The sequence below is a fragment of the Lutra lutra genome, chromosome 2 (assembly GCF_902655055.1).
Source record: "Lutra lutra chromosome 2, mLutLut1.2, whole genome shotgun sequence".
NCBI classification, from domain to species: domain Eukaryota; kingdom Metazoa; phylum Chordata; class Mammalia; order Carnivora; family Mustelidae; genus Lutra; species Lutra lutra.
In genome coordinates this window covers 165,963,927-166,036,015 of record NC_062279.1, presented here as the reverse complement: position 1 = coordinate 166,036,015, position 72,089 = coordinate 165,963,927, and positions in this window count along the sequence as shown.

The following is a 72,089-nucleotide window of genomic DNA, read 5'->3' as shown; positions in this document are numbered from 1 at the left end:
TACATTCATCACTTCATCCCCCCAGACAGGATTGTTACCTGGTGAAGACTGCAGTCATCCGTTTGTTCAGTGACCTTTCCCAAACTATTTTTGCAAAGATTATTTCCCCTATGTGTGATCCCTGCCTTTTCTGCTCCATTATCTCCCAGCCTCCATTTAAATTCTCTTAAATACCTAGGTCCAACAACAACAACAAAAAAAACAAAAACAAAAACAAAACAAAACAAAACAAAAAACCTTAAAAGTCTATCTCTATAAGTTCCCTTCCATCAGTGGCCTCTTCATCCTATATGGATTAAACCAATGGCCTACTTTTTGGCCATATCTTCAGAAATCAAAATATGAAAGCCAAATTTTTTGAGAAGATGCCTATTCCCCAGCCTGGCACCAGCAAGTCACACTAGGATTTTGGTCTGTTGTACCTATAAGAATAAGAAATGGAGCTGCAAAGAGAAACTAAAAATTTACTGAACTATGCATCTTTTTTCATCAAGAATTTCCTTGAAAACTGAGAGTATTCAACTAGATTCTAGAGTTTCAAAACAGTTGCTTCAAACAGTTCTTGCTAGGTCAATAGTTGTCTCAGGGGAAGGACCAAGCCTTAAAACTTCCTAATTTACCATATTCTGTGATGTCCCAGTGTCATGTAATGTTAATATTAAGTGACCCCATTTAAAGATAATTTATAAAATATTATATTTAAGTCACTTCAGTTTTAATTCATTTCTTAACACCAGACATCTTGAATATTGTAATGGAAACTTCAGGTAAGTGCCATCTCAGCTATATGGCATTAAATTAACAACAGGAGCAGAAGAAAATGCTTTTATCCTCTTTAAATATTTTTAGGCAACCAATTTATTGAAGCAAATATGATTTTACTAAAGATAAGATTATTGGACAGTGAAGAGGGAAACTTGGGTGGCAGGGAGCAGAATGATTCAGTATCAACTTAGCTTACTGTGCCAGATAAGGATATTAATCAAAATACACTTGAGATTTCAAAATATCTGAGTGGTATTTAAAGTAAGATTTAGCAATCTGGGCAGTAATGGATTTGAATTCTTTTTATGTTTAATAATGTAAAATTTAATAGAAAATTCTTGCTTGATAACATAAAAGAATGTGGTTAATACAGAACCTTCTTACATCACAGTTAGACATGCATTCATCTCTCCTGACAAGAAATCTATAATTAATGTCTTCACTTCTTTAATAGAATCCTCATATGTTTCTGCCAACTAAGTTACAAAAGGTTTATAAATTTTTTTTTAATTCTTGTTTGATTTGAGATACTGTGATTTTACTCTTTGCTAGTATAGAAAGAATTGACCCAAATATTTTGTAAATATTTGATATTGACATTCTCTCAGAAGAAGTAGATTATTAAGAGAAAGTCTGTAGTTTTATGTTGATATTACTCTTTTTTAGCATCGCACATGTATATGTTTACAAACACACCAGTATATACACTCTAGATACTGTATAGCTAATGTCAACACTTACTATTTCACATGCAGAAAAAAAAGGGAGACTGAATGAGGTTGGGTTCAGTGAGATAAATGAAGAACTTACTGCAGGGGAAAAATTTAAGGATATATTTCTAAAACTCAGAAATCAAGATAAATATTTAATGTGTATTTTAAAATAAAAATGAAAAATAAATCACGATGGATAAAATATCAAAAATTTAAATTCAGGGAGGATCAGCAACTATAACTTGATAAGCTCCATTTGAGCCTGAGGCAAGTGTAATATTCAGTGATAGAAATTGAGGTAAATATTTGATGCACTGAGTATTTTCCTTTTAAATTTTGTGCCCATGGCAAGCACCTCCCTCTGCTGTTAGTCTTACTGGATCTGAATTCCTATTCTTATGACAAAATTTGGATGTTTAGACCATTAAGTAGCAAAATTAATCTTTCATTTACTCAGAATTTTACATTCAAAATGTTTATTTTCTAACAACTGAAGTTGTGAATGATTCAATTTAGCTTCAGAAGAAGAATACATTACTAATGCCAGTAGGAAGTTTAATATAAATAACTCTATCAGGAACCTAGTAACATTCACCTGAGATCATGACTATACATAAAAGAACAAAAAAAGTGATATATACCATGTGAGGCAAACTTTTAATGCTATCAAGAAGCAGGCAGTAAAGAGAATCTGGTGGAACTAGGCCAGAGGATGTAATAAATGAAGAAGGCACACAAACCTGAAATATTTTTTGTCACACCTTGTCTTGTTTGCTTAATCTCTGTCTGTATGTCTCTCTCTCACACACACAGAGAATACCAAGAGGTGACAGGTTCAGTAATGTCAAAAAAATATGACAATACACAACACTAATCACCAAGATAGATATATGATTTGAGAGACCAAACAGGTAAACACTCCTAGAAATTTGTATGTCAATTAATCCATCCATCTATCCAACCATCCATCCATGTCTTCTGTAAACATAATTTGACATTTGCACAAGCCAAACTGTGTAGGTGTGAAAAAAAAAAAATCAAACAGCATGTGAAAAGAAGTTAAAATGTAACATATATGACCATTTGGACTACCTATGAATAATACAAGCATGCTTCATTTATTGTGCTTTGTTTCATTATGTTTACAGATACTTGTTTTTCTCTTCTTTATTTACTTATTTTTACAAATCAAAGGTTAACGGCAACCCTGGATAAAGCAAGCATATTGACACCATTTCTCTAAAAGCATTTGATCACTTTTGCGTCTATGTAATGCTTTGGTAATTCTGTCAATATTTTAAACTTTTACTATAATTCTAATTGTTAGGGGTGCCTGGGTAGCTCAGTTGGTTAAGCCTCTACCTTTGGCTCAGGTCATGATCTCAGGGTCCTGGAATCAAGCCCCGCATTGGGTTCTCTTCTCAGCGGAGAGCCTGCTTCTCCTTTTCTCTCTGCCTGCCTCTCTGCTTACTTGTGATCTCCTCTCTCTGTCAAATAAATAAAATCTTTAAAAAAAATTCTAATTATTATAATAATCTGTGATCAGTGACCTTTGCTTTTAGTATTCTAATTGTTTTGGGGAGCTGTGAATTAAGCCAATACAAGATTTTAATAAATGTATGCATTCTGACTGCCTTAATGATACCTGTTCTCCTGTCTCCCTCCCTCTCTTTAAACCCTCCTATTCCCTGAGACAGAACAATATTGAAATTAAGTCAGCTAATAACATTGTAATAGCCTCTAAATAGGCTCTCACACCTTTCATTTTATTTTTTTTATTTTTATTTTATTTTATTTTATTTTTAAGATTTTATTTATTTATTTGACAGACAGAGATCACAAGTAGGCAGAGAGGCAGGCAGAGAGAGAGGAGGAAGCAGGTTCCCTGCCGAGCAGAGAGCCCGATGCGGGGCTCGATCCCAGGACCCTGGGATCATGACCTGAACCGAAGGCAGAGGCTTTAACCCACTGAGCCACCCAGGCACCCCAATCTCACACCTTTCATTTTAAATCAAAAACTAGAAATGATTAAGCTTAGTGAAGAAGGCATGTTCAAAGCTGAGACTGGAACAAGAGGTTTTGGCCTACAGCCAAGTTATGAATACAAAGAAAAAGTTCTTGAAGGAAATTAAAAGTGTTACTCTGTGAACACATGAGTGATAAGAAAGAAAAAACAGTATTATTGCTGATATGGAGAAAGTTTGAGTAATCTGGATAGATGATTAAACCAGCCACAAAAATCCCTTTAAGCCAAAGCCCAATACAGAGCAAGGCCCTAATTCTATGAAAACTGAAAGGTGAGATTGCTACAGAATAAAAGTCTGAAGCTTGATGAAGTTTATTTATAAGGTTTAAGGAAAGAAGCCATCTCTTCCAATATAAAAGGTCCAGGAGAAGCAGCAAGTGCTGACATAGAAACTGCAGCAAGTTATTCAGAAGATCTAGCTAAGGCAAAAAGTTGTTTCCAACCTTAGGATGACTTTGTTTGGTTCAAGACTTCAGTGGAGAAAGAAACTGCAAAAGTAGCAGAAATAAGAAGAGAACTAGATTAGAAGTGGAGGTCAAAGATTTGACTGGATTACTACAATTTCATGGTAAACTTGAATAAATGGGAGTTGCTTCTTATGGTTAACCAAAGCAAAAAAATTTTGAGATGGAATCTATTCCTGTTGAAGCTGCTGTGCAGATTGTTAAAATGAGAGCAAAGAACATACAATATTCCATAAATTTATTTGACAAAGTAGTGGGAGGGTTTGAGTGAACTGAATCCAGTTTTGAAATAAATTCTATAGTGGATAAAATGCTCTCAAATAGCACCACAGACTATAGAGAAACCATTCATAAAAGTGAAAATCAATTGATATGGCAAACTTCATTTTCAGAAATTATTTCCTGAACTTAATTTCAGAAATTATTACAGAGATCCCAACCTTCAGCAACCTCCATCCTGATAAGTCACCAACCATCAACACTGAGGCAAAACCCCTCACCAGCAAAAGTATTATGACTTCTTGAAAGCTCAGATGTTAGATTTTATTTTTTTAGAAATTGTGCTTTTTATATAAAATACATACATTATCTTTTTAGACATAATGCTACTGCACATGTAACACATTATAGTACAAACACAACTTTTATATGCAGTCGGTAACTAAAATATTCATTTGAATGGCTTTATTACTATATTCCCTTTATTGTGGTGTTCTGGAACCAAATCTACAATACCCAAATTACCCAGTACCATAATGAAGGATGTAGGGAAGTATAAAACTAACATAAATTACTTTGAAAAATAATATTTTGGTTGGAAACCAAAGGCTAGGTACAAAAATGACTATACACAAATACTAAATTTGTTACTAAATTTAGTAAAGTTACTAAATTTATTTCTCATAGGGCTTTGTCTTATCAATTCTGAAACTACTTTTAGTATAGATAGCGTTTTATAAATAAGTAAATATATTATAGATAATGAGATCCAGGTTATCTACTTTTTTAGAATGTACCCTGTGGTGTTGATTGAAATTCAACATATATGAATTCATGGTACATAAAAATATTAGACGTAAATCTGTCTATCCATCCTCCTGACATGTTTGATTCTAGGGCTGCCACATAGAAAATATAAGATGAATCTGGAGCATTGTGTGATGCTAGAAAGGAAAGAAATGCTCATGAGATGATGGACACATGCTAAAAGATTATAGGAACCACACTGTAATAGCTTCTAAAGCATAAAGCTAGGACACTCTGAAGAATAATTATAAGTTTAGATAAGAAACTTAGAAGATAAATAGGATGAGTCATTATTAGAACACCACAGAAAAGCTGTTGTACACAGGATCCATCAATACATATGGAGAATGGTAAACCAAATTTTGAACAGGAGCATAATATTTGCATAGACTCAATGTGGTTCATCTTATGATATTTCATAATTAAGAGGAATAGGAGTAACTGTAATAGAGAAACCCAGCAGACACCACCTTAACCAAGTGATTAAAGTTAATACCATCAGTAATGACAAATACTGATATCACATACCCCTTTTATGATATACTGAGGACACTGCATCACTTCTGTGGTATCCTTGCAATAAAATGTGTAACTTCAATTTAATGATTAAATATGTCAGATAATTTAAATTTGAGGGGCACTTTACAAAATAATTGAACAGTACTCTTCAAAACATGAAGGGTAAGGAAAGACTGTTACATAAGAGGGAGATTAGAAAACATGATAGTTTATATGCAAATGGAGGATGCCTGGGTGGCTCAGTTGGTTAAGCATCTGCCTTTTGCTCAGGTCATGATTCCAGGGTCCTAGGACTAAGTCCTGCATCAGATTCCTTGCTCAGCAGGGAGCCTGCTTCTCTCTATGCCTGCTACTTTCCCTACTTCTGCTCTCTCCTGGTCTTTTTCCCTTGGACAAATAAATAAATAAAATATTTTAAAAATATAAATAAGTAGGGGTGCCTGGGTGGCTCAATGGGTTGAAGTCTCTGCCTTCTGCTTGGGTCGTGGTCCCGGGGTCCTGGGATCGAGCCCCATGTGGGGCTCTCTGCTCCATGGGGAGCCTGCTTCCCCCCTCCCGCCCCCATCCCCGCCTGCCTCTCTGCCTACTTGTGGTCTCTGCCTGTCAAATAAATAAATAAAATATTTTAAAAAATTTAAAAATATATAAATAAGCAAATAAATGCAAAGTGGGGCCCTGGATTGGAAACTGGAAGATAAAAAGGTCATTAGTGAAAAATTCCAGGAAATTAAAAAAAATTAAAAATTAAAAAAAATCTGTATTTAAGTTAATTTTATTTTGTGGTATTGTTAATTTCTTTGTTTTGACAAATCTTAACATCTTACGTAGCTATATTACATTAGCAGAACCTTGGTGAATGACTTGTAACTTCTATTTTAATTTTGGAACTTATTTATATGTTTAAAATTATTAAAAAAATAAAAAGTTAAATGAATTTGGCAGTTAGGTTTCCTCTTAACTGAAATACTTTTGTCTTTTGAGATCTACATGCATACCTTCCTTGCCTGCACACATACACATCTTTAAAATACGCACATCTGTAGTCTTCTGGCTTTACTGGTGGACTGGATAGATATTGGGGAGGTTCTTTGAACTACCTCATCACAGATTTCTCAATATTCACATTGGGCTCACTCTTGCCTATATTCCACTTTTCCTGAGTAGACACTAAGCCCCTGACTCACTTGAGTCAAGGCTAACTCACACTGTGTTAAGTGTCTCAGTGAGAAAATATTTGCTACTGTTATTGCTTTTGGCCAGTGTCCCGTTTTTTCCCGACCCATTGATGGAGAACACCTGTTGCTCTATTTATTTTATTTTATTTTATTTTATTTTATTTTATTTATTTGACAGAGAGAAAGAGAACACAAGCAGGGGGAGTGGGAGAGGAAGAAGCAGGCTTCCTGCTGAGCAGAGGGAGCCTGATACAGGGCTTGAGCCCAGGACCCTGAGATCTGACCTGAGCCAAAGACAGACACTTAAGGACTAAGCCTCCCAGGTGCCCACCTGTTGTTCTATTTTTGTACTCCAATGTCAATCAATCATTAGTTAACAATTGCAAATCGAGTATTTGCAGTAATACCAGCATTATTAAATATTCCTATTGAATGGTAGATTTACATCTTTGCTGTCCAACTGGGGATTCTTGACTCAAATATTGTCATTTCCCATGGGTCCCAACATTTCATTTGTGTTTTTAAAAATTATATATTTGCTAAATATATACCAAGAAAATATTAACAGATATAAAGTAAGAAATAGCAACAAATAATAGGGAGGAATTTATATCAATGGATGGAACATCTAAATAGAAAATGAGTAAGAAAACATCAGCTTTATGTGACACATTAGATGAGATGGACTTAAGTATTACATATAGGACATTTTGTCCGAGTGCAACAAAGTACATATTCTTCTCAAACGCATATGGGATATTCTCTAGGATAGATCATATTTAGGCCACAAGACAAATATTAATAAATTTAAAAGGATTGAAATCATATCAAACATCTTTTCAAACCACACTGGTATGAAACTAGAAATCACATGAATAAAACCTGAAAAATAACAAACATGTAGATGTAAAACTACATGCTAGGAATAACCAATGAATCCAAGAAGAAATCAAAAGAAAAATCTAAAAAAATACCTTATATAAATAAAAACGTCAATATAACATAACAAAGTTTATGGGATGTGGTATTTATAGGAGGAAAGTTCATAGTGATAAGTACCTACCCCAAGACACCAAAAAATTCTTACATATACAACCTTACTTTACACTTCAAGAATTAGAAAAAGAAAAAGAAGCCCAAAGTTAAAAAAGGAAGGAAATAACAAAAAATAGAAATAAATGAAATAGAGACTAAAAAGACAATAGAAAAGATTAAGGAAAGAACTGTTTCTTTGAAAAAAAATTTTTTTCCCAACCTTTAGGTGGACATCAAAATAATGAAAGGACCCAAATCAATCATGAAAGAGGAGTTATTAAAACTGGTACCATAGGATATGAAGGGTCATAAGAGAAGACTATGAACAATTATCTTCTAACAAACTAGACAACCTAGAAGAAATGGATAAATCTCTAGAAAGACAATCTACCAACATAGAATAATGAAGAAATAGAAAATCTAGAGATTTGGAAAGATGACAGAGTAGGAGGATTCTGATCTCATCTTGTCCCATAGACACACTGAAATAAAAGATACATCAATGCAACAAACTCTGAAAACACTCTGAAGACTGTAAGAATAGACCTTCCACAGTTAATTGTAGGGCGCCTGGGTTGCTCAGTGGGTTAAAGCCTCTGCCTTTGGCTCAGGTCATGATCCCAGGGTCCTGGGATCAAGCTCTGCATCTGGCTCTCTGCTCAGTGGGGAGCCTGCTTTCTCCTCTCTCTCTGCTTGTGATCATACTTGTGATCTCTGTATGTCAAATAAATAAATAACATCTTTAAAAATAAAATAAAATAAAATAAAAAGTTCCTAGGGTATATATGAAGGAAATTTATTTACTAATCTGAGAACATGTGCTGAAGTGGCAGGGATCTTCAGGAGACTTTTCCAAGAACCAATGTGCTGGCAGATAGAATTTCTCTTACTTTTCCCCAGCCAAGATAGCTAGAATGGGAACCATTCTGGTTCCCTTTAGATAGCCAGAGTGGGAACCAGCACTGAGAGTCTCCACCTATCTTACTAGTAGTGTGTGTTCCCCTGTAGACCACCCCATCCAACCTGCCCACTTCAGCCAGCATCCTCCAAATCAGCTCCTGCCCTTCCATATCCTGAAAGGAGTTCCAGCTGGAACTGACACCACTCCAAATTGCCTCTTGACTTGAGGAGAGTAGAGATAACACTATATACCTGTGCACCTGTAATTCCAGTAGCTGAGATTCTGTTGGCCATACAGAGACCAAACTTAGTCATTTGGTGTACCCACAACCATGTCTGACTACCAATATATCAGACAAAATCAAAACATGTCTGAAGACACATGAAAGTTAAAACACAGTGGTCCAAAATGTTTGACACTCAGCAAAAGCAATTCTAAGTTAGAAGTTTATAGTGATGCTGGCCTACCTCAAGAAACAAGAAAGATTTCAAATGAATGACCTAACATTGCATTAAAAAGAGCTAAAAAAGAGAAGAAGCCTACAGCTGGTAGGAGGAAGGGGAAAATAAAAGATTAGAGAAGAAAAAAAAAATAAGACCACTAAAGAAAGAAAGAAAAAGAGAAAGGAGGGAGGGAAAGAAAGGAAGAAAAGAGGAAGAAAGAGAGAAAGAAAGAAAGAAAGAAAGAAAGAAAGAAAGAAAGAAAGAAAGAGAGAGATGAGTGATACCAGGAACTGATCCTTTGAAAATATAAGCAAAATCAATAATCCTTTAGCCAGACTCATCAAGAAGAAAAAGGTTCTCAAATAAATTCAGAAATGAAGGAAGAGAAACAACTGATACTACAAAAACACAGAAGATAAGAACAGATTATAAATAATTGTACACCAACAATTTGGATTGCCTAGAAGAAATGGATATATTCCTAGAAGGTATAATCTTTCAAAACAATTAGAAATAGAAAATTTGAACAGGCTAATTACTAGTAACAAAATTTAATCAGCAATTTAAAACTCCCCAAAAATAAAAATCAAGGACCAAATGATTTCACAGGTAAGTTCTACTAAACATTTATAAGAATTAAACCTATTTTTTTCAAACTATTTCAAAAATAGAAGAGGAAGAAAAACTTTCAAATCCATTCTACAAGGCCACTATTATCCTGGTAGCAAAACCAGATAAAGACACTACAAAACAGAATACTACAAGCCAATATCTCTAGTAAATACAGTTGCAAAGTATTTAACAAAATATTAGCAAACTACATCCAATAATATTTTGAAGAAAAATCATTCACTATGATCAAATAGGATTTATCTTGGGGATGAAAGCACGATTCAATATTTGCAACTCAAGCAATGTTATGTGAACATCTCAACAGATGTAGAATAAGCATTTGACAAAATACCACATCTGTTTATGATTAAAACTTTCAACAAAGTAGGGACGCCTGGGTGGCTCAGTTAGTTAAACAGCTGCCTTCGGCTCAGTTCATGATCCCAGCATCCTGGGATCGAGTCCCACATCGGGCTCCTTGTTCTGTGGGGAGCCTGCTTCTCCCTCTGCCTCTGCCTGCCACTCTGTCTGCCTGTGCTCACTCTCTCTCTCTCTCTCTCTCTGACAAATAAATAAATAAAATCTTTAAAAAAAAAAACTTTCAACAAAGTAATTCTAGATAGAATATACATCAACATAATAAAGGCCATATATGAAAAATCCACATCTAACAACATAATGATGAAAAATTAAAAGCTTTTCCTCCAAGATCAGAAGCAAGACAAGCATCTCCACTCTAACCAATTTTATTCAATATAGTACCGGAAGTCCTAGTTGGAGCAATCAGATAAGGGGGGAAAAAAAAGCACCCAAACTGGGAAGGAAGAAATAAAATTCTTACTATTTGTGGATGCCATGATATTATATCTCTAAAGAGTCAACCAAAAAACTATCAGAACATATAAAAAATATTCAGTAAAAGTTGCAGGGTACAAAATGTACAGAATTCTGTTATATTTGCATGTAGTAGCAGAAAGATAAGAAAATAATTCTACTCAAAATTTCAGCAAAAATAATAAAATACTTAGGAACAAACTTATCAAAGGAAGTGAAAAACATGTACTCTGAAAAATATAAAATATTGATGTAAGAAATTAAAGGCAATAAAATAATTGGAAAATAGTCTGTGCTCTTGGATTGAAATAATTGATATTGTTGTAATGTCCACAGAAACCAAAGGAAATTCAATGTAATTCCTATCAAAATGCCAACAGCACTTTTCATAGAACGAGAACAGATGATACTAAATTCGTATGAAAGCACAACAGTCCCTGAATAGCCAAAGCAATCTTGGGAAAGAACAAAGTTGGAGGTATCCCAATCCTAGATTGCAAGATGTACTCTAAAGCTATAGTAATCAAAACAGTATGGTGCTGGCACAAAACAAAACAAAACAAAACAAAATAAAATGAAAACAGATAGGTCAATGGAACACATTAGAGAGCTCAGAAATAAACTCACCTTTGCATGGTCAATTAATCCATGACAAAACAAAAATATATAGCAGAGAAAAGACAGTCTCTTCAACAAATGGTGCAGGGAACACTGGATAGCTACATGCAAAGGAATGAAACCGGACCACTTTCTCACACTGTATACAAAAATAAGTTTAAGTGGATTAAACACCTAAATATGAGACCTGAAACTGTAAAACTCCTAGGAGAAAATATAGGCTGTAATCTAACCCTTTGAGCATTAGCCTCAACAACATTTGCTAGTTATGGTTCCTCAAACAAAAGAAACAGACAAACAAACAAACAAAAAATAAAGTAATGGGAATATACCAAAACAAAACAAACAACAAAACTATTTTTGTACAATAAAGGGAACCTTCAACAAAACAAAAGGGAAAACTACTGAATAAAACAAAATTTTTGCAAATATATCCAATAAGGGGTAAATATCTAAAATACAGAAATAACTAATATAACCTAATATCAATAAAAGTCTAATTAAAAGTAGGCAAAGGACCTGAATATACATTTTTCCAAAGAAGACATAAAAATGGCCAACAGATACAAGAAAACATGCTCAAGATCAATAATCATTAGGGAAATGCAAGTCAAAATCACAATGAGCTACCATCTGACACTTGTCAGAATGGCTAGAATCAAAAGGACAAGAAATAAGTATTTGTGAGCATGTGGAGAAAGAGAACTCTCCTGCACTATTGCTGAAAAATGTAAACTGGTGTAACTATTGGGGTAAACAGTATGGAACTTCCTCAAAAAGTAAAAAGAGAAATACCCCATGATCCAGTAATTCCACTACTTGGCATTTACCCAAAGAAAATGAAAAAACTAATTGGAAAAGATATATCCACATTTATGTTTATTGCAATATTATTTGCCTTAGCCAAGATTTGCAAATAATGTGAATATCCAGTAATAGGTAAATGGATAAAGAAGATGAAGTGTATACATATAATGTAATATTAGCCATAAAAGAATGAGATCTTTCCATTTGTCACAAAATGGATGGACCTAGAGGGTGTTGTGCTAAGTAGATTAAGTCAGACAGAGAAAGACACATACCATATGATTTCTCTTTCTCTTACATATGAAATCTGAGAAACAAAACAAAGAAACAAACAAGCAAAAAACAGACTCTTAAATAGGGAAAACAAACAGGTGGCTGTAGAAGGTTGGTAAGGGGTGTGAAATACGTAAAGGGAATTAAAGAGTACAAACATCCATTTATGGCATAAATAAGCCATGGCGATGAAAGGTACAGCATAGGGAATAGTCAATAACGTTATAATAATTGTGTGGTGAAAGATGGTCACTAAACTTATTGGGTGAGCGTTGAATAATGTATAGAATTGTTGAATCATTATGTTGTACACCTGAAACCAATATAACACTGTATGCTAATTATACTTCAAAAAATATAAAACAGGGGCACCTGGGTGGCTCAGTGGGTTAAAGCCTCTGCCTTCAGCTCAGGTCATGATCCCAGGGTCCTGGGATGGAGCCCCGCATCGGGCTCTTTGCTCAGCAGGGAGCCTGCTTCTTCCTCTCTCTCTGCCTGCTTCTCTGCCTACTTCTGATCTCTGTCTGTCAAATAAATAAATAAAATCTTTAAAAATATATATAAACGTAAGAAATAATAAATCTAAATAAACCAACTGCTAGTAAGGAAATTGAATCAGTAATCAAAAACCTCCTTCAAACAAAGTCCAGGACCAGATGCCTTCATTGGTGAATTCTACCAAATATTCAAAAAAAGAATTAAGACCAATCCTTCTCAAACTTTTTAAAAAACAGAAGAGGTGGGAACTCTTTCACATTCATTTTATAAAGCAAGCATTAACATAGTACCAAAACCAGACAACGGTACCACAAGAAAAGAAAATGAGAGTCCAGTATTCAGCTTAGGTGTAAAAATCTTTAACAAAATAATAATAAACGGAATTCAACAATGTATTAAAAGGATCGTACATTATGACCAAGTGGGATTTATTTCAAGGATGTAAGGATGATTCAACATCTATAAATCAATCAATACGATACATTATATTAAAAAATAAAAGATATAAATCATATATTAACTTAATAGATGCAGAAAAATTGACAATATTCAATCTCTACTTATGATAAAAACTTTCTACAAAGTGGGTACAGAGAAAAGGTACCTCAATATAATAAAGGCCGTATATGAAAAGCACACAACTAACACCATAGTCAATGATGAAAAGCTGAAAGCTTTTCCTCTGAGATCAGGAATGAGACAAGGATTCTCCCTCTAGCCATTCTTATTTAACATAGAATCCAAAGTCCTTGCAATAGCAATTAGGTAAGAAATGGAAATAAAATGCATCCGAATTGGAAAGGAAGAGGTAAAGCGGTCATTATTTGCAAGTGACATGATATTATATAGAGAGAACTGTAAGGACTCCATCAAAAAAAAAAAAAGTTAAAAGTAACAAACAAATTTAGTAATGTTGCAGGATACAAAATCAATACACAAATATATTTATTATTTATTATTTATTTCTATTTATTTATTTCTATTTATTAATAAATAATATTTCTATTTATTAATAACACAATATCTGAATAGAAAATAAACAATCCCATTTAAAATTGCATTAAAAATACCTATAAATTAATTTAACCAAGAAGCAAAGGGCCTGTATTGAAATCAATAAGACATTAAGAAAAGAAATTGAAGATTTAGATAACTGGAAAGACATTCTGTGCTCATAGAAGAATTAATATGGTTAAAATGTCCAATTAGTCAAACTAAGGATTCAATATGATCCCTATCAAAATTCCAATGCATTTTCCATGGATGTAGAACAATCCTAAAATTCATATGGAACCAAAAAATACCCCTAATATCCAAAGCAAGCTTGAGAAAGAACAGCTGGAAACATCATGCTCCCCGACTTTAAATTATATTACAAAGCTATAGTAAGTAAAATAGTTCGACACTGGCACAAAGACAGACACACAGACAAATGTAACCTAACAAGAGCCAGAAATAAACTCACTCATAATTGGTGAATTAATTTACAAAAAAGGAGCCAAGAATATACAATGGGGATAGGACAATCTCTTCAATAAACAGTGCTGAAAAAACTGGACAGCCACATGAAAAAGAATGAAATTGGACTGCTATCTTCCACCATAAACAAAAATTAACTTGAAATGGATTAAAGACTTGAACATAAGACCTGAAACAATAAAACTCCTACAAGAAAACAAAGACAGTAAGCTCCTTGACATATCTTGGGGATCATTTTTTGAATTGACACAAAAAGAAAAAGTAACAAAAGCAAACACAGATAAGTGGAACTGCATCAAAATAAACTTTTTTTAAAAAAATTATTTTACTTATTTATTTGACATACAGAGATCACAAGTAGGCAGAGAGGCAGGCAGAGAGAGAGGAGGAAGCAGGCTCCCCGCTGAGCAGAGAACCAGATGCAGGGCTTGATCCCAGAACCCTGAGATCATGACCTGAGCTGAAGGCAGAGGTTTTAACCCACTGAGCCACCCAGGCACCCCAAATAAACTTCTGTATAGCAAAGAAAACCACCAATAAAATGGAAAACCAACCAACTGAATGGGGGAAAATACTTGCAAACTATGTATTTGTTAAGGGGTTAATATCCAAAATATATAAAGAACTTATATAATTCAGTAACAAATTTTTTTTTATTAAAAAGTGGTTCAAATATCTGAATAACATTTTTCCAAAGAAAATACACAGATGTCCATTGGGTATGTGAAAAGATTCTCAACATCATTAATCATTTAAGAAATACAAATCAAAACCACAATTAGATATGGCTATTATAAAAGACAAGAAATAATGTGTTTGTGAGGTTATAGACAGAAAGGATCCCTTGTGCACTGTTGGTGGGAAAGTAAATTAGTACAGCCACTATGGAAAACATTATGGAATTTCCTCAAAAAATAAAAATATAATTATACATATGATCCAGCAATTCCACTTCTGACTATTTATCTGAAGAAAATAAAAAGACAAACTTGAAAAATATATGAACCCCCATGTTCATTGCATCAATATTTATAATAACCAAGAAAAATATATGAACCCCCATGTTCATTCCATCAATATTTATAATAACTAAGATAATAACCAATCTAAGTGTCCATTGATGGATTAATGATAAAGACTGTGATATACACCACACACACAACACACACATGCACACAAATATTATTCAGCCATAAAAAACAGTGAAATCTTTCCATTTGTGGCAATGTGGATGGACCTTGAAGGTATTATGTTATGTAAAATAAGTAGACAAAGACAATACTATACAATCTCTTTTATAGGTGAATTCTAAAAGCAAGGCCAAGAACAAAACAACCAAACTCATAAATACAAAATACAGACTGGTGATTGCCAGAGGCAGGTGGTGTTTGGGGGAATGGTGGAAGAAAATAGGTGAAGGAAGTAAAAAAATAAAAATACAATAATACATTTTTTTAAAAAAGAAAAAATCCTTTTTAGTCAGCAAAATATATACATTTATAATGTAATATATATATTTCCAATTTGGGGAAATGTTCAGAACAAAGACATATGTAAAATAGTCTTAAGACCCATATTTAAACTTTCATATTTTATTCATTCTTAACTACAGATTTCTCAGCTGGAAGAATTACTAAGATTTAAACAGATTAAGATTTATCCAACTATGGTTAACTGTGACCTTCATGAACTACTCAGATTATCGATGCTTTGACTCATAAGTTTGAAAACAAGTTCAAGTTTATGTCATTGATTCTTGGATTAATTAAGGGTTTGCTTAATATGGTAAAAATCCCCTGGTTGTATCAAAACCTTTAGTACAGAATAGAAGAAATATTAGAGTTAAGTGATATATTATTACTCTTGTGAAATATTGAATGGATCTTTAAATCATAAATCCTGTATCTGAAAGTCTTATAACAATGTTTCTGGAAGGTCAAATTGGCAACTAGTTTATGATTAGTAACTATAATTAAAATCTTTAATTTAATATGTGTCAAGACCTAAGTCAAAATCTTGATATACATTATCTTTAATCTTGACAACATATTTGGAGATGAGAATCAAAGTCCGGTCCGTACTTCAAATTATCCTGGCGTTTTCTATTATACATGAGTCCTGAGTAAAATGGAGAAATAAAGATGCATGAGGGTGGAAGTTAATTTTTATCAATTTTCTATGTGCTCAGTGCAGATTAAGAGCTATCAACAAGGACTTCTTGGGCAAGAAAAGTATTTATAGAAATAGACAGAATAGGGTACCTGGGTGGCTCAATGGGTTAAGCATCTGCCTTCTACTCCATCATGATCCCAGGGTCCTGGGATCTGGTCCCAGGGTCCTGGGATATGGGGCTTCCTGCTCAGTGGGAGCCTGCTTCTCTCCCGCTCGCCATCACTCTCACACACTCTCTCTCTAGCAAAATTAAATAAATAAATGTACTTTTTTTTTTAAGAAAAGAAATGGACAAAATAAGGATTTATCACAATGTTAGTCACAGACAATTGTCCCTAACCAACACTTTTCACCAATCAACCCCCACACACTGTGCCTCAGGCAAGACTCCAAAATTGTCAGATGAAGGAGTTGACTGTTTTTTGTTTTGTTTTGTTTTTAGGGGCTTAGCCTAGTAGCTTGTCGTAAAGGAATGAGTACTTCCTTGGCTTATTTTATACCTTCCTATTAATCTATCATCTATTGTCTACCTTGATTCAGGAAAACTAAGAATCCAGTTTCCTCTGAAGCATGTTCATTTGAATAGAATTGTTACTAGATATCATCTTGTAATTTTTTTTCCTTCTTCTTTAATCAGAAGTGGATCTTGTACTTGTATAGTCTGCTATACCTACAGTTGACACATCAGAAGTGAATCAGTTGCTTCCATATTGGTACAGCAAAAATATAGCAAAACTAAAAACTAACATATTTGTTGTAGTTAGCAGTTGTTGCCTGGAATAAGGCTCCTTCTGTATGTAAAAAATATGTAAGTCTACTTCTATATATGAAAATATTTAAAAACCTTGATCTTATTCTTTATTTTCTAAGGCCACAGAAACATGAATGTTACCTTAATGAAAATTAATTTTATATCCTCTTATAAGAAATTAGAGGAAACAGCAATATTATTCTAATTTGTAATTTTCCAAATGGAAAACAAATAGTATTACATTATTTGAAGATGCATAAGAAAGGTTTCCTTCTTATCTCTATATATTATCCATGTTTCAATTTCTTTACATTTAACTATATATTATATTAAATTTTCTAAATTTTATTTTCAAGAAATACATCTCCAAACATGTCCATATACACAATTTTTTTTTTTTAACTGAGCTAGATAGGGGAGGAGTATGTGGATATTTGTATACTAAGATTATTCAAATAAATATAAAGGACTATTTTTTTTCAAAATATCAAATGTTATTGAAAGCTTGGAAAATGTGCTATTTTTCAATTGATTAGCTGAGTTTCATATTTAAATAAATCCATTTAGGTTTATTATTTGACTCATGGGATATATTGTTTCTGCTTTATCAATCATGATGGTCACACTAAACCTCTTAATTTTTTTATTCGATTTTAGATACAGATGTGCAGGTTTGTTTTATATGATTGTGTGGTTTATGTGCTACATAAAAGGAAACCAGATTAAAGGATTTCTGGGAGCCGAAAGGGTTTCTAGCTAAGTTTGGTGGCCTACTGTGAGGACTGTTCTCACAAAGCATGAGCAGTGTTGTTTCTAATTAATACAAAGTTAACTGTACAATTAGCCTTTTTAAAATAGTAACTAGTCATTTTATATTTTCTTAATTTTTATTTTTTTCAAAATTTGTCCCTTTCTCGGACTTCATTATTTTAGTGAATGGTTTGGCATTATACTTAGTCATTCAGACCAAAACATGGAGTCATGTTTAACTCCATACTCTGTTGACATCCCTTATCCCACCTAGCAACAAATATTATTTAAAATTTTTTCCATTTTTTATTGTTATGATAGTCACCATACAGTACATCATTAGTTTTTTATGTAGTGTTCCATGATTCATTGTTTATGTATTTAAATATAAAAAAAAAAAACTCTTGAATAGACTTTACCCCAGTGCTGTGTCCATATTTCATGCCACCATCCTTGCTACCTGGAGTATTCCAGTAACTTTCTGCTCCTTTCAATCAACTCTTGTTTCAATTCTTGGCCTCACCCAGTTTTTCCACCACAGCGGAGACAGGGAAAGAGGCAAAGAGAGATTATGTAACCAAGTGGCTTTTCATTTCAATTCCTGGTCCTAGAAACGTCAGAAACCACCTCTACTTTGGACTGACTGTATAAAACAAATAAATCTCCCATTTACCTACTTTTGAGGCATGGGTCTTATTTTCCTTTTCATGGATGATTTGGTCATTTACAAATGAAATGTATAAGATGTAATATTGTATAATGGAAGGAAGAACAATGAATTAAGAGTAATAATATTTGGAAACTAGTTCCAGATCTGATATTTATTATTCATGTCATCATTAGCAAGTCACTTATTCATTCTAAATGTGAATTTCCTACTGACTATCCATCTTCTATAACTTCAAATGTGCACTACCCTATAACCCTTCAGAAAAACTCACCTTTTCATGGAGCACTGGGTGTGGTGCAAAAATAATGAATATTGTTATGCTGAAAAAATAAAAAAATTAAAAAAAAAAAAAACTCACCTTTTCATTTTTCCTCCTGCTGATAATTCTGTCTAAGCCATTGAAAGCACCAGATGTTACACATAGGATGTGTGTTGTATCAACCTGTACTGTTTCTCCACATAACTTGTGGGAATTCTTTTCTGGAACATTAACTATTGTGACTTCTAGTAGTTTTAATAACCCCTAAATAAAGAACAGTGACTTAGAAAAATTTAAAAAAAAAGTGAATTTCCTCACCTTAAAGTGTATGATAATTTGGTGGAATAAAATGCAATAAAATTGGTTGAAATGTGATATTGGTCTCTCTGACCCCAAAGCCTGTGTGCTTTCCACTTTTCTGTAGACTATATATAGATATTTATCTGTGTACAAGGCAAGTAATAATGAGTCTATCTACTGTCACATCCATACTCCTTGTATATAAAAACATCCCTGGCTTAAAAACTGTCCTTCTGTCTTTCAGTATTCAAAAGTACCATACTATGTAGACCATCTTCATACAAACAAAATCAACCTAAGTTATTAACCCAACAACCTGTTTCCTGATTCTTTGGAAGTTTCCTAGTTTACAGTGTAGAAAGTTGCAGGAAAAGCTGGATTCATCAGTTATAATTCTCTTAAGTATTTGTTTGAACTGACAATACATTTATGTATTTGGGCCTTCCATGATCGTGATGTATCCAGCTTACTTAGTTGTTGAGTGTGTTATCAGGCAGAGCGGAGAAGGTCAGAACTTCTCGAAGCATGAAAAAAATAATGAAATGCATGAATTATATGGCAGTTACCCTGCACATATTTTACTTTAAATAATTTGTATTATTTGGTTAGTTCAGTCACACAGCTGGTCAATTTATTGCATTAATCAGTTATAGTTGATGGCCCTAATTGATTAGGGTGCTTAGGCAGACGGCCAAACTAATCGTCCAGTGCAGTGTTTAGAGAACTGTTTTTTCTCAACTTCCAGCCATTTACAAAAATACCCAAAGTTATAAAACTTTTTTTTTTTCCTTTTCATGAAGAATTTGTATAGATCCTAGCCATTGGAAAAGCCCATAATATCCTATTGGTAACACACCTCATTCCATGTACTTGAAGCACCAATTTGTAGTATTGGATGGATTTTGGTAATTTAACAAATTAATTTGTCAATTTTATAAATGAAATCTGACCTCTAAATCTTCTTTCATAAACTCTTTTTCACAAATGTAATAAACTCAAGGAAAAACATAAGCATTTTAGATAGAATGATAAATTCCAAAATGTTGTTGCCACTGCTATCTTCTCCTAACATCTAAGAAATCCTAGCCCTAAAGATATTAAAAAACTAAAGACACAGATCTCAATAAAAGTAAATATCCTACAGATAATTTGCCATCTCAAACAGCATATCTTTGAACAGCCAATTTCCTCATGTTTGTGCTTTCTTAAACTCACCTTAAAAATTATGACTTTAAGATATTTTCATTTTTTAAGAGAGAAAATCAACAAAAGCACACGACTTTCTATATAAATTTTAAAGCTTAAGAAATGTGCAAGATTTTCTGTCAAAGGGTTGGAACAAGACTTATGTGAGTTAAATGAGAAGAGTGGAGAGAGAAGCATATTTCATAATATTTAATCATAGTATGTGATATTATATTAATTAAATCTTGGGTTCTCTTTTGGGAAATGACTTATTTCTTCCCATATCCCTCTGCATATATAACTAATAAGCTTGAACTTAATATTTTCCTTCCATAATCTAATAGTCCACTTAAAATTTTCTCTTTATTCCTTCTTAGAATAGATAGCCAGAAGAGAGGCCTAATATCTTAGACCCAGAGGAAACTAGGGATCTTGTAGGTCACCTCTGATTTTTCATTGTAGTGTTACTGAAGTCCCAGAGGGATTAATGAAGGGCTCTTCACTACTAAATGGTTACAAAGCCATAAAAACTCAAGCTTTCCTTTGCCCTTGTCAAGTATCCTTCCCATTAAATAAAATAATTTTAAGAAATGCTGTTTAAAAGATTTTAGGATGTATAAATCAGCTAAATATTCTTAGGGCAAGAGAAGATCAGGTTTATACTTCAATGCAGTTTTAGTCTCTGAGCTAGAAGTCAAAACAATTGAACTGAATGAAAAGACTGAAAGAATATGTAACTTCTTTACTTTCATAAACTCTTCCTATTGTCACCAGGTCTGGGAAGATGAGGTTTAGTACCTTCTCTTCCTTTCTTTCTTTCTTTCTTTTTTTCTTTTTTTTTTTTTTTAAGTTTAACACCTTCTATGTATGTGAGTAAACATGTAATACTGACTGAATTTTTTCACTAATTGATAATAAAAGTAAGATTATCCCTTTGTTTACAAAATTGATTTTGTATTCAACAATTAGTCTTGAAAATCTATTCAGTAAATGTACACCACATTTGTGGGGAACAGAATAATAAAGCTTCTGTGGATTAAGGGGACAAAAAAAGAAACTCTAAGTATGAAGTTAGTCACTTACATGTTTAATGGAAAGTTATATTTATCTATTCATGTAAACATCTGAAGACCTCTATAGGTTATAATTGTGTGCGTTCTGTATTGAATCAAATTCAGAATATGGATAACACACTACTCTCCCAAACACCAATATAATTAACTCCATACAGAAAACTGAACATCTCTTCTTGATTTCTCTAACAGTCAGAATTGCACTAAATATTATGAGTAGAAAGGATTTAATCCAAAGAGATATTAGGAGACTAGGTTCTGAACTGCGCCTCAGAACATTACACATTTAAATGATCAACCGAGGAAACTTTGATGTCTGACAATCAGAAAAATGGAAAACCAGGAGGCCACCATTGAACCACTGAGTCTGACGTAATGATTTGATGAACCAGAAAGTGGCTACACCTTCAAAACTATATTTAAGTAGCCTTGAAGCTGAAATTTGGATTCTGAAACAAAGTTATAAAACAAAATCACATTGTTACAACTTGTTTGCCATAAAAAACAATAGACCAGCCCAAATCAGCAGGAGGATAGCTTCTTATCACTTTTCCTTTTCAAAATGCTCTTACAAATGCATCTAATTGATAGAACCTAGTTTGTTTCCAGTACATGAAAAAAAAGTTTTTAACTCTTTGCTCTTATAGTAGAGAAATACCCCCTAGGAGGTGATAGAAGTGGATCTTGATAGTTGAGGATATTCAGCCCAGTTTATTGGAAAGTGCTCTAGTGTCTCTGTAGCTCTGAAGTCTAGTTCTGATTTGTTTGTCTAAATCACTGATAGCCTACTTAACTGCTTACATTCTTCAAAAACCAGACATACTCCTTATATATAACCAGGCACTGTCCTGATAGGAATAGATACATATCAGAGCCACACATGATTTTATGTGTTCTTGCATTCTACTTTCAAATTCTATCATCTATCTGTCTATCATCTAAATAACTTGATTTTTTTGCCCAAGATTTCCCATACACTGACCTATTTAATTTATGGAAAATGAATGAAAACATCTGGCCATCTTAGATTTTTTTTTAATTAAAACTTAGCATCTTTAAGTTTGCAGGTAAATATATATTTGGACTTTTAAGCAAAATTTTTAAATTATAGGTTTTTATATGTAAGTTTTCCCTGCACAAAACTTGATCTTAGAATTTTACATTAGTTTGTTAGTACTGTTGTAATAAAATATACCAGAACCTGGGTGTACTTAATAATGGAATTGTATTTTCAAACAATTCTGGAGGCTGAAAGTCTAAAACCAAGGTGCCAGAGGGATTAGTATCTCCTGAGGCCCATCTCTTTGACTTACAGAAGGCTGCTTTTTCACTATGTCCTTACATGGTCTTTCCTCTGTTACCTCACATCCCTGATGTGTCCTCTTATTATTAGGACACTAGTGATATAGGATTGAGGCTCCACTCTTAGGATCTCGTTTAACATTAATTAACTCTTTAAAGGCCCTTCCTCCAAAGACAGTCGTATTGGAGCCTAAGGCTTCAAATGTGAATTTTGTGGGGACATGATTCAGTTTGTATAAAATTTTATGGGATATCTGTGAATAAAGTAAAAACACAAATACTTATAGATTCTGCATTTTGAGTTAAAATAAAAACTCTCAACAAACCAAAGTCTAGGACCAAATAGAGTCACAAGTGGATGATACCAACCACTTATTTTTTTTTTTTTTTTGTACCAACCATTTAAAGTAGACATAATGTCTATTCTCCTGGAACTATTACCAAAAAATAGAAGAGGAAGAATAGCTTCTCAATATATTCTACAAAGCCAACATTATGACCCTGATACCAAATCAAAAGACATGACATGAAAAAAAAGAAAGAAAGAAAGAAAGACAGAAAACTACAAGCTACTAGCCCTGATGCACATAGATGCAAAAGTCCTCAACAAAATATTAGGAAACTATATCCAACAATACATTAAAAGGACTACCACCATCGTACAGTGCGACTTATTCCAAGGATGCAAAAATAGTTAATACCAAGAAATCAATGTGATATACCACATTTGCAAAATGAAATAAAAAAAAATCATGATCATCTTAATAGATGCAGAAAAAGCATTCAAAATTCAAGATTCATCAGTAATAGAAAACATCAACAAATTGTTTTTACAGGTAATAGTAAAGATATATGATAAACTCACAGTCCTCATCATTCTCAATGGGGAAAATAGAGCTTTTATTTTAAAATCAGGAACATCAGGGACGAGACATAAATATCTGCTTTCACCATTTTTATTCAACATAGTACTGAAAGTCCTAACACAGCTATCAAATAAGAAAAATAAATAAAAGGTATCCCAAATAGTACGGAAGAAGCAAAGTGTCACTATTTGAAGATAACATAATAGTATACAAAGAAAACCCTGAAGACTACACACACACACACACACACACACACACACACACATACACACACACCTGATAGAATAAATGAATTCAATAAAGTTACAAAATTAATATACAGAAATCTGTTGGGCTTTTATATACCAATAATGAAGTAGCAAAAAGAGAAATTAAGAAAACAATCCCATTTAGAACTGAATTAAAAAAAAAAAAAAACAGGGGTGCCTGGGTGGCTCAGTGGGTTAAAGCCGCTGCCTTCGGCTCAGGTCATGATCCCAGGGTCCTGGGATCGAGCCTCACATCGGGCTCTCTGCTCAGCGGGGAGCCTGCTTCCCTTCCTTTCTCTCTGCCTGCCTCTCTGTCTACTTGTGATCTCTCTCTGTCAAATAAATAAATAAAATCTTAAAAAAAAAAAAAAAAAAAAACCAGAACTCCTAGGCATAAACTTAATCAAAAAGGTGAAAGAACTGTGTCCTGAAAAGTATAAGATACGAATGAAAGAGGGCTGCCTGGGTGGCTCAGTTTTAAGCTTCTGACTTTGGCTCAGGTCATTATCCCAGGGTCTTGGGATCTAGCCCCAGTCCTGCATCAGGCTGTCTGCTCAGTGGGAAGGATGCTTCTTCCTCTCTCACTACCCTTGCTTGTATTACCTCTCTTGCTGTATCTCTCTCTGTCAAATAAATAAATAAATAAATAAATAAAATCTTAAAAAAAAAGATACTGATGAAACAAATTAAAGATGACAAACAAAAAAAAAGAAAGGATGAATACCCAAGTTTTGTAGCAACATGGACGGGACTGGAAGAGATTATGCTGAGTGAAATAAGTCAAGCAGAGAGAGTCAATTATCATATGGTTTCACTTATTTGTGGAGCATAACAAATAGCATGGAGGACAAGGGGAGATGGAGAGGAGAAGGGAGTTGAGGGAAATTGGAAGGGGAGGTGAACCATGAGAGACTATGGACTCTGAAAAACGATCTGAGAATTTTGAAGGGGTGGGGGGTGGGAGGTTGGGGGCACCAGGTGGTGGGTATTGTAGAGGGCACGGATTGCATGGAGCACTGGGTGTGGTGCAAAAACAATGAATACTGTTATGCTGAAAAAATAAAAAAAAAAAAAACTAAAAAAAAAAAAAGATGACAAACAAATGGTAAGGTATCACATGATCAAGGATTGGAAGTATTGAATCCCTATGAAATGGAATTCCTATTAAAATTCCAATGGCATTTTTAACAGAACTAGAATGAATAATATTAAAATTTGTATGGAATCACTAAAGACTTTGAGTAGCCAAAGAAATCTCAAAAAGTATAAAGCAAGAGGTATCACAATTCCATCCTCTAAAATCACCAAAGTTATGGTCATCAAAGCAGTAGGTACTGGCACAAGAAGAGAAGCCTAGATCAGTGGAACTAAATAGAGAGCCCAGAAGTAAACCCATGTTTTTATGATCAATTAATTTATGAAAAAGAAGGCAAGGATATACAAAGAGAAAAGACAGTTTTGTCAATAAATGGTGCTCCAAGCAAAACAAAAAAACAAAGAAAACAAAACAAAACAAAACAAACAAAAAACCTGAACCATTTTCTTTTCTTTTTTTTTTTTTTTTTTGACAGAGAGATCACAAGCAGGCAGAGAGAGAGGAGGAAGCAGGCTCCCCGAGAGAGCAGAGAGCCTGATGCGGGGCTCGATCCCAGGACTCTGAGATCATGACCTGAGCCGAAGGCAGCGGCTTAACCCACTGAGCCACCCAGGCGCCCCCTGAACCATTTTTTTAAGCCTTATACAAAAATAAACTCAAAATGAAATAAAGATCTAAATGTGAGACCTGAAACTGTAAAATTCCTAAAAGAAAACATAGGCCAAAATCTCTTGTACCTCAATCTTAACAACTATTTCTGGATAGGTCATTCAGGCAAGGAAAACAAAGTAAGACATAAACTACTTGGACTACACCAAAATAGAAATCATTTGCACAGTGAAGGAAACCATCAAAAAACCAAAAATTAACCTTCTGAATGGGAAAAGATATTTGCAATATAATCTGATAAGAAATTCATGTCCAAAATATATAAAGAACTTATAACACACACACTTCAATTTGGTTTAAAAATGGGTAGAAAACTTGAGTAAACATTTTTTCCAAAGAAGACATCTGGATGGCAAACAGATACATTAAAACAAACAAACAAACAAACAAAAAAGATGCTGAATACCACTAATCATCCCGGGAATGAAAATCAAAACTATGTGGTTAACATCACCTCACACCAATCAGAATGGCTGGTTATCAAAAGACAAATAAGTGTTGGTAATGATGTGGAGAAAAGGAAAGTTTCACGCATTGTTGATGATATTGTAAGCCGGTGCAAACACTATAGAAAACAATATGGAAGTTTCTCAAAAAAATAAAAATAAAAATGCCATTTGATCCAGTAATTCTACTACTGGGTATTTAGTTGGAAGAAAACCAAAATACAATTCAAAAAGATTTATGCACACTTATGAGTATTATAACATTACTGACAATAGCTAAGATATGGAACCAACCTAAGTGTCCATCAATATGTAAACAAATAAAGATGTGATATATAATGGAATATTACTCAGTCATAAAAAGAGATCTTGCCATTTGTGAGTATATAGATGGATCTAGAGGGAATTATGCTAAGTGACATAATTCAGAGAGAAAAAGACAAGAACACTATATGATTTCACTTGTATGTGGAATCTATAAAACAAAACAAATGACCAAACAAAAACTGGTGGTAGACAGAGAGGAGGAATGGGGTGATAGACAAAATGAGTTAAGGGGATTAGGAGGTACAGTACTCTAGTTATAGAATGAGTAAATCATGGGGATGAAAAGTACAACATAGGGAATATAGTCAATGGTATTTTAATAGAATTATATGGTGACAGATAGTAGCTACACTTATGGTGAGAATAGCATAACAGAGTTGTTGAATTACTACGTTGTATGCCTGAAACTAATGTAGCATTGTGTGTCAAATGTATTTCAATTTTTTTAAAGGGACAATGTATATGTCTTTGCCTTGTTACAGCATTTGTTTAGGCATTGAGTATTAATAAGTAACAAGCAGATGGTAATTTAGTTTAGTAAAATAATTTTTCAAAATTATACAGGTTATCTCATGTTCATATTAGTACAAAATATATTGAATTCCTATCCCTCATATCAGGGAGATCATATGATAGTTGTCTTTCTCCGATTGACTTATTTCGCTAAGCATGAGGGATAGGAGATGCAACATGGGGGTTAAGGGGGTAGGAGAAGAGTAAATGAAACAAGATGGAATTGGGAGGGAGACAAACCATAAGTGACTCTTAATCTCACAAAACAAACTGAGGGTTGATGGGGGGAGGGGGGTTGGATTATTGACACTGGGAGGGTATGTGCTATGGTGAGTGCTGTGAAGTGTGTAAACCTGGTGATTCACAGACCTGTACCCCTGGGGATAAAAATATATTATATGTTTATAAAAAATAAAATTAATTAAAAAAATCGTACATGTTAAAAAAATATATATATATATTGAATTAATACATGACGACTAAGGATGTGTTAATTGCTCCTGTGACTGAATCTGCTTGGGTTCTGACCTTCTTGTTCCCACCATGCCCACACACTTCTGTTTAACCAGCTCACTTGCCAAACATTTTTAGTAATGTTTTATAAATATAAAACTTATCTTCAGATTATTTATTTAGGGGCAATTACAAAAACACTACTTCTGTGCATTTACATTTAATGAACTAGATACAAGATATCCACAATGGACATTCCAAGAGCATAATCTCAGTGCCTCCCAAAATATTTAAAAATATTAGCCCTACCATTTTTCAGAAAGAAACACATTTTCAGACAATGTGCATGTGCAGTGACTACATTATAAGAAAAGAAAGGGGGCGCCTGGGTGGCTCAGTGGGTTAAGCCACTGCCTTCGGCTCAGGTCATGATCTCTAGGTCCTGGGATCGAGCCCCGCATCGGGCTCTCTGCTCAGCAGGAGCCTGCTTCCTCCTCTCTCTCTGCCTACCTCTCTGCCTACTTGTGATCTCTCTCTGTCAAATAAATAAAAAAATCTTAAAAAAAAAAAAAAGAAAAAGAACTTTGTGAACTACTTATTCTGAAATCCGTTAAATATATTCCTAGTGAATTTATTTGTTCTTGATACATTTCTTGTAGTCCATCTGATTTCTATTTGTACTTCAAACAATAAAATGTTAAAAAATTAAGGGTGAATCAGTTATCTTCAGCTTTTGTCATAAATATTTTTTTAAAAAGGTTGAACAAATATAAAATAAGGCAATGGAGAGATTAATTCCAAAAGATTAGCTTAGAGAATTTAATAATAAAACATGTTGGATGATAAAGATTTTTTAGAAGATTTTGCTGTTAGGAGATTGGTTAAAGGTTTAAATAAAGCCTTTCTTTTTAACAATTGATATATGTGCAAAACTTTGATATCTGTGCACAATCATGTCAAATTATGTTTTAAAATAGCTTGTCATTTTAGGATTTATGATAGTGTGACTAAAGAATCTAACCTAACATGGTCTGGGTCCTATTCTGAAAAATGATAATTAAGAGGAATGAAGATATTTTTAACTGCAGCCTACTTCTACATGATTTTAAATCATTGTTTCAAGAGAAATAAGCCAGGGGTGATGAGAATGAACACCTATAATAAAAAAGTGAGAATTTCCCAAGGAGACAATCTCACTAAAATGCTTGTTCCACTGAAAGGGTGGTTTCTGACACATCTGCCAATTAACAACTGATCCTGAGAAGTAAAAGTAAACTTTCTTTGGTTCTCAGTAGTCTTTGCAGCCCTGAATCTTATTCATTGCCATTTTGACAGTATTGCTCCATGAACCAATTTCTTAAAAGTTGATAGAGGAAAAGTTGGAAAAAGAAGCAATGAGCTTCTCAGTACAAGCAGTATTCAAGCAGAGACCTAATTGGCAGGGTATTTTAGCTAAAAGATCATGGAGACTTCTAATTGTGAGATTCTTTTTTAAATGTCTGATAGAATTTATTAATTCTGCTATTTACTTGCACACAAAATTTTATTTTTTCTTTAATAATTCTTACACATAATAATTTTAAACTGGCTGCACATAATGAATACTCAATTATTTTCATTTTATAAATAGGTAGATTGGTAACTTTTTAAAAATATTTTTGAAATAAGTCAAGCAGAGAAAGTCAATTATCATATGATTTCACTTACTTGTGGAACATAAGGAATAATATAGAGGACATTAGGGGAAGGAGGGGAAAGATGAAGGGGGGAAAATCAGAGGGGGAGATGAACCACTGGAGACTATGGACCCTGAGAAACAAACTGAGGGTTTTGGAGGGGTGGGGGTAAGGGTATGGGTGAGCTTGGTGGTGGGTATTGAGGAGGGCATGTATTGCATGGACCCCTGTGTGTTGCACATAAATAATGAATCTTGGAACACTACATCAAAAACAAATGATATATTGTATGGTGACTAACATAACACAATTAAAAAAAAAGAAATTCCAATGTTATCAGTATTAATACTTCAAAGAATATAAATGGTTCTGAATGTCAAATCAAAATAGATGTTGAAACATACATTGCATGCTAATTTATTGAAAAAAACCCACACACCTGCAAAAAAACAAAGAAAAAAATCAACAAAATTCAATGGCAGAATTATAAAATTACTTTTATTTCTTTTTCTTTTTTTTTTTTGTTTTCCCTAAAAAAGTTACCATTTAAATTAAACACCTAAACCCATCAAAAATACCAGAAGGCTGATGACAAATTGGGTGAAGTAATAGGCAACATAAATAATTATAAATCTAGACTGACAGGTTAATGAGGAAAGACTAAATACATATATAAAATGGTGATATGAAGGTGAAAATCAGAGAAGTTTGATTTTGAATAAATAAATATACTAATTAATTTTGAATAAAAAGAAAAGAAATATTTGAATAATCTAAACTTACAAAAGGTACCTAGCATTTGTAACTCTGAATATGTCATGAAGTTGATAAAATTGGTGTTTACCTTGAATACTAAATGCTCACATCCCCAATTTAACTCTGTTTATATTATAAAAAGGATAAAAACATTCATTTTTACTCATATAAAAATAATCAAAATTTGTAAATACATTATATAGAATAGCATGCATTTACTTTCCAAAATATAAATAAAATATTGAAATGTCCTATTTTTTTTAAGATTTTTATTTATTTATTTGACAGACAGAGATCACAAGTAGGCAAAGAAACAGGCAGGGGCGCGAGGAGAAGGCTCCCTGCCAAGCAGAGAACCTGATGTGGGGCTCAATCCCAGGACCCTGAGATCATGACCTGAGCTGAAGGCAGAGGCTTTAGCCCACTGAGTCACCCAGGTGCCCCAAGAAATGTCCTTTATTAAGTTGAAATGTACTTCAATGTATATTTTAATAAGTTTTAATTATTCAAAAGTGAGGCATGTGATGTTTAAATTCATTAAATATTATATTTTCCTGTTAATAAAATATATGATAGCTGATAGAGGAAATAAGTATTAAACTGTATTAACACTGAACAGTGAGGGGTATTGAAAAAGAAAACCAAAAGGGCATAATAATGCCTGACTTTACAAAGCTGTGGTCATCAAGACAGCATCATACTAGTAAAAAAACAGACAAAAAGACCAATGGAACAGAAAAGAGAACCCAGAAATGGTCCCTCAACTCTGTGGTCAACTAATCTTCAACAAGACAGGAAAGAATATCCAATGGGAAAAAGACAGTCCCTTCAATAAATGGTACTGGAAAACTTGGACAGCCACATCCAGAAGAATGAAACTGGGCCATTCTTTTACACCATAAACAAAGATAAACTCAAAATGGATGAAACACCTAAATGTTAGACAAGAATCCACCAAAATTTCAGGGAACACAGGCAATAACCTCTTTGACCTTGATCACAGAAACTTTTTTTTTTTAGATTTTTTTTTAAATTTATTTATTTGACAGACAAAGATCACAAGTAGGCAGAAAGGCAGGCAGAGAGAGAGGGAGGAAGCAGGCTGCCCGCTGAGCAGAGAGCCTGATGCGGGGCTCAATCCCAGGACCCTGGGATCACAACCTGAGCCAAAGGCAGAGGCTTTAACCCACTGAGCCACCCAGGCACCCTGTTCACAGAAACTTCTTGAAAGACATTTCTCCAAAGGCAAAGGAAACAAAAGCAAATATGAACTATTGGGACTTCATCAAGATAAAAAGTTTTTGCACAGCAAAAGAAAGAGTCAACAAAACTAAAAGGCAGCCTATGGAATGGGAGAAGATATTAGCAAATGACATAACAGATAAAAGGCTGGTACTTAAGATCTATAAAGAACTTATCAAACTCAACACCCAAAAAAACAAATAATCCAGTCAAGAAATAGGCAGAAGATATGAACATACATTTCTCCAAAGAAGATACACAATGACCAAAAGACACATGAAAAAATGCTCCACATCATTTGTCATCAGGGAAAAACAAATCAAAACCACAATGAGATACCACCTTTCACCAGTTAGAATGGCTAAAATTAACAAGACAGGAAACAACAAATGTTGGCAAGGATGCAAAGAAATGTGAACCCTCTTACACTGTTGGTGGGAATGCAAGCTGGTACAGATGCTCTGGAATACAGTATGGAGGTTCTTCAAGAAATTAAAACTAGAACTACCTTATGACCCAGTAATTTCACTACATGATATTTACCACAAAGATACAGATATAGTGAAAAGAAGGGACACCTGCACCCCAATGTTCAGGGCAGCAATGTCCACAATAGCCAAACTGTGTAAGGAGCCAAGATGTCCTTCAACAGATGAATGGATAAAAGAAGATGTGATTCATATATACAATGGAATATTACTCAGCAATCAGAAAGGATGAATACCTAAAATTTGCATTGACATGGATGGAACTGGAGGATATTATGCTAAGCAAATTAGGCAATTAGAGAAAGACATTTTTCATATGGTTTCACTCATACATGGAATATAAGCATAGAAGATCATAGGGGAAGGAAGGGAAAACCAAATGGGAAAAAATTGGAGAGAGAGACAAAGCATGAGAGACTCTTGACTGTGGGAAACGAACTGAGGATTGTGGAAGGGGAGATAGCTGGGGGGGATGGAATAACTTGGTGATGGGTATGAAGAAGGACATGTGATAAGCACTGGGTATTATACACAACTGATGAATCACTGAACACTACATCAGAAACTAATGATGTAGTGTATGTTGGCTAATTGAATCTAAATAAAAATTTAAAAATAAATAATTTAAAAGACAAATAAAAACTTATTAAAAGACTAAACTTACCCCCAATCAATAAATATACAAACAAGTTCTAGAGAGAAAAAGTAAATATATAAAACAAACATCTAGAGAAAACTATATATTTAGAAAATAGACAAAGTGAATACCAGGTCCAAATATTTATAATTCTCAGAGACAAAAACTTAAAAAGTAATGGAATAGAACATATTCCTGGATATAGAATTCAATATAATTTTTAAAAAATTAAAGAAGTCTTGAACTTAACGTTCTAAAGGACACTACAGTATGACTGTGAAAATGTCCTTAAATGGTCTTCATCTGCATACACACCTCTAATCTAGGAAAAGTTTTGAGAGCATTTCACATCAAGTTTTTTATTTATCTCCCTCTTCTACACGACAACATATTTATGGTGTGCCTGTATACACAAAGGTTACTTTGAAGGACTGATTGCCAATTTATATCTATGTGGTGTATTAGTTAAGAGGATTTAATTTAGAGTTAGTTTGCCTGAATTCAAATGCTAACTCTACGAACTACTACTTATGTGACCTTAGGTAATATGTCACTTTTCATGCCTTAATTTTCTCAGTTTGAAATTGTAGCAAATAATAATATTTATTCCTCTTTTGGCATATGTAGTATGTTAAATAAAAGATAAATACATGTAAAATATGTACTGTGAATATAAAAAATGGATGGTATATATAGAACAGCTTTGAAAATTGGACAAAGTGGGGCGCCTGGGTGGCTCAGTGGGTTAAGCCGCTGCCTTCGGCTCAGGTCATGATCCCAAGTCCTGGGTTCAAGCCCCGCATCCATCGGGCTTTCTGCTCAGCAGGGAGCCTGCTTCCTCCTCTCTCTCTGCCTGCCTCTCTGCCTGCTTGTGATTTCTCTCTGTCAAATAAATAAATAAAATCTTTAAAAAAAAAAAAAAAAAAGAAAATTGGACAAAGTTAAGCAGGACATATACTTCCTATTAATAACAATAGGGGCGCCCTGGGTGGCTCAGTGGGTTAAAGCCTCTGCCTTCAGGTCAGGTCATGATCCCAAGGTTCTGGGATTGAGCCCCTCACATTGCACATGTGGGGGGGGGGGTCTCTGCTCAGCAGGGAGTCTGCTTCCTGTCTTCCCCACTGCCGAACCGCCTGCCTCTCTGACTACTTGTGATCTGTCAAATAAATAAATAAAATCTTTAAAGAGAGAGAGAGAGAATAATAAGTAAAACTATTCAGTTAAAAAAAAAAAATCCAACTGAGTTAAAAACTTTTCTGGAAATGAATGGAAGATATAATGCTCATTTTGATTTAGAATGTCTAATTTCTTCACTTATTACTAGCAGGGTATTTAAAAACTAACTTGGATGGTCTGAGGCTGTATTTTTTTTTAAAGATTTTATTTATTTATTTGACAGACAGAGATCAGAAGTAGGCAGAGAAGCAGGCAGAGCGAGAGAGGAGGAAACAGGCTCCCTGCTGAGCGGAGAGCCCAATGTGGGTCTCGATCCCAGGACCCTGGGATAATGACCTGAGTTGAAGGCAGAGGCTTTAACCCACTGAGCCACCCAGGCACCCCTGAGTCTGTATTCTTATTGGTAAAATGTCAAAAATAAAAATAAAATGAAATGAAAATCCTAACTTTAACATATTTCTTAAGAATGAAAAAAAACATATCACCAAATTTTGACATAATTATACAGAATTTTAAACTTAGTATTATTTTGGAAGTGTATAATTCAAAGTGTTTTAATCATAATCAACAAATTCTTTTAAACAAGTTATCCCTCACTTAAAATGATATAGAATTATAGGGGTCCCAGAAGGAAAAGATAAAGATAGGAGCAGAATTCTTTTTATTTTTTGTTTTTGTTTTTAGATTTTATTTATTTGAAAGACAGAGATCACGAGTAGGCAGAGAGGCAGGCAGAGAGTAAGAGTAAGGGAAGCAGGCTCCCTGCTGAGCAGAGAGTCCAATGTGGGGATCATGACCTGAGCTGAAGGCAGAGGCTTTAACCCACTGAGCCACCCAGGCACTCCAGGAGCAGAATTCTTATTTGAAGAAATAATGACTAAAAATTTCCTAATTTGGAGAAGGAAACTGTCATCCCGATCCAATAGACTTCCAAATAAGATGAACGCAAAGAAACCCACACCAGGATATATTCTAATTAAAATGCCAAAAGTTAAAGTTAAGAAGAGATTATTAAAAGCAGCAAGAGACAAAACAAAAACAAAAACTTGTTACATGTAAGGGACCCTCATAAGACAATCAATTTTTAGCAGAAACTTTGCAGGCCAGAAGTCTGTACAATATAGTCAAAGTGCTGAAAGAAAAAAAAAATCTTTCAACAAAGAATACTCTATTTAGCCAATTTATAATTCAGAACCGAAAGAGAGATTATGAGTTTTTCAGATAAACAAGAGAAAAAGGAATCCATCTTAAACCACTCACTTAACCACTTAAACCACTTAAACCAATCACTTAAACCACTTAAACCACTGGGTGGCTCAGTTGTTAAGCATCTGCCTTCCGTTCAGGTCATGATCCTGGTGTCCTGGGATCGAGCCCCGCATCAGGCTCTCTGCTGGGGGGGGGGGGGGGGGGAGAGCCTACTTTCTCCTCTCTCTCTCTGCCTGCTTCTCTGCCTACTTGTCTGTCAAATAAATAAATAAAATCTTAAAAAAAAAACAACTCATACAAGAAATTTTAAAGATGTCTTTAACAGAAAAGAAAGAGTGCTAATTAGTAACAAGAACATAACTAAAAGAATAAATTTCACTGGAAAACTAAATATACAGCAAACGTAGTGGATTAATTACTTACAAAAGTCGTATAAAGGTTATAAGACAAAAGTAGTAAGAATAACTATGATTATAACAATTAAGGGGTACACAAAATAAAAAAGACAAAATGTGACGTTAAAAAACACATGTGAGGGCGCCTGGGTGGCTCAGTGGGTTGGGGCCTCTGCCTTCCGCTCGGGTCATGATCTCAGGGTCCTGGGATCAAGTCTCTGCTCGGTGGGGAGCCTGCTTCCCCTCCTCTCTCTGCCTGCCTCTCTGCCTACTTGTGATCTCTCTCTCTCTGTCAAATAAATAAATAAATAAATAAATCTTAAAAAAAAAATATGTGAGGGGAAGTAAAAATTTTCAGCTTTAAAATGAGATCGTACTCAAGTTGTTACCACCATAAAATACATTGTTATAAATATAAGTTGTTGTATGTGTGCCTCATTGTAACAACAAAGCAAAAATCTATTTTATATATGCAAAAGAGAAAGAGAAAAGAATATAAGCATACCACTAAAAAAGTCAAGCCCCAAAAGAGGAAAACAACAGGACAGAGGGACAAAAAGAGACTATAAAAATAACCAGGAAACAATTTTTAAAATGGCAGTAAGCACATACTTATCATTAATTACTTTAAATGTAAAAGGACTTAATTCTCCAAACAAAAGACAGAGTGGCAGAATGGACATGAAAAATAAAATATTAAGAAGAAACAACCAAAATCCCAAGACCCATTTATTTGCTACCTACAGGAGACAGACTTTAGATATAAGGACACACACAGACTGAAAGTAAAGAAACGGAAAAAGATATTCCGTGCAAATCAAAACCGAAAGAAACCTGGAGTAGCTATACTTAGACAAAATACATTTTAAAACAAAGAGTATAATAAGTGAAAGAAAGGTATTACATAATGACAAAATGACCAAACCAACAAATGAAAATAATATTTATTAATTTCATGCGCCCTACACAGGGATATCTAAATATGTGAAGCATATATTAGCAAACCTACAAGGAAAAATAGCAATACACAAATAGGGCACTTTGGTGTCCCACTTACATCAATGGATAGGTCATCCATCAGAAGATCAATAAGGAAACATTGGCATTAAATGACATGTTAGATCAGGGGTACTTGGGTGGCTCAGCTGGTTAAGTGTCTGACTTTTGGTTTTGGCTCAGGTTATGATCTCAGGATGTTGAGACTGAGCCTGGCATCAGGCTCCACTCTCAGCACCCAGTTTGCTGAAGATACTTTTCTCCTCCCACCTCCCTCCCCCTGCCTTGCTCCTTCCTTCTGCACATGTATTCTTCCTTTAAAATAAATAAATAAATAAGTAGGATAGAATAAATAGACTATTATTCAGCCATAAAAAACGAAACCTTATTATTTGTGAAAATCTGAATAGACCTCAAAGTCAGGCAGAAGACAGGTGCAGTATGATTTCTCTTATGTGTGACGTCTACAAACAGAAACAAAAAAGCTAGCTCATAGAACAATTTGGTGGTTGCAAAAGGTGGGGGGTAAGGAGTGGGAGAAATGGGTGAACTGTTTTTGTGTGTTTTTTTTTAGTTTAAATAAAAATATAAAATAAAATTATGCACAAATAAATATAACACAAATCTAAAGACCATTTTCTATTTTACTCTCTATGTTAAGTTGGGCTAAGATAAGTTGAGGTCATTTTTTGAATATGTGTAATAATAAAATTATCAGTTAAATCCATTGCCATCTTTTAAAAAGAAAAACACTATAAACATTTTAGAAAGTTTTGAATAATTAGTTAAATTCCACTGCAATTTACTTCCATCTTACCCTTGTCAATCACAAACTGACCTATAAACCTTAAACTGAGCTGCTTACATTAAGTTCACTAACCCTATCCTAAAGTGGCAGAAATCTGCAATAAATTTTGAAATTAAAATTGCATTATTTTATAAGCCACCTGCTTGTCAAAAGTGAGTTAATGAATAACTGCTCTCCACTTTTTTTTTTTTTAAGATTTTATTTATTTTTTTGACAGAGAGAGAGATCACAAGTAGGCAGAGAGGCAGGCAGAGAGAGAGGGGGAAGCAGGCTCCCTGCCAAGCAAGGAGCCCAATGCGGGGCTCCATCTCAGGACCCTGAGATCATGACCTGAGCTGAAGGCAGAGGCTTAACCCACTGAGCCACCCGGGCACCCCTGCTCTCCATTTCTATCTATTTTTTTCTGTAAAAATAGATTTCAGTTGGCTACAAATTTAATAAAACAAGAGCATATCTTTATGGATCTATGCATTTTTAAAATATTATAATAAATACATTGTCATAATTATTTAATACCCCCATGTAAAAATCCTGTTGATTGTCATAGTAGAATCTATAAACACATTGGGCAAATAAAAACTTTGGCCTCACAAATATATTGCCTGCTGTTATGGGCTAAATTGTGGTCCCACAAATTTCATATGTGGACATCTTTTTTTTTTTTTTTTAAAGATTTTTATTTATTTTACAGAGATCACAAGTAGTCAGAAAGGCAGGCAGAGAGAGAGAGAGGGGGAAGCAGGCTCCCTACTGAACAGAGAGCCCGACGTGGGGCTCGATCCCAGGACCCTGAGATCATGACCTGAGCCGAAGTCAGAGGCCCAACCACTGAGCCACCCAGGTGCCCCTCATATTTGGACATCTTAACCACAGTATGAAAGTGACACTATTTGGAGATAATGGGCATAGGGTCTTTTAAAAGGTAATTAAGTCAATGAAGTTATTAAGGTGAGCCTTAATCCAATATGATGATGCCCTTAAAACACACAAACAAACAAACAATATTGGAGGCCACGGCATGGTTGGAGTCGTAGATGAAACCAGGTCCTGACTTGTGTCTCCTTTAAAGTCCGGACACCTTGATAAGGGGTTAAGGACAGGAAAGTTGAGTAACACTGAGAAAGGGTCTGTGCTATGTGTCCTGTGCTCGCCTACGTGACTTCCCACATGCTCTCCCTACAGAAGGGAACAGTCTGGTCAGGGTCATGAATTCTTAGTTGGTCCTTGTTGTTCCTGTACTTTCCATAACCCACTCCCTGGTTGACTGTAACTTCTTGTATCAATAGTAGCTAATGGCATTAGCTGTAACTACCTGGCATCACAAGATCTGTTTGTGGTTAATGTAAACTTGTTACAGGAACTTGGTTATCTGATTAGATACTGATGTATTACTCCTTCTATTGTGGTCTGCCTTATAAGTGCTTGTAAGATGTAGAATAAAATCAGCACTGTTGGACATCCTCCTCAGTGCTCCTCCTGCCCCCATCTCTTTGTCTCTTAATTTCTTTTCACCATCCTCTTACCCTCACTTTCGTGGTCGATTTGTCATGGCAGCCGCGACAAAACAAAAAACAGGCGATTAGGACACAAACATGAACAGAGGGAAGATCATGTAATAAACATCTATAAGCCAAGAAAAGGCTTCTAGACATCTAGACATCTGGCCTCCAGAACTTTGAAAAAATATATTTTTCTTATTTTAGCCATCCTGTTAATGGCACTTTTTTGTGGCAGCCTTAGTGTCTCAGTCCACTTGGGCTGATATAGCAAAAATATGGATTCAGTGGCTTATAAACAATATAATTTATTTTTTAAAGTTCTGGAGTCTGAGAAGGCCAAGATCAAATCACCTCACATGGTAGGAAGCTGGGAATTTTCTGGCCCCAGTTTTGTATGGGTAGTAATCGCATTCATGAGTACTTCACCTTCAGGCCCTAATATCTCCCAAAATCCTCACCTCTAAAAATCAACCCATTACAAATTAAATTTCAACATCCGCATATTGAGGGGCCATAAATATTCAGTCTGTGGCACCTAGCAGGTTAATGTTCCTACTTGAGGGGCCACAATGTCATGTTGGGACCATTTCCTTCTCTAAAACCTAAGGTTTCCTTTAAACTATCCTTTAAGTGCTAAGAAAAAGATTTTATTTTCTCCATTCTTCTTTTCTATTCTGCCTTCTAATTTTTTTATTTAACTAAATGAAAGATTACCCTCTTATTCATGTTTCATTATTATGGTACTTCTTTACCCTTTTTGAATTTGTATATACATACTGCAATGGAAAGTTATTCAAAGCAACTTTCTGAGTAGTTATGTCATTTCATCTTTTGGATGACATGGATTCTGTTGATGATAATATTATTCCTTGTTTTTGTTATTATCTAGTAGAACTGAGATATCTCTGTCTTCCAATTTCTTCACCATTTTTTAACAAATGGCTGTCTCGTTTATCCCTCCATACAAGTGTATTACCTGACTTGCTTAACTACTTAACTAGCACGCATGACTCAATTTGAAGGTTTAGTTATAATAACATCTTTCCATTTTTAAATTTTTATTTAAATGTAGACTATCAGTCAAATGATTGGAAAATCAATAATGTAAAATAGTGTTTAGAATTTCCTTCAGGTACAAGAGTACTTGCACTATGGGGGACATGACATTCCTGTGTGGCTAGGGTCAGTTAAAGGCATCATCTGAGGCCATGTGGGTTAAGGGGTCTCTGTGCTCCTGGCCTGGCCCCTAGTGTACTCAGGGAAGACAAACAACTGACTCTGCAGCCTTGGATCCTGAGGACACAGATCAGCTTTGGCTCCTCAGGAGAGCCATGTTCCCATATCCTGCCCCATCATAACAAAATAATATATTTTATACTAATAAATTACTAATAACAATACACTGTACGGGGACTTATATTATGATTCCCACCAAGATAATAACAACAAAACTTTCCTTCCAAATTGTTCCACAAATGCAGTTACATAAGGCTTTATATTTCTACAGAGCTTTAATTATAAGAAGCCAAAGTATCTTTGTATGTAATTTAATGCTACTTATAAAGCCTAAATTTGTGTTTTTACTAATGACTAAACAACTGCTACCAGCCAGTTCTTCCACTGAAAATAACAAGGAAACTTAACAAATAAACAAGGAAACTGAACTGAATAAAACAACTATTTTCAGAATTTGAACAACTAACGATAAAGAACTATGATTCTTAACAAAGAGAAACAAATAATGCAGCCTCCCCTTAATTGTCTCAACCTTTATCCCAATAAATTTAACAGATCCTAATATAGGAAGAGGAATTCATGCCTAAGATGACCATCCTGAATTAAGCAAAAATTTAACCTAAGATCGAGAAGTTCAGATGGCTTGTATTTATGGTGGTTACAGCTCTGAAGATAAGAGCTCAATTTAGAAAAAAGAAAATGCTTCAGAGATCTGTATAAATCCTTTTGTGTTCTTGCTTAATATCAAGATGTACATGTATAGGGTGAGAATCCACAGGCTCAGGAAAGGATAACTCCCAGGAAAGTAATAAGCACTAGGGAGCTGGCACAAGATTGAGAAACATTTCATTTCTGATATGAATGGAAGTTTTTAAGAGTCCACCAAATATATTCCATAGATACATCAACCAAGCCATATTTTGGGAGTCAAGTTTAACTATCTCTAGTGCCCAGATTAAAAGATATTTCAGACTCAAAAACATACTTTAGAAGATCTGATCTGCCGGGAAATTGATAGCTTGGTATAAAAATCAAACCAAACCAAACAAATCCCAATATTCTTTAAATAAAAACCCACATTCAAAGTAAAATATTTACAATGTCTAGGATCCAGTCAAATATGATTAAAGATGCCAAAGAAACTAAAAGATATGACTTGTAACCAAGAGAAAAATCAGTCAATTGAAAGATCTAGAACTAAAAGAGATAAGTAATAATCCAACATTTTTTAAAAATGGCAATTATAAAGATAGATCATTAAATAAATATTATGACTACAATGAAGAAAGAGATAGAAATTGTATTAAAAAACAGATGTAACTTCCCCAGAGAAAAATGCAGTATTGGCAATAAAAGAAAATCGACTTGGGCTCAAGAAAAGATTAGACACTTGGTAGAAAATTTCAGTGAATTTGAGAACATGGCAATAGAATTAGTCCAAACTAAAAAATAGAGGAAAATGGCTGAAAAAATTAATTTCAATAGACATATTAGGAAAAAATTGAGTTTTCTGCTATATGAATAATACGACTTTGAGAATTGCAAGGGAATTTGAGAGAAAAATATATATGAAGAAACAAGGACCAAAATTTTTCTAAATTTTATAACTACACAAAACACATAATAATCAAGTCACTAAAAAGCATTGATGAATGAAATCATATATGTAGCCAAGGGGGCAGATAATAAATAATATATAAGGAAACAAAAATAAAAATCACTGTGAACACCTCACTTCCAAAAAATGCAGTGTGAAAGACAACAGAATGACATATTTAAAGTGCTGGTGGTGGGTGCGGGAATGCCAATGAGAATGCAATATCTACTCAAAATACACTTCAAAAATAAATAAAAGAATACAGCAAAACAGAAATTTCAAACTATTACATTGCAAGGGTTGCTTAAAGATGTTTTTCATGCTGAGGGTAAATGATTTCAGATGGAAATTTTGATCCATAAAAAGGAATGGAGAGTACTTGACCTGGTATATGTATGGATTGAAAATTTTTTCCTTATGTAAGAACCACTGAAATTACGTTTGATGTTCAATAAAAAAAGTGACAAATTGTATTGTGGGTCAATGTTGATGTATAGAAGTGATTGGCAATAATAACATATGGTGTTTTGGGTTGGCCTGCAGCTGTTGTATGAAATTAAGAATATGAACTTTATAACCCACTGAATGAGGAGGCACAAACCACCCACATGGGGGTTGGTGAGTACCTCCCTCATCATCCACAATTCCACTCAGGGTTGTTTTGATTGAAAGTACAGTTTCAATTAAAAAAAATTTACAAGATTTACTACCTACAGATATCAGAAGTAGGGGAGGTGTGATGAGAAGTGTAAGAACAGTCCTCTCTGTCCTGTTCATGAGGAAGCAGGAAATGGAGAGCAGGGTAGCAAGCATCTATTACTTATATGGTAGTCCTGAGGGAGGTAAGTAACTTTTCACAAGCTCAACTTTTAAGTGGATATTTTAAAAGGTGTCCTGGAAAAAACAAATTGGGAAGCACTGTAAAATGACCAATTAGCAACTCAAAAGCTGTTTTCCCAACACACATGGGGATGGAAGTATTCTGTTTTAAGGTTCTTACATAGGAACTGTAAAACATTATAATTTTTTTTTCAATCACTTTGTTTCATCCTTGAAAGACCCTAAAACTGGTCATTCATTCAACACTTCCTGCATCCCTGGTTTTGTTGTTGTTGTTTCCTTGGAAGATTTTTCTACCTGAGATTCCTTTCACCGGATTTGAGTGTTTTCAAAATGTTCCTCATTCAATTGTGGGGTTTATAGGGAGCCAATAAAACCTTTTTTTTTTTTTTTTTTTTTTGACAAGGGGCACATTTTAATAGGTATGCTTTGTAAAGATTTGATTGCAATTTATAATAAATTTAAACAGTGATCTCCTTCAATTCCTAGGTCTTTGCTGCTCTCATCCCAAACAAAACAAACAAACAAAAACAGACAAAGGAAAACAGAAAGCCCACTTTTATTTCTACCAGAGACCTTTATGACCTTATATTTTATCCATCTTCCTTGTACATATTTGTGTTTTTTCTTACCATCATTCAGTAGTAGTTAAGTTTCCTAAAGGTTAGACATTTGATTGTGCCCATCTTTGGGAATCTACCAAAAACCTAGCAAAAATAGGCCAAATAAGTTTAAGAAATATTTTTTCTTTTTTTCATTTTTGCTTCTTTTTGCAAAACATACAAAGTAAAACACACACACACACACACACACACACACACAAAAGTGTTATTCTTATTAAAGCAGTCTTGGTAGATCAAATACATCAAATAGCATTTGAACAGTAACAGTATTTAGGTTTGACTTGCCTTAATTGGACATTTATATTGATCAAGTTGAATGTGCAATGGTTCTATTTTATAGGTTGAGAGGATAAATTCAATGACTCAATCTAAAGAGAGGATTTTATTTAATACAATTAACAAGAAAGAAAACCATGTTTATTTTGTTAAAAAGAGTATCATTTAATTTAATCCACTTAATGATTTCCAAGACTAATTGGTGAGCTATCTTATGTATTATCATAATACAAAGTAGTAACAACACAGATTTTAAAAAGAAAAAGAAAGCCTCCACAAGAGTATTTTAGTATTTATGATAAGAGAGAATAATTGTGTATTCATAAGATGAGTAGGAGTTCTTCCTTCCTCTTATAGTAAAATTTTCCAAGTACTTATTTCCTTTGACTAATAAATGCTATTTCCTATTTATGTAATACTCCTATGCTTTGCAAAGTACTTTGTATTGTCAGAAACATTTATTGGACCCTGTCTATAGGAAATCTATGTTATTGGTTGCATTTCTCTTTCCAAGTAAATATCTTTTTTTTTTTAAAGATTTTATTTATTTATTTGACAGAGAGAGATCACAAGTAGACAGAGAGGCAGGCAGAGAGAGAGAGAGAGAGAGGGAAGCAGGCTCCCTGCCGAGCAGAGAGCCCGATGCGGGACTCGATCCCAGGACCCTGAGATCATGACCTGAGCCAAAGGCAGTGGCTCAACCCACTGAGCCACCCAGGTGCCCCCCAAGTAAATATCTTGACTTCACCATGATCTTCCTTGAAATTCAAGAATAGTAAAATTAAAGCAGACACACATTTAAAAACTACAAAGGATATGATAAACAAAGGCTCTTTTATAAGCCATTTTGGATAAAGTATTACTGTGTTCAATTATTAATTCATCATGTTTACTCTTATTCAGATCTTTAAATACTGTATTATAAGTTATATGAGGTACTTTTTCATTCTTTGAAGCCCTCTTTTTTTTTTTCCCTGAGAAGCCCTCTTATAACTACACAGTGTATTCATAGCAATCTCTTCACATATTCACTATAGAACTTAACACATTACATTTCATAGTATAAAGTGGATTTATTCTTTACCACTTTTATTTTTCATTCCACCCTGAAAGCATTTATTGTATAAATGATATGTTAAGTAGTCTGCTGGAAAGTTCTTGAAGAAAGAAAAAAAATAATTTAAACACGTTTGTCTCCCTAATACTTGTAAGAAGTTGTAATAATCTTTTCAAATGAATGAATGGAGAGATGGATGAATGAATTAAAAAAGTTCCACTCCCTAGAATCCTTCTACATGGATATAGAGCTTTTTAAAAGTCACTGAACAGGAAGAAAATGTTTTTGTTTAACAAAAAGTGTATGTTCAAATTTATAAAATGGTAATGACAAGAAAGCCCCAAATTATAACATAAAACAATCATAACTGATTTTTTTTACCTCCCATAAAATTTAGTGGTAGACTTTTCTGGAATTTCCTTGTGGTCATGAATGTATTCATAACTGTATTATTTAGTTTGTAATAACTACTATAAATTAGTTGATTTGTCTTTATCCTCATTTTTCCCAATTTCTACACATTTTACAGGCAACTTTTTTCAGTGATGATGAAATTACCCAAATGCATTATGTCTTTATTACATTTTGCCAACGAGAAATAAAAACAAAAAATGTTAGAATCAAAAATCAAAAGGGAACAAAACATGAGTTATAAGGAAAATATTATTTACTATAAGAAATGTGCTAGGCAAAAATTTGCTGACATGTAAATAATTTTTAAAACACATATTTCTGACATTCATTAGAAAAAAATGTCTCAAAATATCAGTTGTGTACACTTGTCAAGAGAAGGGTGAAAAAAAATTAAAGTTAAAAAATGCCAAAATAGTTCCTAACTGAAATATTACTTTGACTTAAAAAATTATACATAAGAATCTAATAAAGTCTCCAAAGTCTTCATTAACTTTTCCCAGGCCTTATGTTGGTGTTAATTAGACTTTTGTATTCGATGTCTCTGGAATAATAACTCATCCTTGCCCACTGGCTTCAAATGTTACCATTTATTTTTTGTACATGATTTCCAAATATTTCCTTTTCTAATAAATCTGTGCTGGGTCATAGGTCAATCAATATTCTATCTGCCTATTGACTTTCTAGTTTGGCCAGATTCTTCACATCCAATAGTTCTTCATGAATTGGTTATCAACTAAAACCTTCCCATGATATTTTCTATTTTGATAGTCTTACTTACCATACAAATACCCAAATTAGAAACCTGTGATTTACTAAATGTACTTACTTAATTTACCTTAATTAATACATGAGGAAATGGATACCAAAAGATATGCAATGATTTTGCAGACAGGCATTAGAAATACATTCAGAAATTAAATCCATTAGTTCTATATCCAGCCCAACTCTCCTTCCAGTAAGTGATTGTGTAGATAAATATTCTCTTTCTCAAAATTTTTGATAGAGTTTGGGAACATGCTAGCTGCACACAACATGTGTTGCCTTGAAACACAATGAATTATCTTACTTGCTTTTAGGTACTTAGATAGTTTTTTGCTTTAGGGGAAATTGTGCCCTTCCTTAGCCCAGTGTAATGAATCAAGGTTAGTAGAGCCAACAAGATGATTCCATTCTCCATCTTAGTTGTTTTGAAATGGAAATGTACCACAGTTTTGGTTAAGTGTTGAATTCCGATGGGAAGCTTAAGGAAAAATCTTTCACTTAAAATTAAAAGAATGATCTGCATTGCAGAAGACCGTAAGGAAAGAACAAGCATTATATTGAAAACTAGAGGTAATGATTCTATGTATTTAATTAAGTACCAAAAGGGAAGACTTAGGAAAAGAGAGTCCTTATAGTAAGTTAACCTGTTTCTTAGAGTAAAACACAAAATGGAATAGTGGAGAAAGAAAAACTGAGGCAATAATAAACATGATAAATCCATTTTAGGTATTTAAAAAGATCAACTTCAAAAATGTTTGCAAAGGAAGATAACAATATCCTGCTATTATCTCCATATTTTAAAGTAGTAAAAATGAAACCTAGTGTTTTTAAGAGACATTAACAAGGTTACACAAATGGTAAGTTGTAAAGCTGAAACATGGAACTAAATATTCATTCCATCTTGTCAGTGTTCTTCACTTTCAACAGAAAACATAATGATACAGACTGAATAGGATGAGAGGTAAGAAAGAGAAAGCAAACTTGACAGCTTTCTTAGCAAGCCACTTGATATAGTTATGTCATATTGAGGGCCTTGATTATAATACTAGGAGGAAGGGCAGAATATAAAGAATGATTTTTTGAAACATGCTAATTATGATAAGGCAAGATTTAAGAACGCAAATACATGGGAATGGTTTAGCTGGAAGGGTCCAAAATGGGAAAAAGGGTGGTATGGTCAAGAAAAATGGCTCACTGAGAGTAAGGATAATGGTACTGAATTACATTTTCATGCTTTTTGTCATAAATGTAATAGACACTCATTGAAAAAAAAATTAAGATGAAAAAATTAAAACTTCCATTTTAGTCCCATTTGTCCATCTATAACCAGACATGCCAAGAATGGTGCCTGGTAAAGACTATCTCTCCCATAAATATTCATTCCATAAAGGCTTGCATTATTGGTGATATTACTGTAACAGTGATTAAGTGGTAGAGCAAGGACTTAAGTATCTGCACTCAGAGAGGATGTTTTCTTTGTAAATATAATCTATGACAGTGAAATAAATAATCCAGGGAGTAATAAGTAGCAATTTTTTTTAAAGATTTTATTTATTTATTTGAGAGAGAGACAGTGAGAGAGAGCATGAGCAAGGAGAAGGTCAGAGGGAGAAGCAGACTCCCCATGGAGCTGGGAGCCCGATGTGGGACTCGATCCCGGGACCCCGGGATCATGACCTGAGCCGAATGCAGTCATCCAACCAACTGAGCCACCCAGGCATCCCATAAGTAGCAATTTTTAAAGACCTCATACATTTTTTATATGAAGAATTTTTCGTGTGACTTAACATATGTAACACACATTTTTAAGTTCCAATGTAAAAATGATATGGTCAATCTAAAATAATGTGTAACTTTTTTTTTTTTTTTTAAATTGTAAGTTTATCTCTTTTAAGCTAACCTCTTTTTTTTTTTTAAGATTTTATTTATTTATTTGACAGAGAGAAATCACAAGTAGGCAGAGAGGCAGGCAGAGAGAGAGGAGAAAGCAGGCTCCCTGCTGAGCAGAAAGCCCGATGTGGGGCTCGAACCCAGGACCTGGGATCATGACCTGAGCCGAAGGCAGCGGCTTAACCCACTGAGCCACCCAGGCGCCCCAATAATGTGTAACTTTAATTATTATCAAATTTATAGGAATTTTTTAAAAGATTTTATTTATTTATTTGACAGAGATCACAAGTAGGCAGAGAGGCAGGCAGAGAGAGAGAGGAAGGGAAGCAGGCTCCCTGTTGAGCAGAGAACCCAATGCGGGGCTGGATCCCAGGACCCTGGGATCATGACCTGAGCCAAAGGCAGAGGCTTTAACCCACTGAATCACCCAGGCGCCCCTACAGGAAATATTTCAAAGAATTTTGCTTCCTTAATTGGTTTTGGATTACTGCTACCTTTAGTGGTTGGTTATCATTTATGCGGTAAACCTGAGCTGTTACTCAGGAATCTGAGAGTGAAAAAACGAGGGATGAATGACTAGTGAGAAAAACATTCAAAAGATGTCTGCTTCTCTTAGAAAATCTTCCCAATGACCTTGCATTATGGGAATTTGGCCTTTCTTGTACTGCTGAGGTGGCCTTACTTTATCAGTTATTTTACTCAGATGCCATGTTTCCGCAAAATACTCTCAGAAACTACTTTTATTAGAGCTCAGTCTAAAATAACTGAAGAAAATGTAAATAAAAATTCACCAGAGGAAGAACACCAATGCTCTGAACCTAGATGCAATGACTTTGAATTCAGCATTTCTTTGAGATCTTTACAAACATTAGTGTCTGTAACTAATCCTCTCAATTTCTCCTTAAATCAAGGAAATGCATAGCCTGCATTGTCAGACAAACCTTTTCTAAGCACTACTTTTGGTATGTTATTCTCCTCGGCAGAAGCCTTCCTATTTTCTCCCACATCATTTCTAAATCCTTCTATTTCTGCCTCCATACTCTAGCCTCTAACTACCTAATCTATAGGTCCCAGTAGTGCTCAGCACGTATCTCTCAATCTAAGAAGTCAAATCTCTTGATTGGTCCGTGAACACAATAATATTTCTTCCCTTTGTAAAGCTTTTTATTATACATGCAATCTCTCTCATACAATGATACTCTCGTATCAGCCTTCTCCAGTATATCCCCTATGCTGTTTTACAAGGAATTTCCTATATAAGTGATTTTGATCACAACATTTGCCTCTTGAAATCTTTCATGTTTTTGTTAAGTGTGCTTGGTTAATAAGAAGGTGCTTTTTCAACTCAGCTCAGTATACTGATTATTGATTATATGATCAGTAATTTTCTTATTGTTTCACAAATACCTTGTTTTATTCTCACAATAATTCTATGAAGTGTGTATCATTGCTGTTTTACAAAAGAGGACGTTTGCTTTGTGTCTGATGTGGGAATCAGACAGTTTTTTTTTGACAACACAGAAGGTCAGGTATTGCACTTTTAATTCACTGAATAGATGATCATGACACTTTCAAATGAGTAGTATGTCCTCCTTACTCTGAGAGAGTCCTTAACATGTTTATATAACTAACTAAACATAGTGGTACACTGTTGGTCCAGTTACTTAACTTCATCATTTAGGAATACACACAGATAATTGGACTGATATATTGAAAACAACTGCCAGTAAGGTCTAAAATACCAAACTTCATGATAGATATATTACTTTTCTAAGACTCCCATAATAAAGTACCACAGACTGGGTGGCTTATGCCACAGAATTTTTTTTTTTTTTTCAGAATTCTGGGGGCCAGAGTCCCAGATTAATGTGTTTGTAGAATTAGTTTCTTCTGAAACCACTCTTCTTGGCTTGTACATGGCTGTTTCTTCCTTGTGTCTTTACGTGGTCTGCTCTTCTGTACATGTGTCCTAATCTCTTCTCTTATAAGGTCACCATTCAGATTGGATTAGCACTTGCCCTAAGGACTTCATTTTAATTTAAACCCCCCTTAATGAATTCATCTCTAAATATTGTCATATTCTGAAATACTGGGTGTTAGGACTTCAACATAGGATTTGAAGTGACTCAACAAACAATGTAGTAGCTCCATATAGAGTACGCATATTGCAAGGAGTAAATTACACAATTCCAAGGGAGAACGTGGTTAAATGTTCACTTCAAAGAAGTTTTTAATATAGCCATTCTATAAAGTGGAGATAGGCCAGCAAAGATAAATTCAGAGAGAAAACTGACATAGGAAGAGTTAAATTTGTGCCAGAATATATATTTTTTTCAGTTTTCTACAGAAACACAGTCCCATCTGGCAGAAGACCAAATAAGAAGGAGAAAACTTAGGATGTTATTTTGCTTTTGTTCATTTATCCATCTGTCTACATGAACCCTATGACATTGTTTTCCAAATGGAAGCCTACTAATGCCAGAAACATGGTACTTGGCCTGAAATTATCAGTGCTTAGCCAGTTTCAGTTTAAGAGAAGATAATAGTACTGAAAAATTTCTTTTCTTAAATGTGGCTAGACTTGCCAAAAACTAAAATTTTCCGTACCATTACTCAGTATATGCTTTTTAGCCTTTGAATCTGTATCTATTGTGCTTCATATAAATACATATACATTCTTTGTTTTTTGCTCATTTGTATTTTTCCAGTATTATTCAAGATATTACAAATTATGGCTTTCCATATCACTTTACTACAGAAAATATACTAAAGATTTTTCAGCCCTGTCCTACTTATTGTTATAGTTTCTTTCAAATTAACTCATTTAAAAAGTAATAAATGTAAATTGCTTAACAAAAATTAAGAATGTTGGTTGACTTTTTTGAATAATATATTAGTTAAAATGTTATACTCTTACTATGGTTATTGTTTTATTTTATGGGCAATTAATATTTTTATTTGGTTTTCTTTGTATCTTTTCAAATATCTTAAAGCATAATGTTTATAGCAGTACAGTTGTATGATTTGTTGAAGCAACAATGCCTAGTCATAAATTATTATATCAGTCTATTTATCATTACCTACCTGTCATCTATTATCTATCTGCAGATGTACATTTTTTCAAAAATAAATAAAATATGCATTTTCCATTATTTTTGTTATTTAATTATATATCTATATTTCTTCTTTCTTATCTACCTAAGGAATTTTTTTAAATACCTACATTATGTAACAACTTTACAAAGTACAAATTATGTCTCCATCTATAAAGTAGACAAAAAAGATTGTTTATATCTATCCATATGCATTCAGTTTTATATACTTGAAAAAATCCTATGTGCATCCTTTTTCCCCCTAATTAGTATTGTTCCCATGTCCTAATAAACAACTGGGCTGAAGACTACTGGTATAACATGACCAGAACCTAATATGCATCATTTCCCTCTTTCAATCTCAACTTTATAAACAGATGAAAATCCTCAAACTCTCTAAAACCATAATAAAATATTTGAGTCTTGAACAATGCAGGGGTTAAAAGTGCCCACCACCTGTGCAATTGAAAATCTGCATATAACTTTGGACTCACCAAAATGTAACTACTAACCCTACTGTAGACTGGAAACCTTACCAATAACAATCAGCTAGTTAATACATACTGCTTATGTTATTTGTATTATATACCATATTTTTATAATAAAGTAAGCTAGAGAAAAGAGTATGTTATTAAGAAAACTATAAGAAATAGAAAACACATTTACTGTAATGTACTGTATTCACTGGAAGAAAAAAAAAAAGCAAACCTGTAAGTAGACATGCGCAGTTCAAACCTCTGCTGTTCAAGGGACAATACCACTTGCAAAACTCTGCATAACTTCCTAATAAAGTTGAAAGCTTCATATATATTTGGTAATACTATGATTTTATTAAGATTATGGTATATATTTTATTATAAATATTATGTCCTTTTGTAATTTGGAATTCAATTTTCTTTTCAAATTTTTTCTCATTTAAGGGTGCCTAGGTGGCTCAGTTGGGCCAACTTGGCTCAGTTGGGCATTTGACTCTTGGTTTCAGCTCAGGTCATGATCTTAGGGTCCTGGATTCTGTGTTGGGCTCCAAGCTCAGAGGGGAGTCAGCTTGAGGATTTCTTTCCCTCTTTCTCTGTCCTTCCTCCATTTGTGTTTCTCTCTCTCTCTCTCTTTTGCAAATAAATAAATAAATAAATCTTCAAAAATTATCATTTAGGTAACTTAGAATTTTAAAAAAATATGAGATATTTGTAAAAGTTTTCCATGTAAATGGAAACAAAAAGAAAGCTGGGATAGCAATACTCATATCAGACTAAAACAGACTGTTTTAGAAACGAAACAAAGTAGAGCATTGCATAACGACACAGGGATCTATCCAAGAAGAAGAAGATATAACACTTGTAAGTATTTATGCAACAAAATAAGAGCACCTAAATACATGAAGCGGATATTAACAGAATGAAAGGGAGAAATTTACAGTAATGCAAAAGTGCAAATCATAGTAGTAATGCAAAAATCATAAGAGACTTAACCCTCCACTAACATCAATGGATAGATAATTCATAATGAAAATCAATAAGGAAACTTTGGCTTTGAACAACACATTGGACCAGATGAACTTAAGAGTTACATATAGTATATTCCATCCAAAATCAGAATACACATTCTTCTCAAGTGCACATGGAATGTTCTTCAGAATAGATCGTAAGTTAAGCCACACACCAAGTTAATAAATTTAAAAAGACTGGAATCATATCAAGCATCTTTTCTGACCACAAAGGTATAAAACAAGAATCAACGATACGAAAACTGGAAAAAACACAAACACATGAAGACCAAATAACATGATACTAAACAATGGATGAGGCGACAAAGACGTCAAAAAGAAAAGAAAAAAAATACCTTGAGACAAGTGAAAAATGAAAACAAACACTATAAAATCTATGGGACACACAGCAAAAGCAGTTCTAAGAAGGAAATTTATGGCAGTATAGACCTACGTCAAGAAACAAACAAACAAAAATCACAAATATGCAATCTAACTTTATACCTATAGATACTAGGAAAAGAAGAACAAACAAAGCCCAAGGCAAGGATAGTTCATATCTACAAATCATCAACATGACATCACAATTAAAAAATGAAGGCGGGCGCCTGGGTGGCTCACTCAGTTATGTGGCTGCCTTTGGCTCGGGTCATGATCCCGGGATCCTGGGATCAAGTCCCACATCGGGCTCCCTGCTCAGAGGGGAGCCTGCTTCTCCCTCTGCTTGCTGCTCTGCCTACTTGTGCTCTCTATCTCTCTGTCAAATAAATAAATTAAAAAAAAAAAATGAAGGATAAAATCCATATGACCATCTTAATAAGATGCAAAAAAAAATTTGACAAAATTCAACATCTGTTCATGATAAAACCTCTCAACAGAGTACAGGGGTGACACACCTCAACATAATTCAGACCATATATGATAAACCCACAGCTAACATCATAATCAATGGTGAAAAGTTGAAAGCTTCTCCTTTAAGATCATGAACAAGACAACATAGTGTTGGGCATCCTAGCTGCAGAAATTAGGCAATAAAAAGAAATAAAAAGCATCTGAATTGGATAAGAAGAAGTAAAATTTTCATTATTTGTAGATGACATGTTACTGTATTTAAAACATTCTAAAGCCTCCATCCCAAAACTATTAGAAAAAACAAAATCAGCAAAATTCCAGGGTAAAAAATCAATATGCAGAAATCTCTTGTTTCTATACACCAATAACAAATTATCAGAAAGAGAAATTGAGACAATTCCACTTACAACTTGATTAAAAAGAATAAGAAACATAGAAATGAATTTAAATGATGTGAAATGTTTTAAAACCATTAAGACATGGATGAAAAAAATTGAAGACAGCACAAATAAGTCAATGTGCTCACGGACTAGAGGAATTAATATTGTTGACATGTCCACATTATCCAAAGCAATCTACAGATTTAATTCAATCCCTATCAAAACACCAAAGGTAGGGGTGGTGCCTGGGTGGCTCAGTTGTTAAGCACCTGCCTTTGACTCGGGTCATGATCCCAGGGTCCTGGGATTGAGCACTTGACTGCATCAGGCTCCCTGCTCCACGGGAAACTTGCTTCTCCCTTTCCCACTCCCCCTGTTTGTGTTCCCTCTCTCACTGCGTCTCTCTCTGTCAAATAATAAATAAAAAAATCTTAAAACAAACAAAACAAAACAAAGCAACAACCAAAACCCCACCAAAAAATAAACAAACAAAAACACCAATGACATTTTTCACTAAACTAGAAAGAATAATACTAAAAGTTGTGTGGAACCACAGAAGACCTAAAATAGTCAATTTTAGGAGTGCCTAAATGGCTTAGTAGGTTAAGTGTCCATCTTCAGCTCAGGTCATGATTGCAGAGTATCAGGGTCGAGCCCCACATCAAGCTCCATGCTCAGTGGGGAGTCTGCTTCTCCCTCTGCCTTTACCCCACTCTCGTGCTGTCTCTCACTAATAAATAAATAAAATCTTTTTTAAATATTTTAAAAAGAAAATATAATTTTATAACACGTAGGGAACAGCAACAAAAAACATAAATTCACTGAAATAATATTGAAAAGATCTCAATGTCCAGAAAAGTATAAATTCAAGCTTAGTATTAGAAAATATTTCAATAAAATGGAAGAACATACCGTGTGTTTGGTGTTAGGCACTCCTAAAATTATATTTTCTGATGAACTATTTCTTTATTTAATTAAAACATGGATCCTTATGTATTTATTTCATTGTACCCTTTTATTTGATACTTACACCGGGCATTTTAAAATTTCTAACTAAGCATCACCTTTTATTTCTCCTTGCTCAAGGCCCTGAGAGTTTATTTCATATATTGATTTTCCATCCATTAGATGGTGCACATCTATGAGAGTGCGCACACACACACACACACACACACAAAATTCATGTGTTTTGACAAATCATCACTCTGACTACAGCTCCTAGAATGGCCCCTTAATGACAGAGTAAAATTTTCCTTCTCCTTACAACGATCATTGGTTCATGAATGTACATGGAACAAATGCTGATTTCTAGTACTTTTTAGTTCCCCCTATGGATAATATGGAGTACAGAGGTCACCTGGACATGCTATAATCATTTTGCCACTATAAAGAGATCCAGCTTCTTGATGAAGCAGATGCAGATGACAAACTCTAGTGAGGGAAAGAAACTGCGTCTGTTGTTAACATTATAGTGGCTCTGAATTAATCTTTAAATGTGGTTTACTCTAGATTTTCAGATGCTACTGTTTTAAAGTTGAGTTTTTGGGTTACCTAAAACTAAAACTAAAGCTTTCTTATGAATACAAAAAAATTCATTAAACTTGCATTTTTTTAAGGTGGTTTCTTGGATTTCCTTTTTTTTTTCTTTTCAAGATTTATTTCTGTTATACAGATAGTGCATGAGTGCTGGTGGGGGCAGAGGGAGAGAGAGAGAATCCTCAAGCAGAAGCCCCCCGCACCCAAGCCCGAGCAATGAGCCCAACACAGGGCTTGATCCCAGGACCCTGAGATCGTGATTTAGGCTGAAATGAAGACTGGGATGCTTAACCAACTAAGCTATCCAGGTGTCCCAGTTTCTCAGGTTTTCTAAGTATAAAAAATTTGCTATATATATGTATATATATACACACTATATATAGTATAATATGTATATAATATATATTCATTCAATATAATTATATGTATGTCACTAATATCGTTTCTCCTCATTTCAAATAGTATGTCTCAAATATTTTGAATAAAAAATTACACCCTAAAATAGAGATGGCAGAGATTAGTCCTTATTGGTCTTCTTAATTTTTTAAGACATGTCTTCAAAGATTGATCATGAAGTTTAATAATGGTTATAGGTATACAGCAAATGTTGATTTTACAATAATAAGGTGGTTCTTTCTTGTAGATTTTAAAGGTTATACCATTCTTTTTTTAGAAATGGATACAGGATTTTGTTTTATTCATCTGGGTATCAGTTTACATTTGAGTAAACTGATGCATTATTTGATAGGTGTTGGATATGTATGCAATATAAATAGGTTCCAACCATTCTCATGTCATGGAATAAAAACAAAAACAAATATGATTGTGGCCAAGAACATTCTTAAAACTTGCTATTGTTTTATTTAGTGGACAGTTTATATTTCTAACTATCAGTGTCACTTTTAGGTTTTTTTTAAAGCATTTATTTGTAATATATTAACAAACTGAAAAATATAAGTACTACATGCATGGTATGAATACGATGATACATGCAGGTTTAAAAATAACCATCTAGTTAAAAACTACAAAATTACCAATAATAGGGAATCTCTATATGTGCACATCTCTTACATACTGTTCTCCTCAACTTGCAAAGAAAATTATTTCCTTGAATGTTGTGCTTGTTATTCTTTTATAATTTATATTTAATTTTATCTTTTTATTTCTGAGAGACAATATCATCATATACAGATTATTTAGTTTTGCTTGCAACAGAATTTTATAAAAACAATGTTGCAAGTATGAAACATTCTATAACATATTTTTTAATGAAAAATATGTTTCTGGCATGCCTGGGTGGCTCAGTCAGTTAAGAGTCAGACTCTTGGTTTTGGCTCAGGCCATGATCTCAGGATGATGAAATGGAGTCTCATGTGGGGCTCTGTGCTCAGCCAGAGTCTGCTCATCCCTCTGCCCTCCCCACTGGTGCACAGGCTCTCTCTCTCTTTGAAATATATAAATAGAATCTTTATGAAATAAAAACATGTTTCTGAGCTTGATATAAATGCATATGTTCATTTACCTTCATTATGCAATTTATTATAAAAATGTTATATTTTCTCTTTTATACTTAAACACATATAGAAATGATATTTATATATATATATATAGTGGGTAGAAGAGAAGATCCAATTCCTTTTTGTTTGTTTAATATGAATAGCCAATTGTTCCCACATCACTTCTTTAAAATTTTCTTCTTTTTCCAATTACTTATAATGCCACTCCATCACATAAGGAGTTTCTATTCCTCTTTGTTCCCTTTTGTACACAAGAGTATTTCTAGCATCTATATTATATTTGGTTAGTTAATTTGCCTATCTCTGTTGCCAATTTTTTACTGGTTCAATTATTGAAAGTATATAAAAAGGTCTGATGTATGATGTTGGTCCCAGATACATCTAGGGATAATACAATTCAATTTCTGTAAATGGGTAAAACATGAAATATATGAACATGGTTTTGAGTTTACAGTAAATGAAGAAGTTGGTATAATTAATATTATATGATCTAAAAAATAGTAGTATCTGACACATTTTTTAATTATATATGAGTATGAATTTGCCTAAGATAGTGAATTCTCTAGATGAAGGAGATTTAATGCTACTCTTATATAAGACCTCGGAAATTTTGAATGTCTTTTGAGCATCTGTCACATTACAGAAATTATTTACATGTTTTTAAATGAGATGTATGTAAAAAGTCCTCAGCTATACAACCAATGATGTTTCTACTCAGCCCAGGTCACAGGACTTTCTAATATTCTCTCCTTTAGTTAAGCTTCTAAAAGGAGGCTAGAAATAGGTGACTGAGGTTCTTTCCAATGTTCTATAAACAGATTCTGATAAAATGTCTCCTAACAAAAAGTTACAAATAATACTGAGAACATTCTGAACGACAAAGGTTCCTAATTCTTTTCTTTCCTTTTAGAGTGAATTTTGAGCAACTGCCTTTTTAACACTTCTGAGGAGAATTTAGCTTAGATATTTTTATGTAATGCCTTTGAATTCTGAACAAAAAAAAAACATAATTTGCATCAGAGCTTAGTCGAAATCATATTAGAATATTAGTGTGCTTCATTTCATCAGCATCTGGGATAGTCAGTGATCAGCTGGATTGACTTGATTCACATGCAAAACTGTGCATGGTTCTTTTTATTTTCTTTATTGTGCATATTACCCCTAGAAATTTTAAAGTTATAAAAGCTAAGTTCAGGTGATTTCAGGTTAAAACAAGGTAGTTTGGGCACTCAAGATTTAATCAAACTCTCAGTTATCATATGTTTATGTGCAAAATTACAAAGTGATATTTGTCAAATAAAGAAATCTTAATGTCTTCAATAACATGTGTATATACCTATTGTTTTGTATGTTATATAGCATTTATTTATTTATTTATTTATTTATTTATTTTAGCTAAAGGCTGCATTGAAAATACAAATCTTTTCACATAAAAATATTCTCAAAAGAAGGAAAAGCATTAGCCCATTTAAATATCTATACACAAATGTCTATACACAAAAGTCCTGATTTCCACCACAGAAACTAACAACTAATGAGTGGGGTATGTAGACAGTAAAAAAAAATACACACACACACACACACACACACACACATATATATCTTGTCCTCAAGGAGTTTAAAAGCTGTTTGTATTGAGATTTAGTGGTTGATAAGAGGCAATAATTTCCATCAGTATATAAATGGAAATTTTCTACCAAGTGATTTGCCTCAGTTTCTTTCAATTTAGATTAAGATAATAGAGTTCCAGTCCAAGGCAGCAATATAGGAAAATCCTGAACTCACCTCTTTCACAGACACACAGACTCTACACTTATTTTTAGAACAGTTTCCCCTGAAAAACTGAAGGTGGATTGAACATCTCCTGCACAATGAAAGATATATTACAAGAACAACAAGAGATACAGAGACTTGGTAACAAAGGGAATCACCATTGTCTGACACTGAGAACTGCAGGCAAGGGGATAAGTAGATATGTCTGGACTGGGGCATAGACAAAAAGCCATGATTTAAAAGAGCAACTAGAATGTAAAGGCTCTGACATAAGAACACTGGCAAATGGCAGAGGAGCTATAGGAAATCTCTTCATATCAGAGCAGCTGGTGAGCACCACAATTTACACTCTTTCTTCACCTTGATAGTTTAGACAGGGGCGTGATCTGGACACCATAGCCAGATTGCCTCTTCATTGAGTCCAGACCCCTACCACATACTAGCTCCAGATGTCCTGGGACACCAAATAAAAGTCATGGTTTAAAAAGAGCAATTAGATGGGGCACCTGCGTGGCTAAGTGGGTTAAGCCTCTGCCTTTGGCTCAGGTCATGATCCCAGGGCCCTGGGATCGAGCCCCACATCGGCCTCGCTGGTTAGCGGGGAGCCTGCTTCTTTCTCTCTCTCTGCCTGCCTCTCTGCCTGCTTGTGATCTCTGTCTGTCAAATAAATAAATAAAATCTTTAAAAAAATAAAAATAAATAAAAAGAGCAATTAGAATATAAAGTAACTAGCCATAGAATCTTACCGATGGGAAAGTTACCAGAGCTCACTCCAAGTTAGAGGGGCTCCTAAACATTAGAGCTTACATTCTCCCTCCACCTTAATAGCATGGACAGAAGCAGATTCTGGGTGCCTTAGTTCACTATGGGCTCAGTGAACCAGGGATCCATAGCGCACACCACCAAATTCACCAAACAATGTGGTGACTGACAGGACACCCCTGGTCAGTGCTCATTATAGATCCAGCCATTGCACCAAAGTGACACAGGTGCAAAGCACCCTGGAACACTCTAGGCACACACAATTTCAGCTCTAGATGGCTTGCTATGGCACTCTTGGCACAGACCTCACTAGGACCCCCCGGCTCACATACACAAGACTGTTTTTTTCAAGTTTAGGAGAAATAGTTGTTCTGCCTAACTCATAGAAACAAACACAGAAAGTAAAGGAAAATGAAGAGAGAGAAATATGCTTCAAATGAAAGAACAAGACAAAAGCCCAGAGAAAGAACTAAATGAAATGAAGATAAGCAATCTGTCTCATAAAAAGTTTAAAGTAATGATTATGTAGATGTTTACCAGACTGGAGAAAACTGTGGAAGTACTCTGTAAAAACTTCAACAAAAAGATAAAATATAAAAAAGAGCCAATCAAAAAAAAAAAAAATCAGAATTGAAGAATACAATAACTGAAATGAAAAATACACCAGAAGTAATCAACAGTATATTAGTGGATGTAAAAGAACAGATCAATGATTTGGAAGACAATAATGGGAAGCATTCAGGCTGAACAGCAAAGAAAGAAAGAAATTTAAAAAAAGATATGTTGAGTTTGAGGAGTTCTTTATAGATCCTGGATATCAACCTTTTGTCTGTACTGTCATTTGCAAATATCTTCTCCCATTCTGTGGGTTGCCTCTTTGTTTTGTTGACTATTTCCTTTGCTGAGCAGAAGCTTTTGATCTTGATGAAGTCCCACACAAAACAGATAATCATATCAAAAAATGGGCAGAAGATATGAACAGACACTTCTCCAATGAAGACATACAAATGGCTATCAGACACATGAAAAAATGTTCATCATCACTTGCCATCAGGGAGATTCAAATTAAAACCACATTGAGATACCACCTTATACCAGTTAGAACGGCCAAAATTAGCAAGACAGGAAACAACATCTGTTGGAGAGGATGTGGAGAAAGGGGAACTCTCTTACACTGTTGGTGGGAATGCAAGTTGGTGCAGCCACTTTGGAGAACAGTGTGGAGATTCCTCAAGAAATTAAAAATAGAGCTTCCCTATGACCCTGCAATTCCACTACTGGGTATTTACCCCAAAGATACAGATGTAGGGAAAAGAAGGGCCATCTGTACCCCAATGTTTATAGCAGCAATGGCCACGATCACCAAACTGTGGAAAGAACCAAGATGCCCTTCAACAGACGAATGGATAACGAAGATGTGGTCCATATACACTATGGGGTATTATGCCTCTATCAGAAAGGATGAATACCCAATTTTTGTAGCAACATGGACGGGACTGGAAGAGATTATGCTGAGTGAAAGAAGTCAAGCAGAGAGAGTCAATTATCATATGGTATTCACTTATTTGTGGAGCATAACAAATAACACGGAGAACATGGGGGAGATGGAGAGGAGAAGGGAGTTGAGGGAAATTGGAAGGGGAGGTGAACCATGAGAGACTATGGACTCTGAAAAACAACCTGAGGGTCTTGAAGGGGCTGAGGGTGGGAGGTTAGGGGAACAAGGTGGTGGGTATTAGGGAGGGAACATATTGCATGGAGCACTGGGTGTGGTGCAAAAACAATGAACACTGTTATGCTGAAAAGAAATTTTAAAAAAGAAGATATGTTAAAGGGTGTCTTGAACAACATGAAATGAACAAATATTCACATTAAAAGCATCTCAAAGGGGTTTCTGGGTCTCTCAGGCTGTTGAGTGTCCAACTCTTGGTTTCAGTTCAGGTCATGACCTCGGGAGTGTGGGATGGAACACTCTGTCAGGCTCTGTGCTCAATGTGGAGTCTGCTTTAGATTCTCTCTCTCTCTCTCTTTCTAATAAATAAATAAATCTTTAAAAATTAAAAAAATCAAAGTGTTCTCAGAAGGAGAAGAGAGAGAAATGACAGAATATTTTTTTGAAAAAATAATAGCTAAAAACTTTCAAAACTGGGGATGAAAACCCAGGAAGCTGAGACAGTTCCAAACAAGATGAACCCAAGATAGTCTATACTATGACACATAATAATTAAATTTTCAAAATAAAAGGCAAAAGAGAGAATTTTATTTTTAAGTTTTATTTATTTGACAGAGAAAGAGAGTGGAAGCAAGGGGAAATTATAGAGGCAGAGGGATATGTAGACTTCTTACTGAATAAGGAGCCCAATATGGGACTCATTGCCAGGACCCTGGGATTATGACATGAGCTGAAGGCAGACACTTAATTGACTGAGCCACCTAGGCACCCCAAAGAGAGAATTTTTTAAAGCAGCAAAAGAGAACTAAAAAGTTATATACAAGGGAAACTCCATAAGGCTATCAGATGATATTTCAATAGAATTGCTGGCCAGAAGGGCATGGCATGGTATGTAATAAGTGTTGAAAGGAAGAAATAAAAATCTACACCCAAGTATAATCTACCTAGAAGATTATCATTCAGAATGAAAGGAGAGAGAAAGAGTTTCCAAAACAAGCAAAAATTAAAGAAGTTCATCATCACTAAACTGTCCTAACCAGGGGAAGGGATAGACATAAGAAACAAAACAATTTTGAACAAAATGATGCAAGATATGATAACATATAAATAAAACTTGGAAAGAATGTGAAAAAGCTGAGGTTGTAATACTTAGATGAAATAGACTTTAAAACAAAGATTATAACAAGAGACAAAAAAGACATCAAATAATGATAAAGGGATCAATAACATAAGATGATATAATAATTATGAATATCTAGACACAAAACATTGGAGTATCTAAATGCATAAGGCAATTATTAATAGGCATAAAGGGTGTAATTAATTGTAATACAAAAATATTAGAGGACTTTAGCATTCCACTTACTTCAATGGGTAGATTATCCAGGCAGAAAATCAATAAGGAATTAGTGTCTTTAAACAATATAGTAAAACAGATGTACTTAACAGATATTTACAGAACATCCCATCCTCAAACAACAGAATATACACTTTTTTTTTCAAGTGCACATGGAACATACTCCAGGAGAGATCACATATTAGGTCACAAATATCTCAATAAATTTAAGAAGACTGAAAACATAACATAAACCTTTCCCAAACATAATGGTATGAAACTAGAAAACAGCCACAAGGAAACAACAACAACAACAAAGTAGGAAAACCCAAACATGCATACTTAAACAACATACTACTAAACAACCAGTTGGTCAATGAAGACATCAAAGAGAAAATTTAAAAAAAAAATACATGGAGAAATGTAAAAATGAAACAATGGTATAAAATCTTTGGGACATACAAAGCAGTCCTAAGAGGAAAATTTATAGAAACACAGGCTTACTTCAAGAAATAAGAACAATCTAAAAAAAAAAAAAATCTAACCTTATACCTAAATAAACTAGAAAAAGAGAACAAAACTGGAGCTATAGAAGAAAGGAAATAATAAATATCAGAGTGGAAATAATAAGAAGGGAAGGAGGGAGGGAAGAAGGAAGAAAGGGAGGAAAGAAAGAAGGAAGGGAGGAAAGAAGGAAGAAAGCAAGGAAGCAAAAGGAGAGAAAGAGGAAAGGAGGAAGGGAGAAAGGAAGGAAGGAAGGAGGGAAAACATCAATGAAACCAAGAGCTGTTTCTCTGAAAAGTTAAACAAATTGATAAACATTTACCTAGACTCATCAAGAATAAAGAGGATTCAAATATATAAAACCATAAATGAAATAGGAGAAGTAACAACCAACACCACAGAAATACAAAGAATTATAAGAAACCACTATGAAAAATTATATATCAACAAACTGGATAACCTAGAAGAAATAAATTCCTAGAAGCAAAGACTCTTCCAAAACTGAATCAGGAAGGAATAAATAAAATATTTGAACTGATCAATTACTGATAACAAAGTTGAACTGGTAATTTAAAAGAAAAAAAATACAAACTCTGAACAGGGGTGTCTGGGTATCTCAGTCAGATAAGCATCTGACTCTTGATTTTGGCTCAGATTATGATCTCAGGGTCATGAGATAGAACCCTTCATGAGACTCCATGTTGAACATGAGTCTGCTTGAGATTCTCTCTCTCCCTCTGCCCTTCCTCTCTCTCTCTCTCTCTCTCTCTCAATATAAGTAAAATCTTTAAAAAACTATCCCCCCCAAAAAAACAGAAGTCCAGGACCAGACAGCGTCACAGATGAATTCTACCAGACCATTTAAAAAGTTGATACCTATTCTCCTCAAACTATTCCAAATAAGTGGAAGAGGAAGATAAGCCTCCAAATACATTCTATGAGTCCAGTATTATTACCCTCATACTAAAACCAGACAAAGACATACAAAAAATGAAACAAATAAAGCTGCAAAACAAAAACAAAAATAAACAAATGAAAACTTCAGGCCAATATCCCCAATGAACATAGATGCAATAATCCTCAATAAAATATTAGCAAATCACATTCAACAATACATTAAAAGGATCACTTACCATGATCAAGTGGGAATTATTCCAGGGATACAAGGATGGTTCAATATTTACAAATCAATTATTGTGGTACAGCAGATTAACTAAATGAGGAATAAAGATCATAATCATTTTAATAGATGCAGGAACAGCATTTGATATAATTTAACAAAAGAACAGGGGCGCCTGGGTGGCTCAGTGGGTTAAGCCGCTGCCTTCAGCTCAGGTCATGATCTTAGGGTCCTGGGATCAAGTCCCGCATCGGGCTCTCTGCTCAGCAGGGAGCCTGCTTCCCTCTCTCTCTCTCTCTGCCTGCCTCTCCATCTACTTGTGATCTCTCTCTGTCAAAAAAACATAAATAAAATCTTTAAAAAAAAACAAAAGAACAAACAAGGTTGTCCACTGTCAACACAGTATTATAAGTCTTAGCCATAGCAATCAGACAAGAGATAAAAGGCATCCACAATGATAAGGATAAGGAAGAAGTGAAACTGTTACTATTTGTAGATAAGTTGATACTATATACATAGAAAATCCTAAAGACCCCTCTAAAAAATAAATAGACATAATAAATTAACTCAGTAATGTTACAGCATACAAAATTAATACCCCAAATTCGGTTGCATTTTTTATACACTGATAACAAAGTATCAAAAAGAGAAATTAAGGTAACATTTCACTCACAATTGCACCAAGAAGAATAAATTACCTAAGAATAAATATAACCAAAGTGGTGAAAGACATTTACTCTGAAAACTATAAAACATTGGTGAAAGAAATTGAAGACAACACTAAAAAAAATGAAAATACATTTTGTGATCATGGATTAAAAGAACTAAGATTGTTAAAATAGCCACACTACCCAAAGCAACCTACAGATTCAATGTAATCCCTATCAAAATTCCAACGGCATTTCCCCCAGAACTAGAACAAATAATACTAAAACACGTATGGAGACACTAAAGACCTTGAATAACCAAATTAATTGAGAAAGAAGAATAAAGTTGGAAGTATTACAAATCCAGATTTCAAGACTTATTTCAAACCTATTATAATCAAAACAGTAATGATGCTGGCATCATTAAGAACAGATGCACAGATCAATGGAACAGAATAGAGAGCCCAGAAATAATTCCATGCTTGTATAGATATTAACCTATGACAAAGGAAACAATAATATATGATGGGGAAAGACATTGTCCTCAATATATATTTCTGGAGAATTAGCTAAATGCAAAAGAATTAAATTAGGACACTTTTACACACCATATACAAAAATAAACTGAAAATTAATTAAACACCTAAATGTGGGATCTAACACCATAAAGCCAGAAGAAAACATAGGTTACAATTTCTGGGAACATAAACCTTAGCAACATTTTTCTATATATGTCTTCTCAGGCAAGGGAAACAAAAGCAGAAACAAGTTATTGAGATTATACAAAGATTTGCACAATGAAGGAAACAAAATGAAAAGAGAACTTACTGAATGTGAGAATATATTTGCAAATGATATATCTGAAAAAGGGTTAATATCTAAAATATATAAGGAACTTACGCAACCAATCCAAAATATATTAAGATCTTACACAACCTGACATTTAATAAAGAAACAAAAACCAAAAAAGATAATCAGACTAAAAAGCAGGCATAGGACCTGAGTAGATTTTTCCAAGGAAGACATAGGCAGCCAACAGACACATGCTCAACATCACTAATCATCAGAGAAATGCAAACCAAAACCACAGTGAAATATCATCCTATGCTTGTCAGAGTGACTAGAATAAAAAACACAAGAGACAAACGTTGGTGAAGATGTGGAGAAAAAGCAACCCTCATGCACTGTTGGTGGCAATGTAAAATCCCACTGTGAAAAACAGTACAGAGGTTCCTCAAAAAAAAAAAAAAAAATGAAAGTAGATTTAGCATATGATCCAGTAATTCCATTACTGGATATTTACCTTAGGAAAATGAAAACACTGATTGGAAAAGACATCTGCACTCCTATGTTCATTGCAGCATTATTTATAGTAGTCAAGTTAAATGGAAGCATCCAAATGTCCATCAATAGATAAATGGATAAAGAAGTGGGATATATATATATATATATATATATATATATATATATATATATACACACACACAATGGAATATAACTCAGCTATTAAAATAGCTTTTTTTTTCTTTTTAAAGATTTTTATTTATTTATTTGACAGACAGAGATCACAAGTAGGCAGAGAAGCAGACAGAGAGATAGGAGGAAGCAGGCTCCCTGCTGAGCAGAGAGCCCAATGCGGGGCTTGATCCCAGGACCCTGGGATCATGACCAGAGCTGAAGGCAGAGGCTTTAACCCACTGAGCCACCCAGGTGCCCATAACTCAGCTATTAAAAAGAATGAAATCTTAGCATCTGTAACAACATGGATGGAACCTAGATAGTATTGTGCTAAGTAAAATATACAAAGAAAAACAAATATCATGCTTTCTAAAACAACAAAACAAATGATTAAACAAACAATAAGCAGAAACACCTATAGAAAAAAAAATATATTGGTTGCCAGAGAAAAGAGGAGTGGGAAGTTCAGGCTTTCAGTTACGTAACGAATAAATTGTGGGAATAAAAGGTGCAACATAGGGAGTACAGTCCATTGTACTGTAATAGAGTTGTGCTGTGACTGATAGTAGCTATACTTGCGATGAGAATAGCATAATGTACAGACTTGTGGAATCACTATGTTGCATACCTGAAACTAGTATTTTGTGTCACCTATACTTCAGTAACATTAAAAAATAATAATAATAAAGGTGATAGAGATAGATATTTAAGGTGAAAAAGCAGAAAACTTTTGGTGGTAAGTTTTCAATGTACGATCATCTACATAGATAAGGTGCTAGGCTGTGGGGAGAGTGTCAGATAAGTGACAGTTAAAAACCTAAGGAGTAAAAAAAACTTAAAAAGTATGACTCTACAGTGGAAGTACATCCAGGCAAGGAGAAAAACAAGTATAAAGACTAATATTTAGTATGCATGGCATATTCCAGGAACAATGGGGGGGTAGCACAAACTTAGTGGAGGAAGGGGGGATGGGTGGTCAAGGAAGTATGGGTCAAGGTCTGAGAGAAAGCAATGAGGAGAGGGAAACCCACAAGGCCTAGGAGGTTTTGTAAGATTGCTTGTGAAACCTAGTTTCTACTCCAATTCGTTGGTCATAATTTATTTAATATGTAAAATATTTTGAATGTATAAAATTTAAATTGCCATTCTCTTAGAAAAATTTACTCCAGCTACCTGAGTTTATTAATGAGATACATTTTAAGCATGGATTCAGGTCTTCAAAGAGATTCTAGAGGAGTTCATTATGACTGTTTATGAGAATAAAATAGTACCTCTGGGGTGGTGAAGTGGTGAGTGCTGAGGTCAAAAGGGTATATTCCTGAAAGATTAAAAAAATGGACATAACTAGTTGAAGTAAGGAAAAGCCATCAAACATTTAACATTGCTTGCTGACAATTTTTTCCCTCAAAATTAATCCTTGTATTTCTCTATAGATTATTCTACAATGTCTTTACTAAAAATTATCTCACTAGCTATATTTGGTGAGCTGGCCATATGCTACCAACTGATGATCTAGACTCTGGAAAATTTTTGTGTGTGTGTATATGACTATTTTCAATGTTGAAAATGCTTTTTCACACATTTACCATGAAGTGAGATTCATAATGTTCAAAATATCTTCTAGGCAATAAATCTGCATCTGCTAACATGTCTCAGTATTTCCTTTATTTAACAAAACTGTTAACCTTCTTAACAGAATGGTATAAAAATGAAAACAGTTATCTTGTAAACATTCTTTGACTTATAAACTATATACTCTATGACTTACCTTTAAAATGATTTATAGTAAATGATTATCTAATTATATCAAAGACCCCCATTAGTGCCTGGAACATTATAATTAACAAAAACAAAGTTTCTTATTATTAATATTATAATTAACAATTAAGTTGAGTTTATCCATGGAGAGTTTAGAGTCTCAAAATTGGATTTAAGACATGTGCATAAAGATCAAGCATTAGTTTTATTTGGATGACCTATACTGCCTCACACAATCATTTTATCTACCTGTTGATCTACCATCTGCCACCTATTGGTAAGAAATAGGTATATATGTGCATTACCTACAACAATGTAAATTATTTTTTCTCCTAATAGTCAAATTCTTGGTTCCTTCTGGACTTTTCAATTTATTTTGGGGACAGTCATAAACTATCAACCATGACAAACCTTTGTTTTTTGACCCCGTGTATAGTTATAGTTTTAACACAGTAAACAGTTATGCATCAGGATTGGTACCAGATTTTTGGTGTCCCAACTTTTTGCAATATGTTTTGAAATACTTTTTTTTTCCTTACTGTGAAATAATTAAATGTATATTATTTGGCTGGGAAGTGACAAGTTTAAAGCAATGTTTTTGTTCTGTGCATTATTATCAATTATGTTTTTATAGGATAAGGATAGTTTTATGTAATTTTTAATTATCAGATTAAGATTTGGTAGCATTTTACTTCGACTTAAAAAAAGTAAGTGTTATATTAAATATGCTGTTGAAAATTTAAAAATCTCCAAGTAGACTTAGTTTATAAAAATATAATCAAATCTTAACTACATGTAAAATGCTATTACTATAGCTTTCATAAATGAAACCTTAAATATAAATTAAAGAGTTAGAAAATGCATTATGCTATATTTCAATGAATGTGGTATACCACAGCACATATTTCTGAACTCTCAGGGCTGTGGGTTTGTAATAGTTCATGGCACTGCCAATAATGAGTCTGCAGGAAGCTTTGTTATAAATGTCCCAATTCTTGGGGCGCCTGGGTGGCTCAGTGGGTTAAAGCCTCTGCCTTCAGCTCAGGTCATGATCTCAGGGTCCTGGGATCGAGCCCCACGTTGGGCTCTCTGCTCAGCGGGGAGCCTGCTTCCTCCTCTCTCTCTGCCTGCCTCTCTGCCTACTTGTGATCTTTGTCTGTCAAATAAATAAAATCTTTAAAAAAAAAAAATGTCCCAATTCTTTCATTTGCTCTATTCCCAGTGCATGCTGGGATGCCTAACTGTGTGAAATCAAGCCATGGATTATCCATTTACTGCCACTTTATCCAGGGGAAATAAACTTGAAAACAAATAGGCTGTGCTCTTATAATAAATTCAGAGCAATATGTGTTTGTGCTCTACTGAAAAAAAGACAAGTCAGATTTATTTAGAATTTGAAAACTTCACTTTTTTGCTAAAACACTGTAACTGTTTATTGGCTGGAGTGTGCAAATACTAAAAATACCATATTATTTTTTTACTGCGGCAAATTCTATCATAGAGAATTCATATGTATATTTTTCTTAGTATATACTCATCAAGGAAGGATCAATCTTCTTGGAAATCTTTTATATTAAGTAGTAATTGTTAATATATAATTAGTTGATTCAATTATAAGAAAGCCTAATTCCACATGGGCTTATCAAGATAGGAAATATTGAAAAACCTGTTCCTGTTTAATTTTCTAAACTGAATTACCACTGGTTTGGGTGTTTAATGTGATGTTTATTTTTTTATGGTGAATATTGTTGCTATTACGTGAAATTGAAGATGACCATATCAGTATGTAATCTTATAGTTACATTAGTAAATAGAGTAATGTTAAGAAATGCTAGTCATTTTTAAGTACCATATTGAAATATTACACATGATTTATTTTTACTTAGTTTGGGAGTACAGATCTTAGACTATACTTTTCCTCATTAAAGAATGACCATATCACCTAATGTTCTGTATTTAAACAACAGTTGACAGCTCAACTTTCCAAACAAAGTCCTCTAAAAACATGAATTGACTTATTCAAAAGATAATTATAAAGCAACTTTCTACGGTAGTTTCTTAGGAAAATAGATCTTAAAGACCTTGAATACAAATTAAATCTTCTTATGACAAAAGCACAGTCTTTGGATTGCTGCATAAACTGAGGTGCAAAAGTTTTATGTCAATTCTTAATAAAGTCTCCTACTTCCTGGGAGCCTGGAAAAACCTTTCAAGTCACAAAATCTTCAAGTATTTAAAAATTATACTGTGATACCTAGCTCATATGGATAAAACTTTAATCAGGAAATAGTACCTACTTTTAAAAAAGTTAGTTAAAACTGAATACATTTTAACCCTATCTGATTTTCCCTGAATCAGATATATATTTTTTCTAAAGATTTTATTTATTTATTTAACAGAGAGAAAGGGAGGTGGGGGTTGTGGGGGGGGGGGAAGCAGGCACCCTGCTGAGCAGGGAGCCTGATGTGGGGCTCCATCCCAGGACCCTGAGATCATGACCTGAGCGGAAGGCAGAAACTTTAATCTACTGAACCACCCAGGCACCCCTGAATCAGATGTATTAATACGCTGTGCAATGTTAAGCTGTATATATTTTACCCTAGGTTAATTAACAGTTATTAATTTCTGTATGCTCCAGAACATGGCAGCATGGCAGGAGTTGCCAATGTTCCAAAGTAAAAAGTTAAAACAAAAACAAACAAACAAACAAACAAAAACTCATTAGTATTTGCCGTGTCCTAAAAAGAATCACCCTAGGTCTTAAAAACAGATGGCAGAAACATTATCTTCTTTCCTTTCGCCCCACTTGCATTTTTTCCCTATTTCAAGAAGAGTGGAGAAACTCAAGGAGAAACATCATACTTTAGAGTCTACAGACCAGAATGAATGCACATTTGTGTTTTTGTACTCCTTACTCATACTAAGGGATTGTTTACAATAATCATCGGCAGAAAGTGGTGATGGTTATAAGAATGACAACCAGTGTCATGTCACGTGGCCTGGTGGGACATTTGTTAAGGCAGAACAACTTGTTGATAAGTCCTTCAACTTCATTTGCTCAAGGCTTGGGAAGAGAATTTGAATGAGTTGACAGGCTTGAGGAGGGTAAAGAGAAGAACAGCCCGGCTATAATCAACAGAATTGTATGTCACATATTCAAATAGTTAATTCAACTCACAATTAATACCCTAATGTTTCATTCTATTTCGATGATTGTTTATGTATCTACAGATCCACAATGATTTTCTCTCGTTTTTCTGAGAAATTACCAACTCTTTTCCTTTTCAAAATCACATTTTCAAGTATTTTTATTTTCCTTTTGAAAGATTATTTTGACCCAAAAACAGGTCATCTCTGTTATATGCATGTCAAATCTGTTGCTTTAGGAACAGAAAGTAAGGTGTGTCGTGAATATTTAAAGGTGAACCTGCAAATTCAATGTGTGAAAATTTAGTTGTGACAGAGCTTGGCTTTTGGTGAGTGGTCAGTCTCCACACTTCTTGCTGCATGAAGATATTTTTTAAGACTTGTGCTTGTTTTTAAATGTTGGTATCAATGTGTAGGGCTAAGAGTTAAATGTTAGTACTGAGATTCTACAGTTTATAGGTTAGTTTTATAGACATCTGAATATTGCACTTAAAAGTCAGCATTGTTCTATAGACATCAAATTGGTCTGAGTCCAAATATAATATATGGAAATCCTGCAAATATCACAAATTCTGTGCCCTTAATCATTGATTACTAACTCAGAAATCTCCCTCAGATAAAATTTAAGATAGTAATATCAATAAAGATTCTTATATGTAAACTTTCTCAGATAAAATTAAAATTAAAATAATATTATTGAGTAGTTTTACATATTTATCAGTAAATTCACATTTTTATGTAATGTATTTAAACTTAAATATCTGGAAAGTAGTTCCATGAATACTGGTAAGTCAAAAACAATATTCAATAATTTGTTTTCTGTTACCAGTGTATATTAGCCTAACCTCAATCAGCGCTTATGGTGAATTAAATGCAGAATAACTTTTAGATACTTTTGTATTTTGAGATTGAGTTCATATGATAAATTACTTATATATACCATGTAATTAATAAAGTCTCCTGGTCATAGAGTTTGCTGGTAAGAAACACTAAGCATTTATAATGACTAATACTAACAGCTAATGTGCTGACATTTTTCTATTATTATCAGCCCTACTGATTTCCCCACTCTCAGCAAAATTTGAAGCAAGGTTCTATATTTATATATATGGTATGAATTTCATCACCAATCATATATTTCATTTTTTATACTGAGAAATCAAATGTTTCTAAAAGTTGCAATACAAATCTCTCTAGAAACATTCTTTGAATGAATTCATCCTAACTTCCTCATATACTGTATTCAAATCACAAAAGGAATTAGATACAAAATACTTTACAGAATCATTTGGAAAGTATCACATATTTTTCATGAAAAAGCTTCCCAAGGTATCTTTTGCAGTATACAAGATGCCAGAGAATAAGGACAACCCCTACCCCCACATATACTGCATGGGCTTTTGTGGGTAAATTAGTGAAAATATAAGTCTGTATCCTACCTTGGAACATTATAAACAACTTTATCACATTAAAACTGTAAGAAATTCCTCACTGAAAAATGACTTTAATTCTGAGTAACTTGAAATTTAAAAAATAAGAGCCTTTTACTTTTGCATTAAACATCTTAAAAGGAGAATAGTTGTAGAACATACATGTTTAGATTCTGCATACTGTCAAATGATCCATAATAACAGGTTTGCTCATGGGTATTGCTTCTGGAAATATTTATTCTTATAATGTTGTTTAAAAAAGAAAATTTAGCTCTGTGTTTTTCCTTGAATTGCTTGAAAATATTTTGAATACAGTTCCTGCTGAAATGTTATTGACTGAAAATAACATATTTGTAATTTAGCTTTATGGTACTTTCTAAAGTGCCTGCTGTAGTATGACAATATCACCTGAGCTACATATGAAGTCTGTCATATTTCAGGGTTTATAACTTTTGTATAAATTTGTAACTCAAAAGCAAAATTTTCATAATGACAAAACCTTGACTTATAATGCCTCTGAGTGGGGGTGAATCATTTTTTACATTTTTGTGTTAAAGACATGTGTACTTTGAAATTTAAAAGGGAGTTACCACTTTAAAGCAATACAGGTCATTCTTATCTCTATTCATCCCTATAAGATTTTATATGAGAAACAGAACATAAAGAAATATGTTGAAGAACACAATGAATATGAGTTAGAGTAGGAAAAATGCATCAAATTCTCTAAAATAATCTTTAGCATTTTTTATTGCATTTTTTTTGGTGTTTTTAGACCAG